This window comes from Hermetia illucens, chromosome 4 (genome assembly GCF_905115235.1).
Source record: "Hermetia illucens chromosome 4, iHerIll2.2.curated.20191125, whole genome shotgun sequence".
NCBI classification, from domain to species: domain Eukaryota; kingdom Metazoa; phylum Arthropoda; class Insecta; order Diptera; family Stratiomyidae; genus Hermetia; species Hermetia illucens.
The window spans coordinates 137,219,761-137,291,849 of record NC_051852.1 but is presented as its reverse complement, the minus strand read 5'-3'; the positions used below and the strand labels follow the sequence as shown (position 1 = coordinate 137,291,849).

The 72,089-nt window shown below is 43.0% G+C and overlaps 1 protein-coding gene across 1 annotated transcript; it reads left to right on the top strand.

The window, feature by feature from the left end:
- Nucleotides 1-38,192: 38,192 nt before the first annotated feature.
- Nucleotides 38,193-68,936, top strand: LOC119655469 (glutamate--cysteine ligase regulatory subunit). Its single transcript, XM_038061371.1, has 4 exons — nucleotides 38,193-38,590; nucleotides 61,553-61,942; nucleotides 62,014-62,194; nucleotides 68,138-68,936. Exons 1-4 carry the CDS (start codon nucleotides 38,489-38,491, stop codon nucleotides 68,278-68,280), a joined length of 816 nt encoding a protein of 271 aa, XP_037917299.1. The 5' UTR covers nucleotides 38,193-38,488; the 3' UTR covers nucleotides 68,281-68,936.
- The last annotated feature ends 3,153 nt before the right edge of the window (nucleotides 68,937-72,089 follow it).

Sequence of the window (72,089 nt, the reverse complement as noted above, 5' to 3'; positions counted from 1 at the left end):
CCTCATCAAAATCCACTACTCGTCGTCGTCGAGGCATTATAGCCTGTATCTGGTCTTGACCTTCAGAATGTCTTTCCTCCATTGATCGCGTCCTCGCAATATTGAAATCCCAGTAGTGATGCGCTGTCTTCGTCAAGAGAATCTGCCAGCGTTTTCAAGGTTTTCCAACCAATCTTCGTCCTTTTGCCCTCCCTTGGAGTAACATTTTAGGTATCCAAATGTCGTTGCATGTGCGAAGGTAGGCAACCCGTTGCAACTTCCAAACTTTTATTAATTTGGAGACGTCAGGCCCGTCATACACTTGGTACAACTCATGGTTGTATCCGATTCGCCATTAGTCGTTCTCCCGTTTAGCTCCTATTATTCTCCTAAAGACCCCCTCTCGCAGGTATTGAGCAGTTTTTCGGAAGTTTGTGTTAGGGTTCATGTTTCACATCCGTAGCATTGCACAGGTCTTGTTATCCACTTGTGCGTATGCAACTAGCCTTTAAAATCGGCGGGACCCAATAGAACGTTCTATTTGAGCAGGATTCGTCCATTTATTTCATCAAGTTCATTTCAATTTTCGTCAGTTGTACACCTACGTATTGTTACTTTCTTCGTACGTAGACTCGTATCACTGCATTGCGTAGCTCTAGACAAGAATTCGTTCTATGACTTTAATATAAGCATTTATTTTACACTTAATTATACAACCATACTGCACAATTAATTATAGAACAATTCCTTCAACTGGTACAATTCGAGGAGTATTCATAACCGACGCAACGCGTTCTCATTCTAGAACTAGACTAAAAGAAAGGCATGCGAACACTTCATTAGAAACCTACTTTGCGCCTTTGACAAGATCACCTTACTGACATTAAAGTCACCTGTTAACAATTATCCTGACTAAATATTTTACCAACTGTCATATAATTTTGGTGTCCTAGCTAATTGTCATTACTAAGATTTACATTGACGTCATACATAATTCGCCCAAAGTAATTTTCGTCACGCTGCCCACTCGTCCCGAACAAGAATCATCGCTATCTGCCTGGTGTTTCGAATCGTGCCCATTTCTCCAGGTACTGCTATATCAATACCAGTTGATTCTCGAAAGAGCCAACGGAACTGATTCTCTGATAAAATTTTGCTTGCCTCCTATTATCCCCCTTTCTGATGACGGCTTTACTTCAACCATAAAACTCCTTCCGAATGTAGTTCCAATCCCACATAAAAGCATGTACTTTCGTCTTCGTCAATTCGGCCCTTTTGCAAAGTCATACCTTTCACATACTTTTACGCAATATGATCCTTAGCATCTAGTCCAGTAAAACCGCGGTTTGTTCTTCATTTTAGTTTCGGTGACATTCAAATTCCCAATGCTTACTTCTTCATGATGTTTCAAAATGATATCCCGTATCGTTACTCGTAACACAACTATCAAAATCTGTACGACTCCACGACCTTCATTTTACGAAACGTTGAAAACATATCTACCTTGCACAAGGTCCTGTCGTCGTGTCCCATAAATATTATCTATGCCTCTTTTGACGATCAAATCATCCCAGCCTCCTCTTTGGTTCTGCTCTTTCAAAATAAATTATTTCCTTCACTTTTAACTTTTTTCCAGAGCCTTGCCATACTTGGTCGAAAGTCAGCTATTTCTCTGCCATAGTACTCAAACGAGGAACACTACTGGACGATACTCACTCGTGAAACCTTCTTTCTCTCAATTTTCTTCTATTTATTACTTCGCTTTCTTCACAGTAATTATCCCAAAACTTTTGCCTTTTCCGTGTCCATTTACTCAACCCTTCTCATCCTTCCACTTAATGCGACGCTTCTTATAATTTCGTGTTACGTACCTCCTTCTACTCCAGTTATGGCACTCCTTACTAAAAATGCGCAATAAATATTAACCTCAGCAATTCTGCGGCTTGGTAAACTATTACCTTCAAGTCAACTTCTTGGATCATCACTTCCGTCAGCTTTGGAATCTCATTGGCGTTCTCATGCTGTATGACTTCCTTGTGTATCACTTCTCGACATATCGTTTTTCCATCTTGACGCTCTACAGTTACCTCCAATGTACTCTTAAATTCTTTGCTATTCTGGTTAGACTTACCAGTTTTGCTGGAGTTCCCAAGTCAAGCATTACTTTGTACATTACAATACTATCATATGCCACCTTGAAGTCAACGAATATTTGATGGATATCGATGTTAAATTCGCAGCATTTTTCTAGCATCTGGTTGACTGTAAATAGCTGTTCAATCGATCTTCCGGAAACCTTCTTGGTATTGTCCAATCATCTTATTGGCGTCCAGTCTAATTCTTCTCTGCAGAATTTTTGTAAAGATTTTATAAAACGGACAAAGTAGTGCCCTCTGTAGTTGTCACATGCCAACTTATCACCTTTTTCGTGGATAGGGCATATCACACTTTTTGACCGCTCTTGCACGACCTGTTCGTATTTCCAGATGAAGAGAATCAGAATATATCATAGATAGTTTCTGCCTGATTTGATGAGTTCATAGGGAATGTCATCTATGGCCGGCGTCTTATTATTTTTTGACGTTTGATCGCTACCTCTGCGTTTTCCAATGTTGGCGGTGGCTTCCATTTTGCTCTTCTGGTGAGTTCTGATTTTCAGTTATGTGCGAGTGTTTGAAGGGTTCTTTGAAATAATACGCCCACCTCTCACGTGATACACTTTCATCCCCAATGATTGCTACGTTTTTAAGGAGTTGTTGAAAACAAAACCTTATTAAAATCGATTTACTGTTTATGTCCGTCTGTCTATCTGTTTGTCTCTCTGTCACACGTATTTTTCTCAGAAACGACTGTATCGATTAACACGAAATTTGGTAGGAAGGTAGGAACTGTGAGCCTCCGCGCATACGGTGAATTACATTACTGCACGTGCAACCTAAGGAGGGTGGGCATGTGCTTAAAAAAGGAGTGTAAGATGATCATGTGGGATATCAAATCGGTATTGATTAATACTTTTCGAATCATATATTAGATTTGACATTGGTTGCCAAAGCAGGAGTGTGGGGGTTCAAAAAGGTGCAATTACTTGAAGGACCCATTCTCAGAAGCTACCCGACCGAAAAATTTGTAAAAAAATATGGTAATCCGACGTAATCCTAGGCCTCAAAATACTCTCCATTACGATATCCGCTCAAATAAAGTTGACAATAGTATATTTTTATATTTTGAAAATTTACTACAAACCCGCCTTAAGTTCATCCTAGATCCGCAGTAGGATAGGTTTTGATAGGAAGCATCATACTGAAAAGTTCGGTGGAAATCGTACTATTATTAACAAAGTTATAGTCGGCGAAAGTTGTTGCATTCGCGTCAAATAACTACTTACTAAGAGATAAAATGTCAATACAATATCGAATTGATTGTCGGGTGTATTCAACATGTTTACACTGCAACAAGCAACCAATATAAGTGGAACCATCGTGCAGCCAAATATTTTTATATAAAGAATCAACAAAACCTTTCGTACCTGAAGCGCCGAGCTTTCAGGCTCCCACTCATTGTTTTTACAAAGGGTGAGTTTAGATGCTCGCATCAGGCCCTTCACTACTTTGTAGGCTTATCTTGTATTATTGCTTACCATGTTTCCGTCAATTTTCTTCAATTCGTTGTCAAAATTTTTTTCTTTGCCTCAACATCTGATTAGCTGCTCGTCGGAGATTTTCGTAATTTTCTCAATTAGTCCTTGCGTTGCGTTCTGTAAGCTGCTTTTGTCATATGCTTCCTGGCATTCACTAGCTATCTTTGGAGGCAACCCCATTATGTGTTGTATCAGAGGTGCTGATAAAACAAAAGGATAACTGTGATTCTTAGTCAGAGATAAAGACCTCCCGATTCGGTCCTAGTTGGTTGAATTTTATATTTTTCTCTTAGCACTGAAGTCGCTTGGATATCTGAATCTTGCAGGCCATCAATTACCCAGAATAAATATTATCTTCTCGAGCAATTTTCCCATACTGCTTAAAAGATGGACACGACAGTAAAAGAATAGGTAGTTTTCTCCATTCCCCTAACATGAATGAAATCTCCTCTATAATGCATCGGTATTACTTGACAAGTATCTGGCTTTATTAGTTTTGCCTTCCGTGTCCAAAGCTTTTTTCTCCCAAGACCTGCTATAAAATTTCGAGTTATCCCGATTTCTGACTACAGTAATTACCACTTTTATCTCCCAAGCCTCAAAAGACATGGAGATGAAATCTCTAACTTGCCGAAGGAATAACTCCCAACTGTATCTAGTAAGTCCACCGGCGTTAGGGTCCTAATTGCAATAAAAAATAAACTCAGCGCCGAACCCATCTCCTCCTCGTCTGGCTCTTCTTATAACTGAGTTGCCCTTCGCGTTTCCCCGGCCAGCACCCTCCCGTTCATTGTATCTTGCATATATGCCCTCTATGCTTGCCCTTCTCACCTGTACGAAAAGTTGTTTAGCGGTTTGTTGGACACCTTTCTGGCAAATTCCCTTATATTCCTTTCTTCCTCTCCGGAGATTTTAACCTCTCTATACTCAACTGGCCTAATCATATTAGCCTTTCAATTCTTTCCTGCAACTTCTTTCACTTTTCGCTTCTACTCTCTTCTTTGATGAGCGCTCGGAAAATTCCTTGGACCACACACTTGATCTCTTTCTTTCCAACCTATTCGAGCTCCACCTGTCAATCAACTGGGATCATATGTTATTCAACTCAACAGGTGATCAAGCTCTTAGGATGCTTTACAATAACCGGTCCGCTATCGTCTCTTGTTATACCCCTTCTTCTCCTATTTGTCCGCATTCTTCCCCACCTTGGTTCACCACTGAGATCCTTAATAACACCCGCCTGAAGCATGCATTGCGGAAAAACTTTCCGGCTTCTAAGAATGGCGCGACCTGGCTCTTTCCAGGGCTATTTCGCTTTACTGTGAAATCCATAATTCAAAAAGCAGTAAAAGATATTTATATGGAGCCGCCCTTACTTGCGGTAGCTTGAAACCATTTTGTTCCCCACACGCTGTTCCCTTAACCCCACCCAGTCTTCCATCAATTCTGCTGACTCCACTGCCAGTTAACCACAACACTCCTGCGACTTTCTCTAATCACTGCCGCCTTTATACCTCTTCTTGTCTGCTCCCAATCTCTGGCCATTCCCCTCCTTACGGCTTCCTTAGTTGAGTCTCTCATTAGTAATCTTGACACCAATGTGAAACCTAGTCACAATGGGCTTCCTAACCTCTGCTTTTTTAACTGCAAACAACACATTTCACTCCCTCTATCTATACTTTTCAACAAAACTCTCGAAGAATGTTACTTATCTTTGAAAAGAGGCCCTTATCTTCTCTCAAGAGCGTGACCCTTCTTTAAATGCATTTCTCTTCTCTCCTCATTCTCCAAAATCCTGGCACTTCGGTCACCACATTGTCAAAGAGTAGCATGATTTCGAGAAAGGTCGTTCCTCAAACTTTCTATTCGTCACCAACTTCATTACTAAGTACTTTCATTCATGACCATAATATTCCTTTCTCCAAACTCTCTCTACTCAACTCCCCCCCGCCCCCTTCCTTCTCAATCATGGTTTTCTTCCTACCGTTTACTGTTTCTGCATGAAAAGAGAGTCTTCATGGTAACTCATCCTTCTCTCCTTCCTCTGATGTTCTCCAAGAGTCTATACTATACCCCTTACTATTTCTGCTTTTAACAATCACTTCCCCTCCTCTCCACCCCGTATTTGCTGTACGCAAGGGGCGTTAAATTATTTGCCTCTGTTTCGTCTCCACTGGACTGTGCTCTCTTGCACTTGATACACACTTCGGTCACTTCGTGCTCAGTTAATAAATTGACACTAAATATCAGTAAATGCACTATTTGCTTTAACCCCTCTCCAATATCCTTTTCCTACTCTCTTTTCACCACTAGCTTCCTTACAAGGCCTGGGTGTAATATTTGATGATAAGCTTCGTAATTCCCACTTCGTCGACATTATCAAACGAGCTTCCAAAATGGGTGGTTTTATCCTTTGTTCCTACACCCTCAATCCAACCTTCTGCGTACCTCAATCCAACCTCCCTGGGTGATGCTTTTCAACTCCGTTGTCAGAAATTTAAATATTGCTGTGTTGTCTGATCACCCTTCACAACCGTGACTATTGCGCTCTTGATGCTGTAAAAAGTAAATTTATCCGGACCCTTTTTTCGAAAAATAACCTTCACAGTGTGGACTATTCGTCACGGCCCAGCGCTCTCAACCTCCCTTCCCTGCAACGCCGCCACATCTGCCGTGCTATGTGTACCCTTTTCAAACTCTGGAATTACCTAATATATTACTCTGTCAACTCGGATTGTATTTTCGGCATCGCCTCTTGTAATGCGTATAGTGTCGACATTTTAAAATCGGTTTACTATCTGTCTGTCCGTCTGTCTGTCTGTCCGTCTGTCTTTTTTTTTTTTATGGATGGAGGTGGAAATCTTAGAAAGACACTGCCACGCCAGGTTGCAGCAGCGTGTGGGATTCTCACCCACTAAAACCACCCCCACTTTCTCCTTTTTCCTTCCCCGCGATGTTCTGCGGGCTTAGAGTGGTTTTCAGGGAGTCTTCCAGACTCCTCCTTTCTGAGAGATATCGTGGACAGTGGAACATAACATGCTCCGGGTCCTCAGGTGTGCAACCACATTCAGGACACAAGGGAGAATCATCCAGCCTGAATTGGTGCAGGTACTTCCTGTAACCGCCATGTCCTGACAGGAATTGCGTCAGATGGTAGTTAATCTCACCGTGTCGTCGCTGGATCCACTCTTCAATACGGGGAATCAAAGTGTGGGTTCAGCGACCCCTCTGCGAGTCATCCCACCGTTTCTGCCACATCTCCAGCGACTCTCGCCTTGCCGCCTTTCGGTATTCTGCATCCTTTTCAAGAGGATTCATTTTCCTTGTCTCGTACAGGCAGCGTGTCTCACTTGCCAGAATGTCTATCGGGATCATTCCCGCAATAACACACGCTGCCTCGCCTGATATTGTTCTGAAGGCGCTGCACACCCTTAGTGCCACTAAGCGGTAAGTCATATTCACTCTCCTACGATTACTCTCACACGCTAATGCTTCCTCCCAAACTTGTGCCGCGTATAATAGTGTGGAGCGAACCACTCCGGCTACAAGTAATCTGCGACTGTACCTTGGACCTCCAATGTTAGGCATCATCTGCGCTAATGATACGCTGGTATTTGCCGCTTTCTCACAGGCATAGTCCAGATGTCCCTTGAAATTGATTTTAGCGTCAATCATCAACCCTAGGTATTTGAGAACCGGCTTCGAAGTGATGACGTGACCACCAATGCGAATATTAATCGTATTTCTCTTCCTACGATTGGTAATCAAGACCGCCTCTGTCTTTTGTTCCGCTAGGTCAAGCTGAACCATCTCCAGCCACGCTTTTATGGCGCTAATGGTTTCGTTAGTATACATTTCAACGTCTTCATTTTCTTTCGCGACGACAACCACAGCTAGATCATCTGCGAAACCGATTATCGTGGCCTCCTTTGGCACGGGAAGGACAAGGACCCCATTGTACATGACGTTCCACAGGAGAGGACCCAACACTGAGGTACTCCTGCGGTGACGGTGTACTGCTTGGATCCTTCATCCGTGTCGTACCACAGTGTCCTCTCCGAAAGGTAACTGTTGAGGAGCTTAGTCAAGTAACTAGGGACACCCGATTTAGCCACTCCCAGCTTGCGGAATTGAACGCATTTTTGATGTCCAACGTCACTACAGCACAGCATTTTTTAGACGACATCGCGTCTCGAGCCAGCTTCAAAACAACGTCTACGGCGTCGATCGTTGAGTGGGCTTGACGAAATCCAAATTGTCGCTCCGATAGTCCATCCTTGTATTCGATGATAGGGAGCAGTCTGTTGTAGATGACCCTTTCGAGCATCTTTCCTGCCGTGTCGATAAGGCAAATCGGTCGGTATGATGATGGGTGTCCTGGGTGTTTATTCGGTTTCGGGAGCAAAACTAGTTTTTGCCTCTTCCACCGGTCGGGGAAAACTCCTTCTATCATGCATGTTTCAAACACGCTGATAAACCAGTCGGGTCTGGTCTTAACAGCGAGTTTAAGGGCTCTATTGGGAACCGCATCCAGACCGGGTGCTTTGTTATCACCAATTCTCCGGCAAATTTGCGTAAGTTCCTCCTCAGTTACCGCAGGTATGGTGTAGACGTCGAGTGCTCGCTTGTGTTTTGCGCTCCCCTTTATCCGGGGGGAAGAGCGCCGTCACGATATCGAGCAGAAGATGCGGGCAGGTCAATTGTGGTGTTCGCTTTCTCATCTTCTTCATAACTATCCTGTACGCTGTTCCCCAGGGGCTTTGGTCTGCCTCTGTGCAAAGCTCCTTGAAGCATTCTCGCTTGCTGGTCCGTATAGCCTGCTTAAGCTTACCTCGAAGGTTCACATATGCTAGCCGTTTCTCGTCGAAGTCTGGTCTTGCTCTAGATCGTTGGCAGATCCTTCTAGCACGAAAACATGCATCCCGTAACACCGCGATCTCTTCATTCCACCAATAGTTTGAGCGCCTTTTTGCGAGAACTCGTCGCCTCGGCATAGCAGCGTCGCATGCTCTTGTTATGCGTTCCATCATTTGCTCTACCTTTTCCGTAGCCGCACCACCGGGACTTTGGCCTCCCAATAGCATCTCTATGAATGCATCCTCCTCAAGCCCTTTCACGGACCAACCCCGGTTTCCAGCCTCACGGGAACACGCATCGACGCATGGCCCATATTCGATCTGGAGGAAAATCGCCTGGTGGTCGCTGTGAGTATAATGCTCACTGACAAACCATGTCATTCTCCTCGCCAATGTGGTACTCACATATGTCAGATCGACTATTGAGCCCGGCCCTGTCCCACGAAAAGTGGAAACGTTTCCCGTGTTGGCAAGCACCAAATCTAGCTCCGCGAAAGCCTCGAGCATGATACGGCCCCTGGTGTTCGTAGTGCGACTGCCCTAATCCACGGCCCACGCGTTGAAATCACCAGCTATGATCTTGGGGTTTCGACTTCTTGCATCCGAGACTAGCATACCTAGCATTTCTTCGAATTCTGTTATCGTCGCGCTTGGTGGAGCATAGCAACTATATATATAGATACCAGCTATTTTTGCCCTGACGAATCCAACTTCTGGAAACTCCATCACTTCTTGAATGGCCTGATTTCCACACGCCCATATTGCCGCCTTGCCAGTTTCATCTGCAGTCCAGGCACCGCTCTTATTGTTGCGATAAGGCTCGCTGATTATGGCAGCTTCGATTCCCTTCTCATAGATGGTCTGCGAGAGAAGGTCTTGCGCTGCCTCGCAGTGGTTGAGGTTGATTTGTATCAACCTCATTTTTTTACTGCATTCAAGGCTCGCCTAAACACTGGGCATCTGCTGCTGCCAGCAACGTGCCGACAGTCGACGCCCTTTTTTTCCTTGCAGAGCATGCATTCAGGCTCAGCCTTGCACTCCCTGAACATATGGCCTTCTCCCCCACATTTTCTGCAACATTTTGACCTGTCACAGTCACCGGTGCATTCCAGGCATCTAAAGCAGCGCTTAAGGGATACCTGCTCTCTGAGTCGGCAAACGACCCAACCTATTTTTACTTTCCCAGCCGCCAGCAGTTTGAACGCTGCTTCAGTTGGTAAGCTTATGGTTGCCGTTTGCGTGCCTCCGTATGCCTTACTCAGTCCCCTGATTGCGGAATCTTGCAAGCCAAGTGGTCCGAATTGCTTTTCTAAGGCGTCACGGATATCCTCCTTGGTCGTGATTTCGTCAATGTCCTTACATTCTATGACAAGCTCCTGCTTTCTGGCCCGTACTTGAGCTTCTTCTCCTAAGGACTTCTCCACCTTGCCGAGGAAATTTTCCACCGTTTTGCCTGGAGACTTCTTCAGCTCCAGCATCAAGTCTCCTTTCTGGGAGCGTCTGATTCGGCTGACGTTTTCTCCAAGGTCCATCAGCTCAGGATCGGATTTGACCTTCCTAAGGATATCGGCGTAAGTCATATCCTCTTTTTTGGAGATGATGATTAATTCGGGCCGTAATCTTCTTTTCTGCGTCGTATTTTTCCTTCCGCCAACCTTGGTCCATGCTTCCTTGGTCCCTTTTTGAGGCTTTGCCTCCCTTGGGTCAATTGGAGCCGGCGCCGCAGTTTCCACGATGTTGGTAACTTTGTTTTCCTTGCCTTTTGCCGGTGAGAGGCCTTTTTGCCTTTTCGCCTCCTGTGAGGATCCGAAAGAATCGTTCGCGCACTCTCTACTCCTCTTTTCAAGTTTACCGCCCTTTGGATTTAGAGGGGGTGTCACTTGTGTTGCCTGGGTGACGCTTGATTTCTTCGAGGCGTTTTTTTCTTCCTTGGCACCATTGTATAGTACCCGAATGGTACGGACCATGTTTTTGATGGCTTGGTGCACGTTGTGTTTGTCCTTAATAAATTCAGACAACTCTACTATTTTACCTCCGAGTAGGGCAAACGATGATTCTTCCGGACTCTGACATAGCTGCTCCACTTGGTTTTCACCTTGGGCGCTAATGTACTTATTAGCCTTCCGGGAGCTTCCCTGATTTCCTTCCTTCATCAAGGTTGATTTCGGAGGAGATCACACGATCATCGAGCTTCTCTTAAATGGATCAACCACTAAGTCCTGCGACATGTTTCGACCAGGTGTAGTTACCCCGCTATGGGCTAATAACTGACCAGTTTGTCTCCCATCTTTTCTTGCGTTTTGAACAGGCGTTCTCGGGAGTGATGTACTCCTTTTAAATGCCTCTTTCTCCAGGCTACTTGTAGTATTTGATGCAACGGTGGCCAAGTAATCCACCACCGAGGCACTGCAGTCGAGGGATATCGACGGCCGGGAGCCTGCTTACCCACTCCCAAAAGCCGCCGGTACTGGGTTTCCGAAGCCCTGCACCGTAACTTTATTCTCCTTCTGTTCCTCCATGTTTGGTTTTATTTCTGGGTATCCTTCCCATAGCCAATTTTTATCCACGGGCGAGCGTTTACTTCCCACCTACCCGGCCTGCGCATAAGCATGCCCATACACGCACACCTCCAAATGCGTATATGTGCATATTCCTACGCATTCGCCGAGCATTCCCTTATCCGCACGAAGGGACGCGCCTGATGGGAGATTTGGCAACTCCGCACAGGTCTATCTGTCTGGTTGTCTGTCTGTCTGTCCGTCACACACATTTTGCTCGGAGGCAGTTATAGTAATTGACGCCAAATTTGGTGGAAACTGTGAACGTCTTCATACATGGAAGAGAAGGGTGTACATTTTTTTTTTCGTCAAATGTGGGGTAACAAATGAAAGGTCTCGATTAGTACTTTCTTTAGTTTTGATGTTTGCTCGAAAGGCGGGGGGTGCAGGGGGTTGAAATCATTTCTTTAACCAAACCGAAAAATCTGAAGAAACCAAGAGGCTGCTACTAAATGGTGCCTAGGCTCCCAAATACCGATATCTGTTTAAATAAAGTTAATAATAGTACATTACTATAATTTTTAGTAATTGGTAGGAGAACCCCCTCAAGTTCATCCAGAGTCACGAAATTTTGCAGCAATGTAGGCTAAAAGCATAGAGCATGATCCTAATAAGTTTGGTGTAAATCGCACTATTACTGGCAAAGTTATAATAGGTCAAAGTTCCCCCGCCTCTTCGGTACATGTTCATATTATTTTCGTTTTCTAGAGTAGCATATCCGACTGTGCAAAGTCATCAGCAAGCACGAGTGTTGCAGAGCAGACTACGAAGAATAAGACTTGGAGGTTCATATTGTGGTACCAGCAGACTAATTCGTGGCCCATACATGCACCCATATATTGCAATTATTCCTGTGGGAATTATTTCGGAAGTGGTCTAGACATACCACTTCAGAGCGTCTCTTCAAAGTTTGAGGTTAAATCAATATAATTTTTCTGGTCTCGCTAACACCGTTGTTCTGGATATTTGGCGCTGAACCACACTCAGTTCGCACAACATGGATAAGATGTCGTGTCAGAATCCTTGGCAATATGCAGTCTAATCCCTATCTATACGTTGGCCGGACATTAGAAAGAAAGTCCGGGGCCAGAGTGATCAAAAGCCTCCCTCTTAAATATGCGTTTAAATTTGTTAAAGTTTTTATTCTTGGGTCCGGAAAATTCGGATACTAAACCAGCTAGAAAAGCTTAAAGCATTGTCAAACACATACTAATGACGTCCCATCCCGTCTATTATTTATGCCAATTTTTGTGAAACTTTATAGCTTCGTACTAAATTTCTGTTTTCAATTAAAACTTAAAACTATTCTTCGAAAACAAATATCGGAGAGAAAAACTACGGGCATGGGGTAAAAATTATGCGGAAAAATGGGGCCTGAGGTGAAAATTATACGAATCTGGGGTGGACATTATGCGAGCCCCCATTACCCCTTTTCATCATTAAAATTTCTATTTTGGGCCACCGTGAAAACTCTTGGCCCGAGGAGAATCTCACCCTTTCCACCCCCCTCTCTTCAGGCCAAGCAATACTTCATTCACCTCAAGTCCCTTTAAGGCGAAAGTCGTTCTGCACATAGAAAAGATATGTGTCCTCATCGCTATGAGACTTCAAAAAGGGAACAATTTTCAGCACCACATAGGAATTAATTTTCTCAAAACATTCTGAATTTCCACCGAGTGCATTCCTAAGCAATTCAATGTAGGTCAAAGAGCACTCAAATTAACAATGCACCTTGTTTGACTCCAAAAGTGTAACTAGCCCACGGAAAAAACAATAGCCGAAAACGTATCGAATATTTTGCTGAGAACGTAATACCACCAACAGCCTACTAAAAAACGGCCTATTAAGTATCCAACAAAAACGCAACGCATACCACACTGACTGTTGCGATGACCTAACATTCCATCTATAATCCGCCTACATTCCATTGCGGTTAACGCAATCAACATCTCCGAATTTTCAATGATAACCCGTTTTTTCCCATACAACTATTTTTGGACGCACTCTATTGTCAGTCAATACCACTCCAATACCATTCCGATGCCATTCCATCTATAATCTTTGCCGAATATTCACTTGCATCCGGATCCATAAAATTAACTCGTGAGAGGGAGCCATTCATAATGTCGTAATATCGAAAACGATCTGCGGTACCAGCAGTACTCTGGCATACCACAAGGTACTCATCAGTGCCTATGCTGTAACTGTTACGCCCATATGCAGAGCTCGACTCCAAGCTAGAGACGTAATGTTGGCCTAACTCATTGGCAGCGCCATTATTTGTAGTACGTAGATAACTTCGAATTTTGAGTGGTTATGAGGATTACATAATGGAGTTTTTGTGGAATGGCTTTGGAGCGACGGCCTTAGTACTTTTCGATGTAAATGGCTGTGCATATTGGAACCGGTTGCCAGCTGATCATACTTCCGTAAAGTTCGATAGTCCCAAATGGACTCAAAGAAGCTCCGGTTCACGTTCGAGCTTCGATCGCATGGAACGCATCATTGGTCTTAACCCGCTTACGACCGAAATATGGTGTTGCTTATAGTAGGTATGCCCACGAAAGTTCAAACGTAGTACTACTTGTTTTTCAATCGAACCGCCATTCCAGACTAAGAAACTCGAGTGTCAAATCCAAAATTGCTAAGTAGTGCGACAATTTACGGCTTTTCGCCATTTAGATAGTTGACAAAACGTAATGAAAGGAAGGCCTGAATGTATACAAATTCGATATCTGCGATTGAGGCTACTATTAGCCCTATGAAAGAAAACTATACACTATGAGAAATAAGTCGACTCTTATCCTATCTCATCTATTCCTGCAGCAGATAAGGCATTACTTCAAAAGGAGTAGATATGGCGCAGAGGAGAGTCTAAATCTTTATAATTTGACGTTTGCCAAAGCAGATATAGGAAAGACACCCATAATAACGAGCTATTCTGAATAAAATAATCGACAAAGGCAATACAACTCAAACAATAACAAGGTGGGTTGTGAAAGGAGGAGAAATGGATAGCTTCAGTCTGAATGGCTGTACGCCATCGCAGCGTCTCAGGGGGTAGGTGAAGAAAGTGCAGGAACTTTGCAGTCTTGCAGATTACTCACTCAGTAAGCTATCACCACACCTCGCAGCTAGGGATAAAAAGCACCACCGAAAATGAGAAGAAGGAGAAATTTGAGGTTCGGTACGGATAACCGGCGGGAATCGTCTGACTTGGTGACTGGACCGGGCTCATCTTACTGCCCATCTTACCCCGGCAACATCTTACCGCTCCTCGTTGCACCAGAGATTCGTCGAGCGTATCCCGCAATTCGGACACGTGACTGTGAATCCCGATCATCATTTCAGTGTCTTTTCATCTGACGAGCTTAAGACGAGATTGTATTAACAGAGTCTTCGAAGTATCTCCGGGAGACTCTTGCGGATGATCTGCCTTTTATTGTCGAGATCCGCCTATAGTCCCCATTCCACTCTGTTTAAACTAGTTTAGAAGCCATATGGGGCTTTTGGAAGACGGATAGGCCTCCTCGTGTCTGATCCAACCTCGTAGCCTCATTAGCGTTTCCATTGTGATGGTTTTCGTTATGCAGGGTACCACAAAACGCTTCCAGGACACCGCAGAACAATCACATGTTTCAGACGTTCTCTTCCTATTTCATCATGAGGACAAACATCCAGACCATTAACGGGGGTGTTGCTGATAAGGGCTCTAATAGCCTGAAGATAAAATCTGATAATGATGATCCGACTAATATATGGTACTTTTCCTCAGCTAGTAGTACGATGTGACAAATGGCAAACAATCCTGCCGATAGCACTGATCTTTGGGTATAAAATATCAACATGTGCTGAATGTGCTACATTCGATTTTTTTTTTATTTTAGCTGGAAAAGGGGTTATTTGTCAGGAGAAGCGAATCTGATATAATAATAATATCGATCGAGAAATTTTCCCCCGAATAAAAACTAATTCGAACCTGAATTATGTAGGCGAAATTGCGAATCATATCCATCCAGGACTTCTGGTCCGCCAGTTCTAGGGACGCAGATTGAATCTCACGCGCCGTGTACCTCTCTTTCTCGAGACCTCAGCCCCGGGGACACGGACACTGCCGTCGACGTCAAGCCCAAAGAAATGCTCCCCTCTCTTTAAAACTCCATATTGGCAAATCAGCAACAGATCAGATTTTCTCTGTGCGGCAAGCAATGGAAAAACTGTTGAAATATGAAGATCAGTTGCACTATCTTTTCATTGACTTTCAAGTCGCCTATGACAGCATAGCAAAACTGTACACAGTCATGGGAGAATTCGGTATCCCGGTAAAATGAATAACATTGACTAGGCTGACCCTGACCAATGTACGAGGCCAGATAAAAGCAGCAGGATTACTCTCGAGATCATTCAACATCAACAAATGTCTAAGACAAAGGGATGACCTATCACGCGTCCTCTTCAACCTGGACCTGGAGAAAGTGATTCGCGATGAGCGCGTAGCCTACATAACGACGAAATCTATGAGCGATACCATGACCGTCTGGTTGTGGATAAAATCCGGCTCAACAGGTTGCGGTGGGCGGGTTACTTAATCCGTACGGATGAGGATGATCCAACGCGGAATATCTATAAGGGCAATATCTATGGTAGAAAAAGAAGATGCTTCGTATATCTGAACAGAGAACTTGATCAAAGCACAGGCAAGCTACCCGTGGATAATATGATCAGAAGGCATAAGTGGCAGAAGGGGCGACAATTCCAGTGTGCACCTCTCGGAAAAAGCTGGAAGGATCTAAAATCAGTGGATCCTTTATGATGGCGCGTGTCAAACGTCATCACTGCCTTTAACTCCCTGCGAAAAGCTTGGAATCTTACTCCACTTTTCTGTGCAATGTGGTTCTAGGGTCGTATACAACCACCACCACGATTTTTTCCGGATTTTTCAGCTGCCATGAATGAGACCTTGAGATAAGTGACACCGTTCTAACCCTCGTATGCCCCTTCCTTTTACAATATCTGTCAAAACTAACATCTGCTTTGCGCAATGCTAATGTTCACCCTTTTTTCTGGGATATCCTTCAACTATAGTGATCCAGCGGTGAGCACTTTCTAATCCAAGGAGCAGTTTAGAAAAAGAGACGTTTAAAGCCAGCACACCACTTGCTAGAACACTAATAGCAAAAGTGGAGAAGCAAGCCCCAGAGTTGTCGAACAGAGATTTAATATATATAGAAGGATCATCTTTCTTTTTCGCTTGTAGCTAAAATCGTTAAGCTGCCCAAATTTATTAAAAACAACCACAACATGCACCAAATAATTAAAAATATGGTGAGGAGCATCAAGAAACTGGACAGTAAGCTGCAGAGGGGTGAGAGAGACTCGAAACGCTGTCGCAGGTGACACACAACCAAATGTGCGAAAAGACAAAGGCGTCCGAGATAAGAAAAGAACACGCAGGCAGCGAAAAGGGGCCCAGAAAACACCTCAAAGAATCATCCGCATGTAGAATAATAATGTCGAAAACACTAACTCCAGCAAAGAAGTCTCTGTCCAATCGATAAGAACGTGTCGGTTTGATTAAGATTGAACTTAACAAGGCTATAATTAAGGAAAATGTGAGGATCCATCCAGAGGTCACTTTTGATTCTAGCGCAGCAGTAGGTCCTCCGCAAATAGGCTAAGAAAGGTGAGAGCCGACCTCGACTTAGAGGTTGGGGGAAAATGCCAACAAGATCCAAATGAATTAAAAAGGAAATATTATGCTGGAACTAAAAAGGCCCGTCGAAATCACAGTCGACGGGCTTCGCATCCAGGTGAGTGATAAGAATGCTACAGTGAGTGCTCAGAACTATGAAATGTGTATCTAGCGCAAGGACTTCTTGTACCGAAATCACTGAGCAGGCCATTTCTAGTGCGGAAATCTACACTGCCTTAGCAGAGTAATTTAAACTGCACGATTTACAAGAGGCACTTATTCTCAGTCTCAGAGAGGCATATGGTGGCAGACAGAGGGACCATCCAGACCAGACTATCCAACTCTCAACAGAGACACCATATAAGCTCCTAGACGTTGGAAAGGTCCTATTCAAGCAGATATCTTTGAATGCCCCTTGTATAGGTAGATATCTGGCAAGGGCTTATTCGAGTGCAATTGATTGATCTGACCAATGCGGACGTTGCGGGGCAAGGATCGTATTGCCAGAGAATGTAATCGGGAGCGCAAGTGCATACTGGATCGCAGGCATTCTGCTGGAAACGGCAAGTATCGAGAGTCCAAAAGACATTAACTGCGATGGGAGAAAGATGCTGATTCAAACCAGTCACCGACAAAATCTGACAGGCAGCTTTGTGGACCGACGCTGACCAGGCCATATAGGTATGTATGAGGCCATCTGTAACTTTCTTCATATAAACATACCATGTTCCACAAAGTCTCAGCTGCGTTCATCCTGGAAAGGCTGGAACTTTCCCAGTGCCCCCTTCCTCGCCACGATCGATCGACATGGGTCGCGAAATAGAAAAATTCACTGATCAAGGTGCAGATCTGTTATGAGCCAGAATAACCAGAAAGTGAAAAAACTTGTCTCTAAGGAAGCTCTAGCTAACATAGCTATACAGTATAACAAGAAGAGGAAATAACTTTGCGTTGTGGTAAATACGGATCCATGTAAAGTGCCTAGAGGGAATAGACAGATTCAAAGTTCAGACAGCTGGTAAACAATTTTTGTTGATTTTTTTCATGTATGAAGCAGAGAGTGTTTCCCTTAATAGCTTGACCTTGCTGAGGGAAGCTTAGCATCTACCTATTTTTGGGACTCTCATGGCGGAGAACTCAGGAGAGCAAGGATAAATAGGAGCCCCATCTACCAAGTTTCAAAAACAAACGAAGCATGAGGAGGATGAAGATACAGTCATAAATTAACTACCCTCTATCATAGTTCCCAGGTTTCAAGTTTCCAAGCTCTATTTGTGTGGCTGAGTCATTAGGTTTTCGTGGTTGATCGTAGTCAACTCGATGGTCATTCAGGCCAACCCAACACCGGGGTTCATTACACCGGATAAATATGGCTTAAAAACGTTGATAGGATTTTAACCAGATAAGATAATAGATAACTAAGTCAAATTTTATCACCCATTTTTCTATTTTCCAAAATGCTGACCGATTTTCTATCTTTCCACCATTTTATAATGGGTACTTGAGCTTTTTTTGTGGACATCTCAAAACTACCCATAGTACTTTGAACCATTCTCAGTCTCATTCAAAAAAGATGTGCATCTTATCTTGAAAATTAAACTATAAAAACAATTCATTCGCTATTTCAAACCTTTTGTATATTTTCGATTTAAAGCTGTTGAAAAATAGATTTAGGCGTTGCCAGACCAGAGCGCTTTTCGATTGGTGACCTTTCGATACGATTGGATAGGTATGGAGTTCATTGGATGTTTGTACAGCGACTGCCAGCATTTTTTCATTTTCTACTTCTGAATATAAATTTTTCATTTTCTACTTCTGAATATAAATTTTCGCCCTTTTCTGCCCCCCGTATAGAGCACCCAACATAGAGGTGGCGACTGCTATCATGCTGCCCCTAAGTACAAGTGAGGCTACATCTGACACATCCTTTCAAATCTTCCCTCTTTCCCCAAGTAGGAGCCCCAAAAGGGTTAACTCAACAATGCGCAAACCATGAATGAAATTATTAGCTAAACTGCACCGCCCCTGGCAATATGTTCAATAACTGCCAAACTTTGCGTGTGAATCGCTTGGATAATGGGCAAAAATTTTCGAAAGTCTCAACCAACATTCCAAACATTTAACGGTTCATCATTAACAATTTATCTGGTTTTTTGGCAATTTAGCGAAAATGTGCATGGCGAATGTTGGTGGAGGTCAGGCAGAAGGAAAGAATCTGCGAACGGAGCCATCCATTCGCTTGCCAGTTTAGTACCTTTCGGTCATTGCATCCATCCAAATAAAATTGAAGGTATGCCAGCGAATTAGGCACGCTTGACGCACATTTTAGGCACTTGCGTAATCTAATCAGCCGTCGAATTCCATTCAAATTGCAACGACTTAAACCGGGCCCCAACTAAGCTCGCACGCTACGGACGCTTTTTGAACTTATGCAAAGAAGTGAAGTGCTCACGGTGGCCTTACCAAAATTTGCCTACATCCGTGTCGAGTGGAATTCCAAGCTATCGCTTACACAATAGACCTAAAAGCTTTATAATGATTTCGAAGCGACAGAGTATCACTTACTAGACTTGCTACCTTTTGTTGAGTTTATGGTATGCCAAAAACGACTGAAGGTTACACGAATTGAAAGAATTCGCAATGTTGACAGTTTTGAACAATCGTTGGGAAAACCAGTCACTTGCTTGTCAGGAAGGTAACTCGACAAAAAATTAGAATTGCAATTGAATGAATCATGTTTGCGGATTTTGGCAGGTGTTATAATTGGTGCGTTAATGTCTAAACTGGGTTAATTAAAATAACACCAGCGCTTGCTATGGCTGCAGAGAGAAAAAAGTTTATCCTCTACCAATTGGATTTGGTACCAATACAAAAATTTAAACCTAATGACCTTTGCGAATAGTCGTAATTGAGTGCGCATTCCATTCATCTGCGTAATTGCTCTTTAGACAAGCCAGAATGAAGTACGTCACTAATCATGAAAAATTTTACAGATTCCACTTATTTCAATGCCGCACGTGACACTCCGAGTGATAATACATGTTTCTCTGATGGTGACTGAGCGTTCACTTGAAAAACACCCTCGGTACGAGAAAATGCATCTTCTTTTAACATAGTCAAAGATTTTTTTGGAATTACATATGTGAAAAGCTCTTAAAGTAGGGTTTTAATTTTCACACATGATTCAACTATAATGCAAGCAGCGCAGAAGGATCCAGAACGAAATCAACCTATTCCTTTCGATAAAATTTGATCCATTGAAGTTATCCTAACTAGACACTCCAGTGCGTGGGATTTTTACAAACTAAAACCACCTCGATTGCCCCCACCCTCTACTCACTGGAACTACCTTTACCTTTTTTCTCTTAGCCACGGCGATTCTAACCGCGCCATCCCCACCTCTTCCGCTTTTCGCAGTTTACTTTGAATTGTTGCGATCATGGATGGTTCTCCCAAAATTTTCTAGTGTTAGCATTTTACCGAGAGTTTCCTCTATTCTTCCTTCTTTCCAAGAACCTCGAGCATTGGCAGTGCACGTATACGCTGGGTCCTCCGGGATTCCATCGCAGTTTGAACAATCAGGTGAGGTGTCAATTTTAACCTATACAGGTATTGACGGTATCCTACATGGTCGTTGAGAAACTGGGTGAGATTATAATTGACCTACTCAAGTTTTGTCCCGAGCCACTCCCTGGTGTTAGGGATCAACCTGTGTTTCCAACGACCCTATTTATAGGGGTCCCACCGTTGTTGCCATCTAAATATAGATATCTCCCTTTACGATTTTTCTCGCTTTCACTTGAGATAGATTTATTGTTAAATATGTTTGTCACCTCATCTGCCAAGATGTCAATCGGAACCATTCCTCAGATGACATTATCTGAGACAGGTCAAAAAGGCAGAACTCACCCTATAGACTGCACTCAGTTTGTGTGCTAAATGAGATATACCGCGCTGAAATGCATACAGCAAGATTGACCTCACCACCCTGGTTACAAGTAGAACTTCTATATTCGGCATCATTCTTGCCTGAGTTATATAGGCAGTGGATACCTTTTCGCAATTACACTTCACGTGCTGCTTAAAACAGAGCTTTGCATTTATCATCACTCCCAAGTATATTATTGGGTTGGGGACAAGGAAATGTCGCATTTTGTCAATAGATGGCGACACTTAAACATATCTTGTGTTGTACTTATCGCATCAGGTCATACTATATGGCGATTTGAAGACGACAATCTGTGCTACCAGTGTCTCTTTGACAGTGTTATGATCATACGTTTCACTCTTAAGTTATAGTGCGTCAAAATTTTACGTTTTTACTACCTGGTTGATTTCGTTCTGGTGTAGTGGATGTCGAAGATACACCCCGTACTGGTAGGCCAATCGTCGTAGAAATCGCTAATTGTCGAAATCATACAAGTAGACCGGCATGTGAGCATTCGCTCGATTGACCAGGAACTGGGCATAGACCATAAAGCCGTTTGGAACCATTTGCAGAAGATTGGATTGCAAAAAAAGCTGGATGTTTGGGTGCCACACGAGTTGACGCAAAAAAATCTCTTGGACCGAATCAACGCCTGCGATTTTATAAGGGGGGATAATGAAGTTGCTTTTGCGGACAAAACAACGCATATTTGACTTAAATCGGATAATTATAGGTACGTTAAATAAAGCGTCAAATTTCGATCACAAATACGACATTTCTTTTTCCCCAACCCAATATTTATGGCTTGCTTGGAAGTGATGATATGACTTGCAATTCTAATGCGAGCGAAATTTTTCTTCCGGCGCTTGGTGACAAGGGCCGCTCCGTTTTTTTCCTCTGCCAGCGCCAGATCAAGGCTAGTCAACGAAGCCCTAGCAGCACTGATTGCCTCGCATGAGTACAATTCGTTGGGGTAGCTCACTACCCGGACCGGAAGATTAATAACATCGTTGATGTTTCACAGCAGTGGGCCAAGCACGGAGCCCTGTGGGACACCGGGGGAGACAACGTATTCCTGAGATCCATTGTCAGTGTCACACCAGAGGGTCCGTTCTTGCAAGTAGCTGCTAACCAATGGTTTATACGGCTCCAATCGTCCAAATTGAATGCATTTTTCACATCCAGGTGCTGCTACTAACCAATGCATTTTCTGCCAAACCAGTAACCAGTAATTTAACACCATCAATAGTTGATCTGTCTTTACGGGACCCATGCTGTTGATCTGACAGCTCTCCTTGGCTCCCAACAACCGGGATTAATCTATTATAGATCACTCACTCCAGCAGTCTCCCCATAGTATTTAAAAGATACATGGGTCTATAGAACGATGACTAACCCAGAGGTGTTCCAGCCTTAGGCAACAGTACCAATTTTTGCCTCTTCCTCTGTACACTTCGAACTCGGCGGACATGCGCGGTCTGGATATCAAGGAAAGCTTAAGGGCCATATTCAGTATTCCGTCCTGGCCCGGAGCTTTCCTGTCGCCTATTCTGCTGGAGATCTCTAATAGCTCTTCTGTGCTTATTGCCGGAGTCCTTTTCACATCCAGAAATCTCTGGACGGTGTCAGCGCCCCTTTCGTGCCGAGGGAATAACCCCTGCATGATTTTCACCAAGAAGGTAGGGCACATGATCTACAGGGATGACCGGCCTCTGTATCGTCCCATCACAACTCTATAGGCGCTCCTCCACGGGTTTACATCCGCCACAGAGCAGAGTCCTTAAAGCATTCTCTTTTGCAGGCTTCCTTGTATGCATGTTTTTTTGGGCCCTTTGGACCATTCGTCTGCCTCGATGACAAGCTAATCGAAAATCGGCCAGTTCACTATTCCACCAGTAGTAGGCATGGACGCGTTGCATGTCTTTGTGTGACAGGAAAGGCTATTTCCGTGAGGTCACCTGCCTTAGTAGGTTAGTCTAGCCCCACTTCCATGAAGATCTGCTCTTCCAATGCTTTTGCGCAACAGCCTGATGTTCCTCTAGGCTTTGGGTATGTTATTCGCCTACCGTGTGGGTGTTTCCTTCATTCGAAAATAATTGCCTGGTAATCGTTGAAAATAGTCCTCACTAACGTGCCAACACATACAAGGCATCAGTGCAGTGCTAACAAAAGTCAGTTCTACGATTAAAGCTGACTCTCTTTTCACAAAAGTTATCCAGAACTATATCCAAATCCACAAAAGCCTCTACTAGACTTCGGTCCTTTGCGTTATTCTCACTGCTTCCCCATCCCAAGGCCCAAGCATTAAAATCACCTTCGGACTTCGTCCCCTTGCGTCGTGAACAAGGTTGTCCTACATGCCTTAAAACTCAGGCAATGTAAGACTAGGTGGGGCGTAGCTCCATACACGCCGCATATTTTTGCACATACCATTGGCCGACTAAATCATGGTGCATTGTATAGCTTGCCTACCGCAAGCCCATATCGCCGCTCTACCAGGCGAATCTGTGACCCATGTGTCCCCGTGACGGTTCCCGTATGGTTCACTTAAGATGACAACGCCCATCTCAGACTCGTAAGTGGTCTACTTAAGTAAATCCTGAGCAACGATTGACTTTTACTTGAATAGACCTAATTTTTTCATTGCTGCCAACGCCTTCCTGAATTCCGGGCATTTATAATTCCCAGCAATATACTGTTCTTTTTTTTTCGTCCAATAGGCATTCGGGATCCCAATTGCGCCTTGGCGATAGCCGAGAAGTCGAGTGAGGCGGGGGTGTTAACCTTGGAGACACGTGACAAAACGTCAGCAACTATATTGTCCTTGCCGGACACGTGCTGTATGCCGGACGTGAACCGGCTTATAAAGCTCAAGTGTCGAAGCTGACGAGGGGACGCTTTGCCGGGCTTTTGTTTCAAAACAGATGTAATAGGCTTATGATCCGTGAACACTGCGAACGGCCTACCTTTTAGGGAGAAGCGGAAGTACTTATTGCTCAAGTACGCGGCCAGCAGTTCCCGATCGTAGGTGCCGTAGTTCCGTTGAGCGCGTTTTAACTGTCTGGAGAAGAAACTCAACGACTGCCAAACTTGATTCACCTTTTGGTGAAGAGCAGCACCTACTACGATGTCAGAGGCCCTAAAAAAATGGCTAAGGGTGCATCTTGTCGAGGAAATGCCAAGAGTGCAGCATCAGCGAGTTGCTGTCGGGATTTATTAAACGCGTGGGCAGCCTCTTCATACCACACAATCTCTCGTGTGTCCTTTGTTTTGGGACCAGACAAGTACGCGTTCAGAACGGGCGGCCTTGGGCAGGAAACGACGATAGAAGTTTGGCATGCCTTAGAACCTCTGTGAATCCTTCACAGTTTTCGGACACGGGAAGCTTGTGATCGTTTGCGCCTTGTCTGAGTCGGGCTGTATTCCGTCAGGGGAAATGAAATGGTCGAGGAATCTCACCTGTGTCTGGAGAAACTTGCATTTATCAACGCTTAGGACTAAACCGGCCACAAGGAGACGTTGAAAAATGTACTCGAGATGGCAAGTGCTCAGGCTCTGAGGAAGAAGCGACCAAAACATCATCCAAATAGACGAAACAGAAGTCGAGATTTCGCAGAACCGATCGAATGAGCTTTGGAAAGGTTTGCGCCACTTGCACAACCCGAAAGTCATCCGCGTGCATTCGAAGAGTCCAAAGGGTGTGCGTATTGCCGTCTTTGGAATGCCTTCTGGAGCTACAGGGGGTTGGTGATACGCTTTGGTTAAATCCAAGGTCGAAAAGATGCGGCAGTTTGCAAGATGATGCGCAAAGTCGTGGATGAGTGGAATGGCATGTCGGTCAGAAACAGTCTGTGGGTTTAGCTTTCTACAATTCCCACAGGGGCGCCTTTCGCCATTTGGCTTAGGGACCATATGGAGGGGGGTCGCACCTTCAGGAAGATAGGGGAACCAGTGGTCTTAATGTGGTGCTGCACATTGTGCTTCACTGGTTTAGAGAGACTACATTCGATAGTAATTTGGCTGAACTTTTAGAGGAGTGCCCGAACACGAGAGTCAGTGATGTCCTCCAAAAGTACAGAAGGATTTTTGTTGGGGTGAGATGAGATTCAGCCTGACAAATTAAGTTCAGTCTTGGGGTCCATAAGGGACCTATTCTGCAAGTCCACTAGCAACCCATAATGACACAAAAAGCCTGCGCCTAAAATGACTCACATCTACTTGCCTGTACCCGTAGGTGTTAATACGCGCGGAAGTTGCCGCCGCAAGTTTCAAAGATTGAGGGAATAGCTGATGGTTCCGGGGTACGGGAATAACCGAAACCTCCGCACCAGTATCTACAAGATAACTGCGCCTGCTGAGAGGGTCATAAATTGTTAGGGGACGTGACACTGCGTTCTGCGTGACCATCGCCAGGACCCCCAGCGGACCTAGTTTTTTGAGGTAGGCGCGAATTTACACGGGATCGTACATCTGGTAGCTTTTTTTCGCCGAATCTGCGGTCGTACCAACCTGCTGCCCGATCACCCTTTTCGAGCAGTAGACCGCGAGCGAGCTCGCGACGTGTCGCACGAACGCCGACCGTCCAGCGTCGCCCTCATCTCTTCCATGCTGGCCACAAGACCGGCCATCTCACGCTTCAGCTTGCCTAATTCATCTGAAAGCTGCTGAACGGCCACTATATTTTGACGTGAGTGCACCTCATGCACCTTGTCAGTCGCAGCTGCCAGCGCCTCCAAAGAACCGGAGACACACGCGAGCACCGCCTGGGTGCTTTCCGGAAGTCGGCGCAGCCTGAGGGACTTCATCAGGATTTCGTCGATCTTGCTTCCACCCAATTGCTTCATTTCAGGAAGCAATTGGCTGGGAGTTCGATCGTACACCGTCAAACCTGCCTGCAAATGATCCAGCTTAGCTGACTCACTTACCGACAGGCGCTTGATAAGCTCCGTTTTCAATAAGCTGTCGACTTTACGATATCCGCTACAAGGAGGATGGACTTCGCATCCAAGCTTACAATGGTGTAGTTGAATTTCGTTGCGACCGCTGTCATTCCGGACATTTGGAATTGCGCCTCCAGATGGACGAACCACAGCTCCGGGTTCCTTCGCCGAAAGGGAGGGGCGCCCACAGCGAGGGTCGGATGGGCCTGCCGCGTCTTTCTTACCTACCAACATGACAAAACCTAAGTTTAACGACGCGAGTTGAGTCGAGGACGCGGCTGTAACAAATCTCAGCAGACCCTAATTTGACGACGGCAAACCGCACCCCCAAATGCCCGTACGAAAGAGAAAAGAGAAACCAACGATGCACTCCGGAGCAGATGCTTGAAGCGCAGATCAAAATAAATAGATATGTACTGCAAGCGCCTAGCGCAAGTTCATAGACGAGGGGTCTTTGAGGAAACTCACGGTCGACCAACTGTATTTATAACAAGGATGCGGTAGATGATGCCTGCTACACCTTTGTCTTCTGCAGAAGAGCGCCATCGCCATCACCTCTCGATAGAAGGATAGCAGAAGGTTCCTGAACCACGGTTTCCTCATATGCTGAATAGGCCTGGCCTGAGATGTTCATAACCAAGGTAACGCAACAGAAGTATGCGTCGATGCATAATACTTCCCTCTACAATGTCTGAAATCTGCTGATAAAACCGAACGCATGGAAGAACTCATTCGGCCCAAGAGTACGCAACCTGCACCACTGGACTTCCCGTCTCATTTTGAAACAAAAACCAAATTTAGGAAGCTTTACATTTGCCAATGACTATGCTTGCCAATCTTCAGTAGAAAAAGTTCGTAACCGAAAAATCGATGTATGTAAGGCGTAGTCGTCCTTTCAATTGTCAGTTGTAAACTACCCCCTTTTACACGATAACCTAGCGAAGTCTCAGTTGTCGATACAATGGTTTGGTTTCACTATTCACTTCCAGCAACCCATGAGCTTCTAAATCCCTGGCTTCCTGAAATCTACTTTTTGCTATTCTGAATTTCGCTTAACATGTCGCGTTGAATGAGAACTCGCATACGTACCGAAGGAAGTCGTGCACCATAACTTTCGAATATGTAGAGCACATATTTTATCCAATGGAAAAAATATATCCTTTTTACTCTGGATTCAATAAACCATTTCCCGAAAATTCATCCATTTGTAACACAACAAACCAATCTGAAAATCCTCTCCTTCGACTATCCTTTAGGCAAATCGCTTTAAAATTGAAAAACATTAAGAAAATATGACTCCTTCAAAATAGTTGTGAGCCGAGTGTGTATGCACGGATCGGGAGTGGAAAAACCGGTCTGTAATATGAAAAGGAAACCAGCCAGCCAACCAACAGCTTCTCTGGGTTCGTGCCCGTATTCTAGTCGTCCTCGATGTTGGCCGCTGAGAAAATATCCACGAAAAAATATCCACCTCAGTCTCGGAGTCCGGAATTTTGGCGTAAATCCAAAAATCCTAAATTCATGTTGATTTGTGATCCTGTTCGTCTAACACTGACTGTAAAGATGTCGTCCATTTCAACAGCGTGCCAGCAACTATGCTCGTGTTATGTACATATGTATGCATTATGCTCGCCGCTATGTTACGAGCTGGATAGGTGGCGAGACCAAAGGAAGCCAGATCTTTGTGAGGATAAAAGTGGAAGGATGATGGATAATAATCATACAAAAGAGAAGCAGGAAGCACCTTCGAAAAAAATCTGCGGCTGTCATTGCACTATTCATTAATATAAATGAAAACCCGCTTTCAGATGGAAAGGATATGCTCGAATGATGTACTTTCCGCTGTAAACACTGAATGGAAACCCGCTAATAGCCTCGATGGAGATACATGGATAAAGCGACTGAACTGGATGATCAGCAAGCAGAACACCGTTTTCATGCCCAATATTTGAACTCTTCAAGACTCTCAGGGATTTAAAGAAAATTAAAAGAATTCATCACGATGAGTGCAGTGGCTGCAGGGGTGTTAATGAAAAGCTCAAGAAATCCTTCCCGGCAAAGTGGATAAGTAAATCTGCAAACGGCTCCCTTTTCAAATTATTAAACCCAATCGAGGGAGCTGCAATAACGCTGTTACATAATATGCCCGTACCATCAGGATAACTTGTTCGGCACTCGAATGTGGAAGCCAATCCATCCAACAATCTATCAAACTATCAAATGCTAATATTGATTCAGCCATCGAGGACTCGCCCAATATCTAGCCAAATCACTCGAACTTTTCCCGTGATGATTTGAAAATGGGACTATCCTGTAGAACCTATTGACCCACTGGCATGTTGGCGATGTATCTAGATCCTATTGTTAGCAGACTATCTTATTTCGGATAGAACTCAATTCCTAGATTGAATTCAACTTCTAATTCTGAATATCGTTTTATCTATAAATGAATCAAATGGGAAAGTGAAACCGCTCTTAAAAGACCGAAGCGGAGGATTTAGGTATCAACCAAGGAATTGTACTTTTGACTTTCGGAATCGAAGATGCATTGCTATTACCTTGACGCTGTCAGAAATCGTCTCAGTTCTGGCTAAAGGGGAGAGGAAACAGCTTGAATAATACAGAAACATATCCATATATCTCAGGATTGAGTAAGGGAAGCCTAGGAGAGGTTAATAGTAGACGTTATTAACTTTTATGTAGGAAGGAATCTTGAAGGTTGGGTTCATAGATTGATTGAGTTCATTCGCAATATTCCTTGTGATGAAGGGAGGGTGCACATGTATAAGCCAACAACTGGTAAATATCGGTTCACACAAAAGTTAATGAAACGTTGTCCATACCTCAAATAAGGGCTGATTCTCCAACTGTGCCCGTAACTGTTATAAAGGATCGACCATTACAAAGGATAATGGAAAAAATTTTCAATATGCACTAGGAAACGAAGCGGAAGTTGCAGCAATGCTCGCTTCGCGTATCGCAGGATTTCCGTTAGTGGATGTGGTGCTACCCGCCGCAACTGGAGAACATCGGTACCAAAGATCTGATGCCTGATGCGTCCATAGGCGGGGCATTCACATAGCAAATGCTCCATGGATTCCACTTCCTCATTACTGGAGGAACACGTATCATCATCTTGGGTAATTCCTATTCTGAACATATGCCCAGCTAGTGAATTATGGCCTGTCAGAATGCCCACAATACTCCTGCAAGTCCTCCTGCTTTTCGACAGGGTAAACTTTACGGTACGCATGTTCGGTTCTGGCAGGAAAAGTTTTGTATGTTGAGCAGTATTTAGGCTCTGTGGGAAGCTCGTTCCCAGTTTTTGAAGACAGCAATGGCTAAGCCGATTCTCCAATTGCTGATTCCGATCCCGGCAATGGCGAGATCCCTATTTCGCTAAAGCATCCGAGATTGAATTTCCATCTACGCCACAGTGACCAGGTACGCAGAGTAGTTCCATCGTATTGAACCTAGAGATAGAGTTCAAATGGTTTCTGAACTCCTGAACGATTTTCGAGGTAATCAAAGGACTCTTCAACGCCCTCAATGCAGATTGGCTATCACTGCAGATTGCGATGCACCTGCCCTCAATCATCCAGTTTGCCGCCCTTAGGATCGCATAAACTTCGGCTTGAAAAACCATTGCATATTGTCCCAAAGGAAAAGCCCACTTCTCATTTTTATTGGAGAAGTAGACTCCGGCTCCAGAACCCTGTTCTGTTTTTGAGCGATCGGTGTAGAAGACTTCCGTATAACCCGCCACGCATTCCTCTGGGAGTTCCCAATTTTCTCTACGCTTCAGAGTAACTTCATATCTTCTACCAAACAGATATATGGGGCACGAGAATCGGAAGGCATTGTAAGAATTCAGTTCTCCCAGTAACTCTTACAATGCTCTGTGCCCCCCACGCCGTTGTTTCCCCATAAATCTAATCGAATTAGTCTATGAGCTGCTCTTATTGCAGTGCTTTGAATGAATACATCCAGGGGTTGAAAATTGAGTAATGCATTTAGAGCTGCGCCGGATGTTGTACTCATGGCACCAGTGATACCTAGATGCACAGTTCTTTGCAGTGCGGCTAGTTTACCGTGAAAATCTTTTTGTCTCATCTTAACTCATCACACTACGGATGCATAAACAAACATCGGCCTAATGATAGCAAGGTATATCCACATTTCCATATGAGGCCTGAGTCCCCATGTCCCCAGGGTAATACTAATCTCAGGGAGGCAAAGTATGTCCAGTTTTCTCCTTTTTGTAAATAATGCCTTTGTGGTTTTATTTGGATTAACTGAAAGGCCATGTCTTAGGCACCAACTATCTATCAAATCACCGGCACGTTGTATATTTCTACACACCGTTTTCAGATCCCGATCAACAGCGAGCACAGTTACGTTATCAGCATAAGCTCGAGCGTATATCTGTAAATTTTGTAGTTCGTATAGTAGTGAACTGATTAGCATACTCCACAAAACTGGCGACAGCACACCTCCTTGGGGGCACCCTTTCGTTGCTTCTGCTGTTAAATAGCGATCGACTCCCACCTCAAAGCACAGCAATCTCGGCGTTAGCATAGCATGGATCCACTTAATTAAAGCGTCATCAATACCATGCGCTCTGATGGCATCACAAAGTTTTTGAAAAGGCGTACAGTCAAACGCCCCTTCAATATCTATGCCGTTCGCATAGTTGTGAGTTGATCAGCATACTCCATAGAAGTGACAATGGCACACCTTCTTGGGGACAACCTTTCGTAGCTTCTGCTGTTCGGTAGCGATCGGCACCCATTTTAGCACACAGCGATCACCGTTGGCATAGAATAGATCCACTTAATTGATCAATACCATGCGCTCTGGCGGTATCACAAAGTTTTTAGAAAGGCACTTAGTCAAACGCCCCTTCAATATCCACGAACACCCCCATCGTGTACTTACCATTCAAAGTTGCATCCTCTACCTTTGTAACCAAAGAATGAAGAGCAGACTCACAGGACTTTCCACACTGGTAAGCATATTGGTTTTCATTAAGTAGGAGCGACCTAAGTGCGTTTCCACGAATGTGACACTCAACCAATCGCCACAGACCTTTCAGTAAGAATGAAGTCAAGCTGATCCGTCTGAATTTCTTTGGATTAGAATAGTCATCTTTCCCAGGTTTCGGTATGAAGACTACCTTAACCTTTTGCCAAGAGGAAGGCACGTAGCCCAGAGCAAGACATCATCGAAAAATATTTCTTCGAGGTTGCTCTAAGTGCTCCATATCATCCTTTAGCATTGCCGGATAGATGCCATCAATGCCAGGTGCTTTGAAATGTTCAATGGACAGTATGGTAGCTGTCACGTTTTCATGGGTAACAACCGCTTTCGCGGTGTTCTAGTTCCCCTTGCAGCACTTGCGTGTTGAAGGGGTTGCTAGAACCGTCAACTCTCTCTCTCTGCCACTTCCCTTACCTGCTATCCCGGGTAGTGTACTTCCAGGATGGTCTGTACTGAATCCAGTCTGGAGCTCGTGAAAGCACTCTGCACAGCCTTGAAATCTCTCTTTCGCCTTCCAGTTCCTCACAGTACGCTCTAAAGGAGTCGCGTTTCGAACACCTACCGAGCCTCTTATATTCACATTGTGAGCTCCTGAAATTGAACCAGTGTTCCTAGTTGATTTCCGAAGTTTTCGCAGTTCCCGATTCCACCAAGGAACCGTTTTACCGCTTTGACCTCGGGAAATAGGACAAGTCTCTTCATAGCACTCTAAAAGTGTGCAGTTCAGAGTTTCCAATTCATCTTTCAGCGCCAAAGGAGTCCTTAGTCGCTTAGGGAACTGTACTGAACTGTATTCCCAAAATTTCATTAAACTTTGTCTAATCCGTTTTCCTAGAGTTCCGTCTTTGTACTGCAAACTGCTCGCCCGCAATAGTCAGATTGAATTCTAGATATCGTTGATCTGACAGTGAGACTTTGTCTAGCACTCGCCAGTGTGTAAACAACTCTAACACTTTTGAGGTACAGATTGTTAGGTCAATTACTTCGCTTCTTCTCGGTCCCACGAACGTAGAGGCGCACCCTACGTTCGCAGTCATGAGACAAGCTGAAGTGATGAAATCAAATAGCTTCTCTCCTCTTGGATTCCATTTGCTACTGCCCCAACAAATATGTTGAGCATTAGCATCGCAACCTATTAAAAGTTCGAAATCACTTGATTCTGCTACCAGATCCCTAAGCTCTTGCGTCGGTGGAGGATACAAAGAATCATAGGATAAATAAGCGGGGACAACTTTAATGTTTTTCCTATCACCATTTATCTGATATTGTACGATGACCGTAACAAAATCCTGGGAACAGAACTGTCTCAGCATGGTTGCCTCCAACTGTCTTGACATCAGGACACAAGCTCTCGGTCTTATAGATCTCTCATCGTGGAAAATCCTAGCCCACTTTACTGACCCAATGCCACAGATTTTGTTAAATCGAACCCACGGTTCTTACACCAGAAAAATGTAGGGGAAGTCCTGCAGTTTTGCAGCCTCGCTGCCAATAGATAGGAAGAGCCTTTGGCATGCTGCAGGTTGATTTGACCAAGTTTTCGACATAAAATTTTTCTCATGTACCATGGAAAACAGTTAGAAGCGTGTGACGTACTTGGAAGTACCGCAGTTCCCATGTCCTCATCCATTGAAATTCTCATCTCATCCCGCAGAACATTCGTCTGTTTTCCACTTAGCACCTTGACTGATTTGCGGTGTCCGGTTTGCATAGATTCGATCACTCGAACTGGCATCAAGTCAGTTCCATTCATGTCTTCGACTTCCCTTTCTTCCGCTCTAAGTGGAAATACTGGCGATACTGGAAGTCTGTCGATGGCAGGAGCATGATCCGAGCCCCAAACCCAACATAGCCCTTCTAACCGGCAGCCAAGCAGCAATTAAGGTCCTGTTCTCAACGACGTCATAATCCAGGCTGGTGGGTCAATGCTGAAACGCACTGGACAGTCTGGGCGGCACGCTCAAGGTCACCCTCCTCTGCGTTCACGGTCATAACAACATAGAGGGGAATGAGCGGCTCTTGCCAATCCTCCGACGGACAGAGACAGTTTCTCGCTGGCCACTGTTAAGTGCGGATTCTACTCCCTCTACTTAACAGCCGCGGGCCTTAGATGGCGAAGGCTTACCACCTGTGCTAAGTCAAGGAGGATTTGACCCATTTATAACGAAACCCGATGACGAGAGTCAGGCGCAAGCAAATGCATACAAGATTCCGGCGATCTGCACGACCACTGGCCCATAAGGGACCATGCCATGCCGCCAAGCTCGGCATACCCTACAATTTGCATTGCCGAAGCTGCGATTTCGCAGCTCTAGCTAGAGTCAGGGTCCGTAGTCTGATTGGATAAATCATTCTTTGGGGACATCAGAGAGATTTCTAGTCGCAGGGTGGGAAAGCTGGTTTCTTTCGTGAATACTACGGGCTGACTCTGAAGATCTGAGTTGGCTGGACTCTGATCCCTGCCATCAAAATAGCGCACTACAGCGCTAATTGGGCTCCTCGGAGCGGCCACTGATACCTACCTACCATTCCGGCATTACACTTCCCCGAATGTTTAAGCGTCTAAGTTTTTTTCCTTTTCGTATCCTCTACTACACTCTTTCTAGATGATCTCGACGAGGGTCATTCCCCTGTTCACTATTACGCCATCCACAAAGCTCTCTATCTCTTCACTGCACAAGCCGGTTACGATATACCTCCTTGTTAAAAGGTCAGCCTATACGCCGTACAGCAGAACAGACGGCATGGCGCCTACTTGAACGCCGAATGTGGAGTTGTAGACTTGTCTACTACTTTTTCTTTTGTTCGAAAATCATCTCGCCGGTCGTCACTGGACCCAGGGTCAGGATTCTCCTCTTTAATTTAGTTTAGTTTAGCCCCGAGCACTCAGGCCATTGTTAGGCCCATTGTACTATCCCCGTAAATCGCCTATTCAATGGCTTCCCGCCTACGGTGTTCGCAGGCTTAAGCGAATCTGAGAACATCCTCTAGAGGCAGAGAGTGGGCAGATTCTTCATTGAATAAAACCTTATCAAGGTGTCTTCATCTGAGATCTGAGGATGCCGGGCAGCTGCATAAAAAGTTCAGGACCATCTCCTCCTCCTCACATTGGCTGCATATAGCCGAAACCACTACCCCAATCTTTTCCATATGGTAGTTTAAGGAGCACTGTCCCTTTAAAAGCCCTACTAGTGTTTTCATGTCCCACTTCTTAAGGCACAACAAATAGTGGCCCTAGTCTCTTTCACAAGGATTTTTTCCTGCCGGCAAGAGTCCAAATTTCCCCACTTGGCTGCGTGAATCCTTACAATTTCACCCTTTCAAAAACTGGTTCTGGCCCAAACATTGTGGGTCCAGACCATCGGCAAGCCAGTCTGTCAGCCTCCTCATTACCAGTGATATTAGAGTGCCAAGTTTCAGTAGCACCTGATGACAACTCCACACCAACTGGCTTGATATGTCGTTGCTATTTAGTGCTGATAATGCCGCCCGACTGTCGGAACAGATTCAAATGGTGCGGCCCCTCCATTTTTATCGGAGACATCCTTCTGCTGCCAATGGAATGGCATATATCTCCGCCTGGAATATGGTCGTCATTTTTCCGAGGGGTCGAGCCAGTTCCATAATCGGATTCTCCGAGAACACCCCTGCGCCCGATCGACCCTCCATGACTGATCCGTCGATGAAGATTATTAAGTCTGTAATCTGAAACACTCATGGCCATTTGTCGACCATTCTTCAGGCATAATTAAAGGCACCTTCGGTGTCCATGGCGTATTCTTTTTCGAACATCGCCTTTTCAATTTTTACCGCAAGTTCATGGAGTGCTGTCTTCGTGGGTTTGCCTTTCTGGTAGGGGTGTTGCCTATGGTGAAATGGCCACTTAGGAATATGTGTATCCCTTATGAACCGAGATACTAGTATTTCTAGCCCTTTTAGTAGAAAGGACGTCAGACTGATTGGTCGGAAGCTTTTTGCGTTTGTGTAGGTGGGTTTCCCTGGTTGGGGAATGAATAACACCTTCACATCACCCCATTTAATTGGAATATAAGCGTGTGCTAGGCATGCGCGATATTTATTCCGAATATGTAGACCCAGGACATCCATTCCGTCTATTACTAGAGGAATGATGCTTTCCGGACCTGCAGACTTGTATCTATGAAATGACTTAAATGCCCATTTTACTCGCTCCAATGATACTGCTTTGCATGCCAGATTCCAGTCTCTCGGTTGAGGGTTGTATGTACCTGTTGGCCCCGAGATTAGATTTTGGATGATGTCTGGGAAGTGCACTTGAAGCAAATGGTTTGCCGTTTCTTTATCGCTTTCTGTGTACATCCCGTTCTGTGAACGCAAATAGTCCAGTTTCTAGCTACGTTCTTTAACCAGAATACGCTTCAGCTTTAAGGTTACCTCAAGAGAGTCTTCGCAAAAGCGTCTCCATGATGATCGTTTAGTCGATCTTATGCTCTTCTTTAGAGCCTGTTTATAACGATTCCAACTAGCGCCTGAATCACACTTCAGATCACGATTGAGGGAGATCCTTGTTGTTTTTCTCTGTTTTACCAAATCCGAGTTCCACCGTAGTGTTTTACCCTTCTTTGGCATCTTGAGTGGACAGCTTTCTTCGAAAGCTTCTCTAATGCTAGTTGTGATCATCTGGGTTGTCTTCTCAATTCCAGCAATGGATTTAATGCGCTTCCCAGGGATCTTGCCTCGGGCGCTCAATTCTATTTTATACATAACCCAATCTATCTTCCGCGGATTCCGAAATGGAGTGGGTGGAGGTGGATCCATGCCCATTGCGAAATCAATGCGTCTGTGATCCGAGAGTGTGATATCGTTTGATACTCTCCACTCTCCGATCAGAGCCGCGATGTCAGGAGATGCCACCGTGATGTCGATGACCTCTCGCCTGACCACGTTGAAGAAAATGGGTTCATTACCCAAATGAAGGATCTGCAAATCGGTTCCTGCTAGATACTCCAGTAGTCTCGATCCTTTTGCATTGATGTTCGAACTTCCCCAGAATATGTGATGAGCGTTGACATCACATCCTGCTATTATCCCCATGCCTCTTCTTTTGGTATATTGGATAGCTCTGATGAATGTTCGACTGGGAACGTCTTCTGCGTCATAGGGGAAATATGGGGAGCACCATAGTATCTCTTTATCTCCCTGTTGACTTTTTATGGTTTTATGGTGTCGCCATCACATAGGTCGTTAACCAAATTAACCTGGAAATCTTTTGAGACTACCATGCAAAAGCAGGGTCGATCACTTCCATTCGCATACAACAGCTCAGCATGTTGGAAGTTTAGGCCCTTGACTACCCTACCAACAACCCACGGTTCTTTTATGAGGTATGTAAATGTCTTGTAGCTATTGATCTGACGACTGATAAGTGCAGTCGCCGTTTTACAATGCTACAAATTTATTTGGGAAATGTGGCAGCTCATCTACCCGTAGTAAAGCCGGCAGCCTGATTTTTCCCGACCCTTCTTAACATCGGGTTTGGGAACGCCAATAGTGAGAAAAGTTCCCGACCTATCGACTCTCTCTCCTGTTTAGCTGCCTAGCAGCAACCAGGTGGAAGTGTTGAGGTTATTCTGCACACCAAATTGTTCCAGAACCCCAACACCATTCCGCTCTTCTTCTGGAAGCCAGAGGAAGCACCTTTTGAACGATAGAAGTTCAGAGACCCTTTTCAAGGTTAGTTGCGCACCCTCCCACACATCGTTAAGGGAGGCGCAGTACTACCTGTGCCACTCGTTTGTGTCTTCGTCGGCAAAGTTTCGCCGTAACATTTTACGGTATACACCTAGCGACTCAAAGCAAAGCTTTATCCCTTGCGAAGATGCAGTCCTTACAGCTAGGGGGAGTTTCCTCCTAAGCTGTTCGCACTGCTCAATATCGTAACTGGATGGGTTAGAGTCGTCACATAGGACCCATCGACCAGCTTTGATAGCCTTGGCTGCAAATAAAGGCCTATCCGTTGCCGGCTGAGCCCTCTTTGCTGCATTTTGTGTCGAAGAGTTAGGATCGTCCGAGGACCGCTGCCGCTTCGATTTCCCCTTAACCACAGGTGCCCCGAACGATCCTTTCCCCTCAACTTTGGCACAGCTCTTGGGTTGTGCGTTGCCGGGAGGCGGTTTTCCCGAAGGTTGTTTGCTGTCCGTGGACAGTTGCTTACCAATGGGCAAGACTTTAGCCTCAGCAGGTGCCGCCGTTTGGAGCCTGGGGTCAGGAGTGCTGACAGAAGGGGCCTGCTTCGGCTCGTCCGTTAAGGACTGGATCCCAATTGGATTGGTTCCCACCTGAGTAAGTGGAGAATCTGAGTCTAGACACAGGTTCCCCATCCATGAGCTTAGGGTTGCCCCTTCATTCGGGGTTGCATCGTCACGATCGAGGTTTAATTGTGTTTGCTTAACAGGTTTATGTTTTTTTGTGTTTTTTCATAATTGGCTGCCATGGCCTCAGTTTTATCGGAAAAAGTAGGTCGATCTCGGCAGAGCCCCTTTTTGCCGAGACAAGGCTAGTTGAAACTGGGGGTCACCTGGTACCCAGAGTTCACCGTTTACGGCCACATCTTAACCCCTAGAACCATTTAGCCTTCGGTACGGTACCCCAGGCTTGGCGTTTTGATTACCGCGTTGCTTCAGGTGTCGCCTCCCGTTTCCTGGAGGATCTTCCTTACTGAGCTTCCTCACCACGGCAATGTAGGTAATCGTCGAGGGAGGATTCTCTTATTAGTCAAAATGACTACTTTGATCTTTGAATGTATTTCCTACAACACGTGCCGCAACATCATCAACATAATTGCGCGGCACGACTCTTTTGGCACAATCTTAGCAGACTGTTATAAAAACTTACCGCATACTCGACTGTAGACTGCAGATAAAGGTCTTTCAGATAATATGTACGTCAATATTCGCATGAGATAATCCGACACATGGAAATTGAAGGCGTTTCGTTAGAAAATGATCCACAATTTTAATCAAAACTTACGAAGAGCACTATCCATCGAAAACTAGCCCTGCACGCCTTAGCGCGGTGAACCGACAGTTCGGAGAGTCATTATGGTACCTCTTCTGGAAACCCACCTCATGTACATGCCGGAAATATAAAGTATAGAAATACTTTTATTATTAACAAAGTTACAGTAGATCAAAATTATCTACTTGTCGTATATTTGTTAGACCTGACAACATCATACAATGTCAATACGTACGAAATGCATATAAAACGAAACTGTCACATTTCAAAACATTGTTATATTTGAAATGCATGATCCTTTCATACCTGAAACATTAAACTTTCTGTTTCTTGCTTGATTTTACTGGGATTCAAATTAAAAACGGATGTTTTACAGCTCCAGAAACTTCGTGGCTCAATAATTTCCATCAGATTCGTGAAGTTTTCAACCGACATTAACGTTCATTGACTGCTTACAGCGCCATCTCTCGAACAACACCCCCAAAGTAGGAAATCTAACTTGGCTGGAAGTCGTTCCAATTGGAGTATTCTAGTGGATGACAATCTAATTACTTCCAACTGTCAGTGTCAATTCATATTTGCCGAGTTTAGTGAGTAGCGATCAGTTTGTGCGTGAAATTTGTGTCGAATGCGTGTTGTCACGTTTGTCTAGATCAACTGTTGAATTAGCCACCATCCATCACTCCGAGTTAAAATCGATAGTCGCCAGCATTCCGCTATATCCACAACTTACAACTGACTAGATTCCCTCGGTTGTCACCCGAAGGTTATGTAATTTAATTAAAACTCGCCGCGCACCGGAGTCTGAGCTGTGATTTTGTGAAATTTCCTCCCCAACAAGCCAGCACACAACGCAGGAACCATGCTCAACACAATCCTCGACAGCAAGCTGGACAGCTTCGTCATCAGCACGGGGAACGTGTTGAACGTCAACAAAAAGGCCGGCCAGAAGCCCACCGAAGAGGTGAATATTTTTTAAGTTTTTGTCAATATTTCCTGCGAAGGAATGCATTCTTAATTGAGCTCGAACTCGCATTCCGCACCGCATACGGCTTCGGAGCACGTTGTTTACTTTCGCATGCCACCGGCCGTGCGGCTTTTGGCCCAGTTCATTGAGTGGCATTCGGGAGTCGAGCGTTTGTCTGTTCTCGCAAGCAGCCTGGCGTTCGTCGCTGTGCCAAAATCAATTAAACGATGACATCATCCCCGAGTTTTATGTCGCTCGATTGTGTAATTATCCTCATGGGAATCGCGCGAAGTGACTAGGCAGTTTCTTGGGTACAAGCTAGAAGCTGACGTCACTGCCTGTCCACATATGGGGCTGGTGCCCTTGAAATCGCTCTAAAAATACCGAGGGGCGCAGTATCGAGCGATTGTTTCTCGTTTATCACAAACATAGTGTGGCGTGTCGGGCTGGAGACTACATGAACACGGGCATAATTGTTTTGGTAACAATTAGCCGGAAAAAGAGCTAGTGGCGCAGTTGGGTTGGGGCCGTATTTGCCTGAGGGGAATTCCGGAATATTCTTAGGTGCGGATGTTTCCATTAAGTAGATCGAATGTGTATCAAATTCCAAAGCATACTTGCACGGGCCACAATACTTACCACGAGAAGCGAGCACAATTTACATTTTTACATTGAAATTGGATCCTTGATTTGAAACATTGCATTTAATCTTGGCTTCTGAAATGAAGTTAGAACCGATTCTTTTCTCATCCCAAGGCCGGATTCTCCTAGTCCGGTTTTTGGCAACATTCGGTATTGAGAAAGATCAGAACTAAAACCTGCTGGGAACTGAGCAATTCAAATACTACGAATCCATGCTATTAGCAACAGTAAGCTACGTTATGAAATTGCCTCAAGTATCAGCGCAACTTAGATGAGGTGGCATTCCACAGCTGCGGCTCTTTTGTCATCCATCTACGGCAGTACCATTCGCCCTCTATTGTTCTGAGGGCTGACCGTTGATAATACGTTGCACGCTATGATCCCATTCCAATTAAGATCATCCGCGATCGATATGCGATTGCATCCGCCTTAGGAAAATTTCAAAAGGGCGTCTTCCATGATATGCACATGTTGTTTCCGCTAGCGAGAACTCATCAACTTGGATTGGCGTGAACATCGAAGAGACTGGTTGAAACAATGATGGTTTAATACGTTAGATGGTGATTTGAGAACCTTTCAACTTCATTCGGACTAAGCCTATGACCGAGAGAATCGGCACATTCGATCTAGACGAACTGAAGTTGAGGAAGAAGGAAAAGCGCGAATTCGTAACGACGTTGACTGAGAATAATCAAATATGTCAGGATTTCAGAGGGATGATACCAACCTTGTCCGTCAGAACACTTCACTTGATTTGGTCGATTTTAAGGAGAACAAGTTATCTGGAATGATTAGTATCTATGCAAGGGGCAAGGAATTTACAGTGCGAGGCATTGGGATATTTTTTCACACAACAAACAGTATTGGAGGAAGGGGAACTATCGGCGGGTTAGAAAGCCGCAACAGGATTTCTCGAGCCAGATGTCTATACGGATCATGGCAGCGAGTGATCAACAAGTCATACTGGAGTGACACTAATCGATGACTGGCACTCCGGTACACGCAATAGATCGAGAATCTTCTCCAGCGATTTTGCCGTGTCACCGGCTTATGATGCCGCAAAGTAAATTAAAAAAATATGCGAAAAGTGTCAGAGCTTTTGGAGATATAAATAGTATTCCCATAATTACTGTTCCAAGCATACAACGATGTAGAAACAAAAGGCAATAAGGGCATTTATTATCAATATATTAAGGGATAAGAAAATATACATTATTCGATGTGTCCGCCTTTAGCTTTGGTACAAGCTTTAAGACGATTGGCCAGTCATCTATGGCGGTACCCACAACGTTCAGCAAATGTTTCGAACGTTTTTTGTAAGCTGTTACTCCTAAGTCTTCGTTGATTATGAAATACGTTAATTTTTTCGATATTTCTACATCAGGAGACCGCTTTTATGGCCTGCTGTGTACTTACAGTACGTGGTCTTTCCGATTTTTGACAGTTTTTCACACCACCAGCGTCCTCGAATAGTTTAATAGCACGATAAACAAGCATACGGCTTCACTTTCGTTTGAATATCCATCCCGCACTTACAGTCGCGGCCAATGAAATGTGGACAAGCTGAAAACGTTAAATTACATCGTCTTATGATCGAAATTTTCAGCCACATTTAAGAAGCAAGGCAAGGATCGGAAACGCGAATTGTTGCGCTTAAGGGGGTCATCCCGTGTAGAGGCCGTTTTTTTGCCTTTTTTTGAAAAATTATTTTGAAGAACTGGATAAAGATAGAAACGTGATTTTTTCATCATATGTTTATTGATATCTCTAGTATATGTAATTCAGCTTGATTTCGTAGCTAATTTTCGGAATAATTGTTAATTTATGCATCCATCTCCAAAAAACGGTGTTTTTCTGCTGCCACGCTGGAGGGCGCTGTGTTCATCTGAGGGAAAAACCCTAAACGGCATTTTAATGTGGACAATATTCCACAGTCCGCAAACTAGGATAATTAGAAAATATTAAAAGGTAAATTTTTGGTGGGCTTTTAAACTTAATTTTTTGGATTTTGGTGTTTTTTTATGGCTTTTTTTATGAATAAAAAAAAAAACTACCCGTCCGATTGCAATTATCCTAGTTTGCGGACCCTAGAAATATGTATTAAAGAAGTCGTGAAAATTTCAAAGAATTTGGTTGGATAGATTTTAAGCTATGGTGGCAGCCGATTTTCAAGATGCAGTTTCGAGAAAAACGCATTTGAACATTTAAATGTGATTATCAACAGTAAAATTTTAGCTCACCATTAATCTGCCATATCTGGTCCAAAGAGAGCAACATCCGTTTCTTCAAAAAAGTCTTGTAAGGCCGATTGTTGCTCTCTGGTGTCAATTGTGGCTCTTTTAGCGAGGTCAGTCGATCGTCGTTCGGACCGCCAAATTCGCGCTTCATTACGGCGGTCGGCATAAACCTGGCATATGTGACCAACTTGACATCCCATTGTCACTAGGATTTTGAGAATGCCATTGAATCCTTCATTGAAAATAATTACAGCCAGAAAAGTGACTATTTCTACGGCTTCGGCCCTAGAATGAAGATTTTTAGGAGCGAAAGTTCAGATCAATGCTTTTAACGACTCATTGTTATTCTGGGTCTCTGTTAAGTTCACCGTAGAATCACAAAATTTTGCAGCAATGTAGGCTACAGTATAGATCATGATCCTGCCAAATTTGGTGAAAATCGCACTATTACTATAAAGTTATACTAGGTCAAATCTGCGCTCCTCTGCAAATTCAAGACTGTGAATGTCAATATCACTTGAAAGTGGCTAATATATGCATATTTTACGTGCTACATGTTACAAATGCACACCCAAATCTCTTTATAAAAGAAATACACAAAACCTTTCATACCTGAAGCGTCTAGCGTACGATCCATTTAAAAAAATCACTGAACACACAAACAGCACAATACTTACAACAAAATATAACTGAGTATAACTTGAACGCCTTTCAGTGCTCACTCTAGACTGGATTATCCTTTTTGTTCCAAACAGCAAATAAGTTTAGACAATTGATTGGTTTTCCATCTTTTTATATTTATGCCTGTGTTCAAATTTATAAGGCTCAGGTAAAAAACTAACAGGTAAAGAAAGATTCGATGCTCTTTCTCATCGAGTACTCTAGCCGCGGCTGCAAACTCCTTACCTGTTTAACGCTGTAATTTTTGAACGACTCGGAATATCGGAAAATCCCTTTGCCCACATATTCTCCACTATATATAGATACAATTCATGCAAAAAAAAATCGATTTCTCCAACTCGACACACGGGATGACCCCCTTAAAATGTTTTACCTGAAAATTTGCAGACTATCTACATACAACAAAATTAAGTAAAATTAAAAGAAAAATATTAAAGATTTCCACATGTTTATTAAAAGATACTTTGCAATACATTGTCAAATTTTACTTGGATTAAATTCCTTTAAACGTTTTGACGGTTGACCCTAAAGTGGTAATGTTGGTACATATTAAACGCACTTTCCAATATTTTGTTGAACCGCCTCTCGCTTTTATAACCTCTATAGCTCGACGTGGCATTGAACTGATGAAATTTTTCAAGACCTCTGTCGGAATACGTTCGTATCAAACCTTTTGGATTATTCTGTCTAACTCTTCTAAATTAGTCGACCCACCTTACGCGATCTGCACTTTCATTATGCGCTAAAGGTTCTCTATTGGGTTAACATCCGGACTGTTGCCAGGCCATAATATCCAGAAAACACCGAGCTCGTGTAATTAATTCTTTACCTGTTAAAAATTAGGAAAAGTAAGACAGTTGAAATTACGGACTATTGTTGAGAATGGAATAAGAATTAAGGAAAAAATGACGCTTACGAATTGAGCTCGATGACAAGGAGCAGAATCATCTTGGAAAATCATTTGATCCACATGCGAGAAATGGTCTTCGAGGACAGGTATCCAATTTTCTTCCAGAATATTTTTATAATCAACAGCCTTGATCGTCCCTTCAGGCATAGCCAATCGTCCAATTTGGTGATACCAAAAGCATCCCCAAATCATTCCACTCACTGGATGCCTAACGCTCTTCTTTCATTCTGCACACATACTTATTTTCTTCACATTCGACATCCTTTTAACTGTTGTCTTTCACGTCACACCACAAACACATTACTGATCTAAAACCTTCAAAGTCGCATCTATTTAAAAATTAACTACCTGCAAAATAAAATATCTATGTTTCCATAACACCCTTTCATTGAACTTTTATAGCTTGTTCATAGCTTCGTTATTGAAGCTATGAGCCAATTACGAACCTGTTTTCTAAAGAGAGAGTAACTTTTATATGGTAATGTATAGAAAGTGCAGATATCTTTGTCTCTATAAATATTCTCAGAGCCTAGCTTCGAATCACAGTATCATTGTAACGCTGCCGATGTGTAAATCCAATTCATTTTTACGGTTTTGTGTAAACACAAAACCTTATTAAAATCGGTTTACTGTCTGTCTGTCTGTCCGTCACACGCATTTTTCTCGGAGACGGTTGTAGCGATTGTCACCAAATTTGGTGGAAAGGTGGGAACTGTGAACGCTCACGCATACAGTGAATTACATCCTTTTACGTCGAATTTAAGGGGGGGTCCCCATACATGCAAAAGGGCGGTGTAAAATTTTTTTTCATCAAATATAGTCATGTGGGATATCAAATTAAAGGTCTCGATTAGTACTTTTCAAAGCCGATCTTAGTTTTGACATTCGTTGGAAGGGTGGGGAGCGCGGGGGGTTGAAAGTGATCACTTCTTTAAGGGGGCCATTCTCAGAAACTACCAAACCGAAAAATCTGAAAATCAGGAGGCTGCCACTATATAGTGCCTGGGCTCCGAAATACCTTCCATGCCGATATCTGTTTAAATAAAGTTAATAATAGTATATTACTACAATTTTTGTAATTGGTTAGAAACCCCCCTTAAGTTTATCCTAGTACCATGAAATTCAGTGCAGTGATATAGACCATAATATAGAGCATGATCTTACCAAGTTTGGTGGAAATCGCACTATTACTAACAAAGTTATAATACCTCAAATTTGTTGCTTCCTTGCAAATTCAAGTTTATGAATGTCAATATCACCCGAAAGTGGATACTCTCACATAATATATGGATATATTACGTGCTACGTACTAAGAAATACACAAAACCTTTCATACCTGAAGCGTCCAGCTTCCGGTTTCCCGACTTGTTGTATTGAATAAACTTCTTTTTAACGTTTTGTTTGTAAGACAAAACCTTATTTAAATCGGTTCAATGTCTATCTGTCTGTCTGTCTGTGTTTGTCACAGGCACTTTTCTCACAAACGGCTATACCGATTGACACGAAATTTGGTGAGAAGGTGGGCTCTATGGACCGCCAGACATGCAGTGAGTGATATCTTCCTACGTTAAAATTTGGGAAATGGGATAGTTCTACACTCAAATATACTCACACAAAAAGCAAACCAAACCTTTCATACCTGAAGCGCCCAGCTTTCGGTTTTCCGACTTGTTTATCACATACCCACTGTTGCACTTAAAACCCTCTTTCGCTAGATATATGATATTTCCTGAAATGGCAATGCTGCAATTGCCAAGCGCTGAGAGGAAAGGAGATTCTGGCTTTCTCTAAGCAGCAAGACTCAAGTGCAATCGGCAAGACGCTCGGCACAATGCATTTAGTTCAGAAGCTAAGAAAAGCTGAGTTCATTTATGAGGAAAGTGTTCACTTCATCTCCGTCATTTTAACTTAGAACATGGATACATCAATATGAAAAGAATTCCAGTCGTTCTTGAAAAATCCCAAACTACTCGTTACCAAAAAATTAGATCATTTTTTTTTGGAAAATTGATTATTAATGTCTTTCTATCCCTTGGGGGTTTCGGAAGACTACGTTTCGAGGAAGGCGGAGAACTTTGTTACCAGAAAGATACCGCATCGGAAAATGATCTTCATCTGAAAATCCCCTAGGGAACACAAAAAAAATAATATTTTTCCAGAGAGTTTCAAGGTGCTCAAAATTATTGGACACTCATAATAAGGATAGATTACTGTGTCATTACGGCTACAGATAGAATGGCATAACCTCATATCCCTCAAATATGAGCTTTGCCATAGTCAGCACATAACGATACTACATCCTTGCAAGGATTAGGACAAGAATACTATCGGGCCAGAAAACATAGCATATCATTAAAAAAAGTGCATGTCAATTGTTGCCTCCAGTACTGCTGCCCAGGTCGATGATTAATGTGCAAACAAAAAATAGAAATGCGCGTTCTGTTTGTGTGTTCTGTGCTTAGTAGACCAGGAGACCCGGGTTATTATAAAATTTGGAACTTGACCAAGATACTGATTACAATAGACAAAGAAAACGATGTGGAAGTATTAGTGGTAGTAGGGATATCGCCACCGACGGTTTCCTCCCTTATTGGACTGAGCATTCAATTGGGTGATGATTCAAAGGTTCGATGGCACTCCTAGAAGAAAAAGGTGTTGGTGTGTATTATCCATCACGTCCTTTGTTTATATATAAGACGCTCCAAAGGTCCGGACCAAGGATAAATCTCTGAGCCGCCTCCAATATTACCTTCATTCTGCGCTGTCTTTCCCGTGTATCGAAGAGTAGGGTACGGTCCTTTAAGGAAATTATAACGTATCATAATCTTCGCCGCTAGTAGTGATTATTTTATAAAGTAAATATCGATATTTCGGGAACAACTTGTTCTCCCTATTTATGTATACATACACTGAAGAAGAGAAGAAGTTGTGGCGCGGCAGGATTTGCAGCATTCGAAATTTTTATTTATATATATTTATTTCGAATGTTGCGAATGCGAACAAATAGATGGCGCGGAACTCTCCACCTTTTAGAGCTCGCCACGGGAGTGGAGGACTAGCGATGAAAGTGTGCCATGAGTTGGGGGCAGAAAGAACCACATGGAGATGGATCGTTCTCTTCTTCCTCCAGCCTTAAACGATGACGGATCGCTCGCGTTGTTCAAAAAGTGTTTCCGTTATTCTTTCCTCTCTTGAATTATTTTCGATTGTTTGAATAAAAGTTTTAATTCGTAACGACGTCATTTGCAATTTGTGATTACTCCGTACTCTGGTGTCATCGTGTTTTTCCTTCCAAATAAAATGGAATTACACTCGGAAATCGTTAAGCGGACTAATCTATCACCCACACGATAGAATCAGCATCAACACGGAATACACCAAATAAAAACAGAAATCTCTGCACCCCTGATTTCTGTTGCGCAGAGAAGCTTGGACTTGGACGTAGTCGTGATAGGGAGCAGACTAGTGCAAATTGCACAAAGTTATCTATATTTGCTTAATAAAATAATCATTACTGGCGACGGAGACAGTATTACGTTTTAATTTCCTTAAATCTGTTCGCTAGAAACACCGCGAATCACACATTAATTAGGTTCTATAACATCCGCAATAGGTAGCCTGGAGTATGGAAACCGTTTTCCAGTGCCTCAAGCAGTCGCACCACCTCATAGAATTAAACCCGTGGAAAAGTATCATTGTTTGAGTACACTTAATCCGTTTGTTGAAGTAGACAGCGGCTTCCTTCAAGTGGGAAGAAGATTGAGAGACGTTTGAATTGCGTGTTCTCAGTCAGCCCATCATTCTTGGAAAGCCCCCCTCAATATATATATAAAGTTGCCATTCACACCTTGGTGGGGTATTACCACACCTGCGCGCGGTTAACTGAAATGTGTTTCAATTCCCTCACTATTTTCCGAGATCCCTGCACTTCTTCCCTACTTTTCTGCGCCACCTACCACCTGCCATCTTTTGAGAGTGGATTCCACTACATGACGTAGCCCACAATGAATTGTCCCTACTTAATGTGTGACCTAACCACTGTCACTTCCGTCTTCCGTTCACAGTGCGTATGAGTGCAAGGCCTGTGCGCCGACCAAGTTATTCGTTTGTGATAGTATCAGGCCAATGTACTCCAGTGATACGACGCAGACAGGTGTTGACGAAGTCTTGGAACTTTTGAGTAACAATGGAGTTCATTTTCCATGTATTACTCGTATATAGCAACACAGAAAGAACAATTAGCAAAGAGCATTGCTAACTTGATCTTGGTGTTGCGATAACTGCATTTCCAGATTGTTTAGGATAAGTGAGGGATCCTAAGTCCACAACCGCTTGCTGTTGGACCGGACCAAATGGAAGGCAACTTACTCTCACGTCTTTTTGGTCCATGGATCCCTCGTTTGGGGCATGACACCCAAGCATTCAAAAAATATAGGACAAACGGTTTCGTCCAGGGCAGAGGCAACTCGTCAGATGTTGCCTTAGGATCCCTCACTTATCCTAAACAATAATTTAGCTTTAGCCTAGCTTAGGCTCAAACTTTTGGCGGTTCCAACTCTAAAGTTTTGAAATCATTTCGCACTGCAGCAACTTCTGTTCCCCTGATCAGTGCAATGCCAAATTTCCTTTTACATCGGAGCTCTAGCGCGTCACGGTCCCCATTACTCGCAGTGGTGAAAAGAATTGCAACCCATCCCGATTATGCTGTCAGCCAGATCTTAAGACGTCCATTCAGGACGTGGTTGAAGACCCAATGTCTTCAGTGTTGACAGATAAAATTAGGTTTGTGTTCCACATACAATAAATAAATAATTATGATTTTTTTTTAAATATTCATTTATTTATGAGGCTCACATTTTGCTTGCTGGTCCCAAAGAGAGTGTTATAGGCACTCCACTAGTTTTTTGGAGTAATCGTATTAATGGGATATATGTAGTTGTCTATAAAGAAATAAATTGTTCAATCCCATCTTATTGCATATAAAATAATATTGAAATAATGCCAAACCCCAACCCCCAAAAGTAATCCAAAAAAGTAGATCCAATTACTTTTGAAAATAATCTTTTCACTTATCAGCGATTTTTTAATTAAACATCAAATTATTTCATATTTCCTTAGCTCCACTTAATTCGGAAAGGAAATCGTTTTGCGTGGTGGGGGGAAGTATATCAATGGTTTCTACTATATCGAAGTGCGAGCATTTTATTGCGATATTTGAAATTTCACTGTCGCACTTCTAGCTAAATTGTAAGGAATTATGAAGTTAAGAATTGTTTCTGATGTCCAACGTTTGGCTCGTAAGTCATTGAAATGAACAAATATCTGATTCACCAATAGTAGCAGATAAAAGACTTTTCCATTCAATTTTACCATCGACACAAAAAATAGCAACAATTTGCTCGTTGTTGATAAGCAATCAAAAAAAAATGGAGGCAGAATTGCGTTGCATAACTGGCGAAGTGGAGGCCGTACTATAGATAACAGTATCAGCTCCGCATTTATGATTACGTTTTCAATATTCGATGTTAGCGGTTATTGGGAACTTTTCTCTTCCTACTTATGAAACATTGTCTTAAGTTCAATTAACGTTGAATTTCTTTTTTCTAATTTATTGAAAGTGGAGGCTTTTTTCTTTGCTTTGTTTGTTTTCAAGTTTTACTTTGATAGGTGCCTCTTCTAATAGAATTAGCTGTTGGCAGTTTTGAAACGCTTCAAAAGATTTACTTCTCACTAGAAGACCCTTATGTGAATTTATTAAAGCTGCTGCTATTTGATACTAGGAACATCAATAGTTTCCAGTTGCTTCGAATCAAACCCCTTTGTTTTCTGCCCCGTCTTTTCAAGTCCTCTCATTCCTGATACTCTGCTGTCTTAATTCAGTATAAAATTAGACCTAATCGAAAGCGGCAAACATGTAGCTAGTACTACTAAAACTCTATTCAAAAGCTGTCGTCTCCATTTACACTCTCCAGTAGGTAGTGTTTCTAGCACTAAACGTGTCTGACACAAAAAATGCTTCCATACATTTACTATAAGTGTATTCATATAATCCAGCCACAAACGTTCCGTATCTAGCACGGGGCGTGTCAGACACGATATCAGTAAAAGTCAAGGAGATTCGTCTCCCGACTTTAATTTTTGTGGTGGAAGAAAGTTGTTCCACGCATCCCAGTGGCATTCATCAATGCAAACTAATGAAAAATGAATGCATGTTAAATGAGTATGCTTTTTATCGACAAATGCAACTAACGTTCTTTCCGCATGACATTGTAATCATTCGTTTATTTATCGAAGTTGATAAAGGAACAAATTTGCCACAATACATATTTTGCGAAATTGCAAATCCAAATTCGCATTGCATTCTATAAATGGAACTACATTATATTTGTAAAAATTATGTTCAAATCCTTGAATGGTACATTTTGATATAGATTGTCCTTCAACCGAACAATCGGGGCGCATTCTGAGCTGGAGGAAAATATTCCTTGCAAGAATTCTGACCTGTGTTGTGTACTGTCTGTGCGAATACGGGACGCCTGCTGCGGGATAGTATGAATCCTCTCATAGTAAATATATGGAAGAATTCGTTTGTGTCTGACACGCTCTGTGTGGGACAGTTATGAATACTTTCGTCTCTGTTGTATTGTATATGCTTCCTCAAATTTCCTTCTTAACATCAGTTATTATCTTGATGGTCAGCCTTTGGACAATGATTGCCTCTTATGAGATCTCAGTGCTACGTCCAACAGCAAACTTCGACTTCATCATGTGAACGTCCTCAGCCGATCTCTCAGAATGAGCTCCGTTCTCGCAATCAATTGATTTTTTGTTTGGAATGTGCTTAGCTTAGTCTGGTTTAGGCTTAAAGCACTGGCAGTTTCATGCGCACCCATCTCGTGTTTTGCGATTATATAAAAAGAAGCGATTTCAATCTGTTGTCACTTTCAGTCACGCTACTCCCAGAGCGGAGGTGAGGCAGCGTCTGACGAGTTATCTCTGCCCTGGACGGAACTGTCAGTCATCTTTCTTTCTACTTTTTGAATCAGTTCATATTTACTAATCTTCGAGCATCCTTTATAAATCTGTTGTCCATACTCAAGGACATTTCTCCCTAAATATGCTCTGGTAATGAGGGCGTTAATTATTTCTTTCTTTTTGGGGCGATATACGAGGTGTGTTCAGAAAGTTACGTGAATTTTCAAATGACGCAAGCAACGTACATTCAAAAATCGAAATTTTTTGTTATTGTGTGTTGGCATTCATGTCCCCAGCATATGTGCATATTTTCAAGTGTATAGCATACTTAGTTTGTTTTTGGCAGATAGAAAAGTTAGATATGTTTTAGTGTGTCCGGCGATTTTCCATTATTACAAAAAATGGAGCAAAGAATTTGCATCAAATTTTGTGTAAAAAATGGAATCCAGGGCTCTGAAACGCTTAAGATGTTGAAAGTGGCATACGGTGAATCTGTTCTAAGTACAAAAAAGTTTGCAAATGGTACAAGCTCTTCCAAGATCACCGAGAAGATGTCTACGACGAACCTCACTCTGGACAGCACATCAATAACAGATGATAACGTCGAAAGAGTTTTTGCCTCAAGGTCGTACGGTCAATAAGGAGTATTACCTTGCAGTTATGCGCCGTTTGCGAGAAGCCACACGAAAAAAACGTCCGGAATTGAGGAAAAGCAATTCATGGCTTTTGCATCACGATAATGCACCTGCTCATTCATCGGTGTTTGTGGGAATTTTTTTGGTAAAAAAAACACGGCAATAATGGCTCAGCCACCCTATTCACCAGATTTGGCACTCTACAAAGGAAGAAACCTATGAAAGGACGGATATTTGCAATGATTGATGAGATGAAGACTGAATCACTGGAAGAGCTCAAGGCTATCCCAAAAAGTGCTTATCAGGAATGCTTCAGCGTTTGAGGAAACGGAAAAAGAGAAAGTATAGTTTCAGTTATTCCACTATGCTAAATCCTACCGGATCTTTCTTGGTGACAGGTTCCGCGACAGCACGACCAAGAAAATGTATCTAATGTCGTTAAAAAAAGAATGATCGTGTTGAGTGAGTCTCGGAGAAAAATGTTACGGCGTTCACCTCAGTCGATGCGACAAATAGGGCCTCACTCCTGTTGAAAAATGGCATGAACTGCTACACAACACAACGTAAGTAAAATAGTCCAAAGAAAACAAGTACGTGTCTTCACGCTAAATATTGGCACCCACTTTGGAAAGACAGAGAAACTCGCAAGAGCACTACGGAAAAGGCGCATTAATATTTGCGCTCTGCAAGAAACTCGATCGTATGGTGGCAAAGCTGCGACATAAAACGCAAATGCGGTAAAAATGGCTATAAACTCCTCTATTTTGGTAGCCCATAAACCCAATACAGTGTTGGCATTACCATCTCTTTTTCGTAATGCGATTAAAGATATCGAGCGATTTGATGACTAGCTGATGAAGCTCACCATTATATCAGCTGATCGCACTATTCACTTCTTCATTGCATACGCACCACAGACAGGTCAACCTGATGTCGAGAAAGATACCTTCTGGCAACTTCTCGATGCAAAGATCGGTAGCATGCCTGCTGATGACTATATCGCCATTGCGGGAGACCTTAAAGATCTTGTGGGTAAAAACACCAACAGCGTTTGGAGCGCACGATGAGGGTGACGTGCGTATAGACGAATTTGCGGAACCTGATAACCTTATACTTGTGAATACATGGTTCATCAAACGATTGTCTCGCCTTCCTACATTTTATAGTCGGAACAAGAAAACGATTATCGATTATGTTCTCATAAAACACCGACATTTCACCACCGTCACTGACTACACAACCGTTCCCTAGAAGACCATCGCAACTCAATATCGGCCGCTGATTGCTTGTTAATCAAGTCTTCAATCGTGCATTAAATGGTAGCAATTTCATGAGAAAAAGGAAAAAAATTATCTCACTTGCGCGATTACCAACCATTACAAATGTAGAAGAATGGTTGAACCAAGTTAAAACACGAATCACGAAGGGACCTATGCAACCCTCGGGTTCACCAAGCCTGGTAAGCGCTTCATCAACAGAGTTATTTGGCTTTGGAATGACAAGATCCAAATGAAACTCCGTGAAAAGAAACACCCTCTTTCATAAGTTTCTCGACGATAAACCGCTGGCCAATTGGCAAATTTACAAGCATGCGAACCAGGAAGCAAAAAAAAAGCTATTGCGGTCCATTACAAAGATCCTTACGATAAACTGGACATCCGGGATGGTGAGAGAGATCTGTGTCGACTTGTCAAAAATCAATACCAATGAACACAGGACATCCCACACTTCGTTGCGTTTATGACACAAAAGGTAATTTGCTTACCGATCGACGAGCCGTGACGGATAGATGGCCGGAATAGTTCGAGCAGATTTCAACGGGAAAGTTTATTCATCCTCCGATTCCACACGCACTGCGGACATTTGGAGTAGTCCCATCAGTCAGCGCGACTGAAGTCGGCGAAGAAATAAAACGAATCAAATCGAGGAAAGAAACAGGACCTGACCGCATATCGCATCTGAGTTCTGAAAAGCGACAAGCTGGAACTTAATACTATGTTTCAGTGACTTCTTCAATAGGGTTATTTCAGAAGGTAGAACAGCATCTGGCCGGCAAGAATGCACCTCAGTTCCAATATGGAAAAAAAGGTAATCCAGCAAAATGTTCAAATCACCGTCCAACGCGACTGCTGCCCTATACCATGAAGATTTTTGAACGCATTCTGCATAACCGTATTCGCGATATCGCTTAAACAACCGTGAAACAAGCTGAATTTGTGAACAGCTGCTGGCGCAACAAACGCTGCGTTGTTATTCATGGTGAAACACCGTGGGAAGTATCGCAATCTTTACATTGCTACTGCCACACAGGACATCCAACATTCAGGGCCCAATACACAGTTTTATGCAGATGATGTTTTCCAAGCGTCTTATATAAAAGTTGATCTCGAGTAGTTTGACCAAAAATAGAATGATCGCCTCCTGCAGACGGTCTCAGATTGAATCTGAATAAAACAGAGTTTCTGTTACCCGATCCCCGTAAAACAGGCATAATCACCGTCAATGGCAGTGACCTACCCAGATCTGATCGATTTAAATATCTCCAGTCAATGCTATCAGCCAGCGTCATGAAGTTGCTTCACGCATTAGCGCAATTTGAATGAAGTCACGTTTCACGACTGGTGACCTTTGTGATTAACGTATCAACGAACTTTTTAAATCTAAAATTTACGCCAGTGTCGTCCGTCTTGTTGCCCTCTATAGCAGGCTGAGTGTCGGCCGATTATAAAAGACAATGAACGGCTGCTCGCGGTAATGAAGACGAAGATGTTATGGGCTAGTGGCGTGACACGCTTTGATGACATCCGAAATGAGGATATTCACTTGCCAAGATTGGTCTGAAAACGAAAGTCGATGGGAAATGACCAAAATGAACCAACGGTGGCTCTCACGGCTGCATCCAGATCTGGTAAATGACAAAACAAAATGACGCAACCGATCACGCAACCCGATCCCGCTCGTTAACGGGACAAAGGCTAAAGAAAAACAAGAATATCTCGTCCCTCGTAAATGCCAACGGCTAGCATCTAACAGTTTTACTTTCCATGTTTGTGCCGTCCTGTCCACATTTAACGATTTCGTTTAAGCGTTGACGAGAAATCCAAGTATTAGATCATAGCAGCTGCCTGTCACCTCTTTTCTTTACCAAATCAATCAGCATGGAAAGCGCAGGCTTTTCTTCAAATTCCTACTGCAAACTATGTCAAGCTCTCTTTGAGGGTTCATCGCAAAAGTAGCCTTAAAGAACGTGATTGTTGCTTCCAAGGCAATGGTGATGATTATGCTGTTGTTTTGTGTCCCAGGCTATACAGAGGGCGGGGTGGTGCTTTTGTGGTTTAATCAAACTCTTAATTTCTTCAGCCATCTCAGGGGCTTTACATAGGAGTCCCAATCTGTTCTCCTACGATTCCTTACTATTCTCTCTATTACAGAGTTGCGCTCAATGTCGAACCTTAGAGGAAACCTCCCGGTTTGATTGGTGCTGCTGCTTCCCCAGATCTCGTTGTTCGCGTTGGCATTGCAGTCAGATAGAAGTGGTAGCGATTTCTTCTCGTCCAGTCTAATGAATTATTCGGATGGGACCCAGGTGTCGTTTCTTGGGAAATAGTCCAATGCCACGATTATCTCTAGAGTCCTTCCGCTAGCTTCCAATGGAATTTGGAGAGCTATAAGATACAAGTTTTTGGTTTTTCATAAGATTACTTCCAAATTACCTGAAATCTTCTTAGCTGTAGCCCACGAATCTACCTCTTGTATCCTGGACTCTAGAGCCATCACTATTCTAATGTCATGCTGGGAAATTGCCCTGGCAGTTACTAGAGGCGCAGCTTTTGCATGGTGGAGGTTTAGTTTGGTCAGCCCGTTGGCTGCATTTGTAGTTAAAGTTCTTTTCAAATGTCATTTGCCTATGACTTATTATTCGCCTTGATCCAGGTTTAAATCGTCCAGTGCCTTCTCCTCAATAGATAGCAGGCCCACCTTCCTACTCGTCTCTGCACTTTCGGCCTCTATTGTATAATCTTCACGATTCCTTTAGGGATCTTGGTAGAGTTTCGACCCGATGTTCCCTCCGAATTATCCTTCTGGTTTATCTTATGTACATGCGTCGGGATATTACCGAACACATGATTGAGACATTGTCTGCAGAGATTGGGTGTCCATTCCGATTGTGAGGAGTTTGAATTTGCCCTTCCTTTTGTACGATTACAATGTTCAGAAACTTCTCTGTCCCAATCATTGTGGCTTTCGGAAGGTGGACCGCCTATCAATGGCAGACATGGTCGTAAGCATATGCTGCAGAACACAAGTTTGGAACTCCCACCTACCCAACAATAAAGCTCTTGATGATTTTTTGTTTCTCATGATTATCTGTTTTGGAAATGATGTTTCCACCTTCGCCTCTGACCTAATAGAGGCTTCCTCCTTAGATTTCGTTTTGGGTTTCTTGGGAGCGTTCCCCTCTTGGGGGATGATCCCTGTAGCTCTTCTATTTTCGTTTCTGCGATTCCCTACTCTAGATCCATTGCGTTTTATTAATAGTAGGATCACTCTGTACTGAGTGTGGGAGTGTTAGTAGAAGAGACCTGCATAGCCACATGTCAATCCCGCTGGAAGCAATAATTTCGTTCCAAAAATGCTATATTCCGCATCAGTCTATCTTGCAATCCATTGCTTGATTTGAAAGGGTTCGATTTGGGGATCAAGAGCTAACTAACTACATAGAAAGTTAACACCTTAAATTGTTGACAGTTTTCATCTATCTATTGTTTCCTGTTGATCAAAAGTCATGGGTTTATGATTTATGTTATTCTAATCTTGATACCAAACCATTTACAAATGTAGGCGCTACCGTGTGCAACTGCACACAACTAATACCCGATTTGTACTTTGAATCACGTCATCATAAAAGCCTTCCTCTATTTGGACTATTAATAAACATTGACATATCATCGTGTCCGACATTCCCATATTAGCGCACTAAATATAAATTCGTAAGTGCATTATCTCCCTTTGCGCACGAGCCTGGATAGTCCCATGAAAATACTAAGATCAACATTTGGAACATTCCATTCAGAAAATATGAGAACCAGCACTTACAGAAAGCCATAAACTTGAGCCACTAGAAAATCTAGATAAGACTCTGAGTTCACCTTGAAAACATTCTGGCAACTGTCTATCGGGCTCAACCGTGTATCCGAGCATGCTATGCTGGCCAAGATGAATTATGGCTTTAATATGTTTTTCTGGCTGTCGAAAAACAATTTGCCTCTATTAATATTTTTAAGAAAAACAAAACTGTCAAGGGATCGTTCTGAAATTTGGCAATGTATCTTTTGCACTCCACTTGCATATTTGTTGGAAATGCACGCTCGACTTATGAAGGCGTAGTGGCTTTGATAAGAGAATATTTCGTTAATTAGAGATAGAAAACTCGCTTGGTCATGATACCTTGGAATAATTTCGTCACATTGCGAATTAATTAAAATGAATGACGATCTAGAGCATTCGGGGTGGAACGTCGGTGAATCATTTTATAATTTGTTGATAACAGACTAGAACTTTTATTTCAATGAAGTGTTGAGAGTTTGATAGCTCCTATTTACTATATGAATGAAAAGTCAACACGTTTCTATGCTATCTCGGAGACCATTTGATATTTTCTTAAAGCGTGAAGCCCATTGTGACGTCCGGCTATAATGAGTACCATCGTCCCGTTGAGTGAAAACATTTTTAATGAGAAAGAATCTGTGACAACTGGCTATTTTGGAGTTTCCGCCTGAATATTATTTTTTCTGCGGTTTCCATACCGATTTTAAATAGAGATGTGAGAACAACATTTTTTGGATTCCTGCAGTGACGTCCACTTACCACCACGTCCGATAACAATAAATATCGTTTCTTTTGTTAAAATTAGCCACGACAGCTTTCGGTGTTTTAGAAGGAAGCTGTTGAACATGTTTCTATTGGGATTTGTTCGAATTTGTACACCATATTCAGCATGACCAAAAATAAAGAAGCATCGAATTGAAAAACGAAAGGAGGGGCTTCGGAGTCCCATTGAATCCAAATGTCTTATATTCGTCAATTCTTTTTGGATATCAAATTTTAATAATTCGTTGTCTATAATGGGTTTCGGCGATGTTGAAAATCAGCCCAGTTTTAAGTTTATATCTGAGACAATATACATACCACATGCTATTAAACAGGTGGCAATGGATACGTATAACACTTTCTGTAGGATTCAATTTCTGTTTCAATTTCATCAAATATGATTGACTCATAAACACTTTTGCCATCCCCAATTCATTGAATTTTTATAGATGGTGCCAAACATGGAGGGGCGATCAAAGGGTCGTATAAATCACAGGGCGAAAACCTGGATTGGTACTCATCTGGAAAATGTCTTTCTGAATCAACACCAGCAGTTGTAGCACCAAACCCTATGCCCAACTCCACGTGTTGATCGCTGGCAGTTCTTCCTTGATAAAATGCAGAAAAGGATGAAGGCGAGTATCCCGCGCCTAAAAACAGGATAAGCTGTACCAAATGGTCCTCCAGGTTGGAGGGGGCTGACAGCCTTACATGGAAAACAATTGTTAGGAAGCAAGAAACAACAAAAACGAACCAGCAATTTGCAATTGCATTTTCCCAGGGAATCTGCGCTTCCTATACAAATCAGGGGCTGTTAAGCAGCTAGCGGATATCCTGTCCCAATATAAGGGTGATGGCACAGCACTACAAGAAATGCACTGGACAGGAACCAATTTCCTAAAGAGGAGCCATTGCACCATATAGTAGCCATCTAGTAAACCGTATACTCGTAGGAGGGCACCTGCTATGAAACAGTGAAACAAACCCTCGTAGAATGTTCCATGCATGATATCAAAATCTTACTTGGAGATTTCAACAGCCACACGGAATCCTATTCAAACGATACGTTTTGGCTTCCATAGCTTACAAAAAAACACGAATGACTGACTTATTCTACTGCAGTGTTACACGAAGTAATTGTTGGAATTCCCTGAAAGGCGAGAGGTCCACAAACAACCGTGGGCCTCTATAAACCGAACCACTTTCAACCAAAAAGATCGCGCGTTAATTCAACGCCTCACCTCTCAGCCTTTGTGAATGTCAGAACATATAAGAGGGTCAATATAGACTCGGATCACTATCTCATAGGCTTGGTGCTTCAAGCTCGAACAACAGCACCGAGGAATTGTATCTAACAATCAGGTGAGGGTGAACAATGAAGCCGTATATAACAAAGCCAAAGCAACACTTTTAAAAGGGAAATGGATTGCAGCGAACAGAGGTTCTGGCGAGGAAGTACCGAGAAATGATATTAACAACCACGACCGCTTCAACGCAATGGAACGATAGAATGCTGCATCCGGACAATGCAACAATCTTAAAGAACATGGGCACGCGTAGAGGCCTATTACGAATTCCGTGGCACGGGGAAGTGCCTTCACAAGCAGAAAACAAAAGCCTTGGAAAACCAACAGGTCACTGAACTCGAAAAGTACAGTACATACAAAAAGAGTGATAACCACTGCCTCATAAAGGTGTCATACTGCTGAGTATCATCTATAAGATATTCTCCACTATTTGGCTAGGCGGATTACCCTATAGGCCCAGACCTCCTGCCGAGGTAAAGAGAGAAATCTGATTTCCGACCATATTGGAGTGATGGGTTGAATTCATTGATGAACTGCTCACTAACGACGATGGACAAGCTGCCACCACCAAGTATGAAAGAAATAGTCCAAGCAATTCATCGGCATTAAAACCATAAGTCGAATGGAATTACAGCAGAATTTGTTAAATTTGGCGTTCATTTAGATCAAGAAGACGGCACGAGATCTTGGGCTGTATATTAATGAAGTATATCGACTATGGCGGCATGATCCCTTATAGGCCAATATCTCGTGCACGCATCTGGCAGGGCATATCCTTGTTGAATTAGCGCAGATAATGAGCCTTCGCCATTTGACGTCCGCGGCTGCTAACTAGTGCAAGTAGATGATACTAAGAGCACAACTCTGTCTGGCTATTCCATCATCCCATCATTCTCCTGTATATTCCTATGACCGGGAATCCAGAGAAGAGTGACCTTGAGCGTGCTGCTCAGATTGTTCATCGCGTTCCTGCATTGCTGCATCAGCCTGAACAGTGTCGCCACTGTGTCGAAATAGCTATGTTACGTTAGGGTTACGCATGCCCCAGCTATCGAGAGGCTTTAAATTTCGCCAGTGCCTCCGCTTGAAATACACTGGCGAATCCTGGGATACCATTCGACTCGGCTATGTCCACCACTGTTAACCAGACTACCGGAGAGATGGTGCCACCTTGGGGTGTAACTCTAATCACAGCTCTGGTCAATTGGCCTCCTGCCAAATCGTCTGGATTATCCAAGTTCTTAGCATGGGTATTATCCAACATCTAAGATACGCCCCCAATCCTATTCTGGTTAAGACTTCCTTGATGGCGTTTGTACTAACGTTGCTAGAGTATAATGTTTGTACTGTAGCGACCGCTCACCGGTACCAATTACCTTATGGAGAGCGGTTTCTGTGAGGCAGAGACTTGGGGAAGGAAGTTCTCTCCATTATCGTCCATAAGTGAATACCCAGGGCACGCTCAAGGGTCTCCAATATGAAAGAGGGGAGGTTAATTTGTCGAAAGTTATTCGCGGAAGCCTCTTGACTTTTTAAGAAAGAATGGGCTCCTATGTTGCTTGGGCAGAATCTTGCTGAGTCTCGCAAATTATCTCTTGTATTCAATGTTCTTAGTCCAACCAAGACCGCCTCTTGGCAGTCTTTGTCAGTAAATATTGGCTGGCAATATTTGCACTTGTAGCAGATGTTGAAGACATCCCTTGTCAGCTTCCTAAGGCTGAATAGACCTTTATTCCACCACCGTGGCAATGTCTTCTTGTTGTATTTAGCATGACACGAGATTTTGAAAGCAGTTTCAAATGCCTTTTCCAGAGCCCTGACCTTTGAATTCAGTTCGTCTGTCGTGCCAATGTTACCAATTTGCTCACCAGAACGTCTGTTCTTGATAACTTGGCCAAACTTTCTCTAATCAATTCTCCTGGGGTATCTGAAACGTTTGGAGACGTAGAAATGTAGACTCAAAAGTATCCAACTGGGATCTGAGAGGGATCTCTGATCAGATACTCTCCAGTTTTCCGCCCTAAGAATTTCATTGTCAGTTATTTGGATGATATCGAGGAGTTCCTCCCGACCCTCACAATTCTTCGAACTAGGGGAATGGAAGATTGATGTACTGCCTCTGTTACACACCGATAGATTTGTGTTAATAACAAAATCAAAGAATGACTCACCTCTTACGTTGATTTTCCAGCTGTACAAAAGTGTATGCCTCGCATTGGCGTCGCAGCCTATCAACAGATCATTTGATGCAAAGGTGGACGTGAAATATTCTAGTCCTTCTGGCGAAGCTGATCGGTCATGACTCATGTAAGCTATTAAATATACACGCTGTTCGCTTTCGCCTGGGCCAGTTTGACCACGGTTAGGTTGCTGGAACTCAGGTTATCACACAAAAAAGTCTGTAGACTCTTTTTGGCGAGGCTACATGCTCTACGTCTGTCCCGATCAGTATCTCCGCCTCCTACGATCCATGGCTGCTGCATTCTTGCGATGCCGATGTCTCCCCCTAGGAGAAAGACTAGCAAATTAGCTGAAGGGCACTTCTAGTGTTGCAGATTTATTTGCGCTACACTCAGCATAACTCGCTTATGTCTGTCCCCGTCGAACCGGTGGTCTTCATCTCCTCCAACAGTGGAGTGGCAGTGTCGACTGAATTCACTGACTCCGAACGGCACTTTGTAATCCGCCTGTTCCTGGGCCTCCAGGCACTTTCCATTTATATGGAGCAGAAAAGGTTGGCGACTCAGTTGGAATTCTTCCTCCTCGATAACTATCCACTCACCCATAAAAATCCTAGGGTTTCTGACCTGGGTCAATAACAAATGAAAAACTTCGTTCCAGGAATGGTGGGCGAGTGGGTTGTCGTGGAACTACATATAGAAGGAGTGAATTCACGTTTCTCAGAAAAACTTGGAGGTAGTTGATACATATTGCCAGGCACCGACGACGATTGCTCGTAGGAGTGGGCAACCATGATATTTTGTTTTTCAGGAGAACCACATTCGGACTTTCAATGATTTCTTTTCTCTTTTGGTGTACGTACTAATTGCTTGAATTCGAGGAATACATCTTTGACCCAGCCCTTTTCTATCAGACGTGCAAAACTCTTCCTGGTGAAGTCATCAGCAAACACCACGAAACGTTTTCAACCACCAATTTCACACTAAAAGGGTCGATGCTCTGGTGATTTTATTATCCAAGTCTTCGGTGTCAAAATTCTACGCTGGAAGTTCACGCTGCGAATCTATTTTGTAAATATCATTTTCGAAACCGAACTTTTACCTGGTTTGGTTTCTTTCATCTCTTGCTGAGTCCTCAGTCCGGGCTGCACCGGAGTTCATGGTTCAAAATAATTCGGAAGGCCTAGCAAAAATCTATTGAAATGTTTTAATCCAGTTTTAGCGAGAATATACTCTTATCATGTTGGCCGTGCAAACTTAATGGTGGAAAAAAACTAGGGCAACATTCGGTATCAGCAATTTACTAGCCTTTTGCCAAATTATTAACGTTTGATTTGTCTGAGGAGATAACACGTAGCATTTTTTTAGAAATTAGTAGTTCATGAAAGGGATCATTTAAAATTTTCCATGTGCCCGAAAATTATGCGACGTACTATCTCTAAAGCTAATTTTATTTCACTCTAAAAATAAGCAGAAATCACCGCAATAAAACATAATTTTAAAACTTATTTATAATTTCAGCTAATCGATTGTCTCGCAGTAACAATGACTGAATCCATTTTCAATGAAAAAGAAAAACAACTACAACGAGCACATAACGAACTCGCCGAAAAAATAGATGAACACGGTCGTGATGATATTAAAGTTGGAGTAAAAATTTTCCTAAATAATGATTCCGTTGAGTACCTGAACGAAGCTGTGATTGCAACTTTAAAAGTTTTGAATCTTGAATGTTTGGACAATGTCATATTGGCCTATCATCCTTGCTCCAAATCGGGACATACTGCAAACGGAGTGGTCGATGAAGCGATTAAAAATGATAATTTTGAATGGGGCGCAAATAATGGTGATGCGATTAATAATTTGAAGGAATTGTGGACGCATTTAGAGAAGTTTGCTAAGAGCAAGAAGGTATGGAGGAGATATATTCTTTATTGAAGGGCATTAGCATTGATCTTTTTCTGGTTTTATTATATTCACAGATTTGCCAGTTAGGAATTGCGGACTTGGACGTTGATTCGTTGAAGGAGCTGCATCAGAGTGCCGTTGTCCCACCGTCGGTTGCACAAATCAATCTCTCGGCTTGTTGTGTTGTGCCACCGCCTCTCCAACAGTTTTGCACCGCAAATGATATTCCATTGCTTACGCATAGTGATCCGAATGGTGAATATTTTTCTTTTTATATTGATGTGTGTCAGGCCGAAAATCATGAAAAGCTAATGACCAGTTCGAAAACAATTCATAATAATAACTCACAAAAAATAGAAACGCTACTTAGTTTCACATTAGCCATTGATGTTACTCAAGTTGTTAACATGTGTGACGTATAGATACATCAATCTCTTTTTTTCCTTTAATTGTTATTCAAAGGAAGATACTATGAAACTCGATATTGCTGTCAGAAATAGGTTACAACCTTTTTTGTTTAGAGACCGGAATGCACTAATTTTGAGGAGAGATTGACTCCTTCCTTCTAGTGCACGTACCATTCTTTTATGGACGGATGTCGAAATTTTCAAAATATGCTTGCTGCTGCGGTTAAAACGTATGCTATTGTTGAACCTTGGTCGGTATCCGGTATTTGGGGTTTTGCGTTCAGTAGCTAGAGAAGGTTTTATCATAAATGGAAAGTTACATTCCTTTGAGAATAACAGAAAAATTAAGATTTTTAATATTTTATTGAACGAAAACAAGACAATTTTTAAATAAAAAGTTATCAAAATCTATCCAGTGCTAAATGCTTCAACATCTCCAACCACAAATTTCTGCTTCATCGTCAGGGATTATGGGAATTTTTTGGTCTTATATAATACATATCTGTCAATTCCTGTGATGAATATGAGAAGAAGCTCTTTTCATGTATGCTTGGAAGTCTTTATAGAGTTTAAAATTCATCTTACTTTTCAAAATATTTTGCTTAAAAATGTTGAAACGAACCTACATGGGTAGGAGGATCAGACGATTCACCTAAGTGGCAGAGCTACCTCAGAAACAGAAAAAAAATGGCGGAATTGACCGTGAAGGTCCGCCCGCAAAGATTCATCAATGTGCTCAATCGACACGTTCTTGCACGCCTCTGTGGTAGCCAGGCGGGGAATGTGGGGAGGTCCTTTGAGCGCTTTGATCCGTCACGCTTCATTACTACAAAGTTAACGTGCTATTCCGCTCGTGGGTCAGCACCGGATTTAAAAATAGACAACACAAGGAATTCGCGACGGCCTAACCAATAACAACAAGAACGCGAGCTAAAATTGGAAAATAAAAAAAAAACGGCTCGACCGCGCGCGTGGAGCCGTAAGTCTCCGGACGCGGGTGTCGCGATCAAGGGGGAGGGGGGAAATCCACGAGGGATCATTGCCTCTTCTGCCTCAGATCGTGATTGAGGCGCGGCCCCTGAGGTTCCCACCCTTCCTTGACATCCTCAGGCCAATTTTTTTAGGTTTCTGGGATAGCTCTGTCCTCTAGGTGGTTGTAGGCCACTTAGGTGGATCGTCCTACCCACTCAGGGTCATTACAATTTCCAAGTAAATAAATGATTCCTCAGAAGATATTCAGACAAAAAATCTAAAAGCAATTACGGCACTTCAGAAATAATCTTTATTTCAAAATGATTCTTTTTCCTAAATTCATTACCATAATCTAACCTACCTGAAAATGTAGTGGATGAACTTCATTTATAATGAGCTCCATTTTGCTTAGAATCTCGAAGAGTTGATGCAGATGCTGACGGTGCTACTAGTGGTTGTTTGAGGTGATGAAGACATCACAGCATCTCACGAATGGAGGACAAATTCTAAGAGGCCAAATGGCCATCGTTGGGATATCCTTCCCGGTAATTGGAATCTGACAGCCTGCCTTACAAAGATCTACAACAGAGAATGCTTTGCCTCTATTAATTTGTATCCCCCGTAACTCACCACGAATCGCCTACCTTCGGAACGAGGTAGAGCGGGCTGGCCCACTGCTTGGATTAGGGAATTCGTGCAGGAACCTAAATTGCTTAGCTACTTTTACACAGACATCGGTGAGCATTCTTAGACACTCGAAAGTCAGGGAGGGGGGCGTGAGTTGCGTAGATTTCATGCTAGACGGGAAGATCGGACAACTAGAGGTTAACGCTGTGCAGTGAGCATATGCCGTTAAATTCGTTGAGTATCGGGAGAGTCGTTGTCAGCCGCGGCCTGTGAAACTGTCGAAATTCAGTGGACCACTATTGGTATTATTAAATTGTTGCACTAAAATTTCCCTTTTTGCCTGAGTCAGAGGTAGCTCTATTGGTTTTCCTGATTGCATGCATCAAACGTGCTGTGATATCAGCACCAATCCGGATTGACGGCTGGTGTGTTGGAACGCATACGCTGACGGCTAAATACTGTGCTTAACGAGCAGCTGTAGCGGGACTGTGATTCGTTCCAAGCTACAGTTTATACTTGCACGTTCTGCTTTTGAAGGAACTGAGTTGCGCAAGCAGAAACGAAGTGCGGCCAGCTCTAACTTGGTTAGCCTCAGTGGAGCACGAGGACCTCATCAAAGATGGCTGTCGACGACGTACTAATGACCCAACCGGACGAATAGGTTATGATGACCTCGTCCGCGAGCGTGGCCTCTTCATCAAAGTTTATCGCTTTTAAAAGCCTGCTAACGCTCGACAATTGACTCGAAGCGCGTCTCTTTTGGTTACCTTCCCGTGATACTTCCACATCTGTCGTAGGAGTTGTGAGGGGCTTTTAGGGTCAAGCTTTAGCTCTGCGCTGGCGCTTCGCCGGATCGGTGAGGTGATCAAGTGTTCACACTTTCCAATTGCCGGAGGAGCAAGGAGTAAGTCTGCGATTTCCTGTATGACCTCCAGATTTAAAATTGATACGAGTAAGGCATATCCAGCACCAGAGTGTATCCTATTTATGTAAAAAATCGAATTGGTTTGCTTGAATTACAGCTGTGGAACGGAATTCTAAAATTTTGGTATAGGGCAGTTAGTGAGCGCCTCGTACTTGCGTGATTTGTTCATCTGATGGTTGCAATGGCAGCTGCTTCTGATTCACTTCCAAAAAAAGAAAGCGTAGCAATTTGAGGAAACGGATAAATGCCCCAAGGAGATTTTCTCCTCGTAAGAGCACAGAATCTCTTGGTGTATCGTACAACGACGTTTGGAGCTTCAGTTCCTTATCGTACACTCGCGGGTGTTCGGAATCCGTGGTGGCCACTTTGGAATATGTAAAAATTGTTGTTTCAGATATTTTGTTGTTTTGCTGAGTATTCATGACAATGCAAGTACGGATTTGTACTATTAGTAATTCAAATAGCGCCTCTCTCTCCTCAACTTATTCAGTTGTAAATGTCCCCTCTTAAACACATTTCAAAACAAATTTGCCTCTAAATACTCTATAAAATCGAAACCGCTAGAAAAACTGAACAATGTGGTGCTCAAGTTTTTGTGCTTTAATACCAAGACTGTTATTCGAATTTCTACCAGTCTTTTGACATACTATTCCAATAGGTAAAAAGTTTTTCATCCAGTATAAACAATGCGAATCTTCAGAATCTTAAATTTGTTTTCCTTCGTTCAAATATGGCCAATATGATCAAAAAAATGAAGGATGTTCCAAAAGCGTGTCGTGTGTTTGAGATGAGGGAAGAGGTATAACTATTAAGCACTCAAGTCGTAAGGGTACTCGTCTAACGAAATATCGCACACACGTTTATGTATCGCAATATTTCCGTTAGTGGAAGTGATGCTACCCATTGCAGCTGGAGCTATCAGCACCAAAGATCTGATGTCTGATACGTCCATAGGCGAAGACTTCACATAGAAAATGCTCCGTCGATTCCGTTTCCTCATTCAAGGATGGACACTTATCAAAAGGGCTACTTAACGTGATCAGTGTAGTTTGATTATCGCTGCAGAAGAAGGAACCGCCTCGCATTCTTCTGGTTCATCCCAGTTTTCTCTACGTATTTGGATAACTGTCTTAAAGTTGTAATCTCCTATATTTATTATTCCCATTTGATCAGTGCGATTTGATGTGGGTTGGTTTTTGGTGCTGACGTTGCCTTCATTAATTTGCAATCCAAGATCTCACCGAGGCTTCTTTTGTGGCTTTGTAACGAGTTGGTTTCCGTGTCACCTTTCCCAACCATCAACCTGGAGGATCAGTTGGCACAATTTGTCCCGTTTTTAGGTGCGGGAGACTCGCCTTCATTCTTCTCCATTTGCAACTTTTCGTTAAGAAAGAGCTTCCAGCGATCAACACGTGGAGCTGGAAATGGGATTTGGTATCAGAGCTGTTGGTTTGGCTCAGCAGGCGTTTCCCAGATGTTATACTCCATTGTGGGTACCAATCCACGTTTCGCCCTGGTACCTACCCTACCTTTTGATCACCAGTAACCATCATTAGAAGTGATCGCAATATCGGTCGCAGCCGAGCGCAGTTTTCATACTTGACTTAGCCTTCAATCAGAATGACCACACTCTCTCTCCAGTCGGACACTTATCATGTTGCTTCGAAAAAAAAATTATCCTAAAACTATTTTCCAGTTGTTTTTATTCAAAAATGTCATTGTTTATGAAGCCAATAAAAAAAACTTGAAAGGTGGACATCTGTGCATAAAATTCAGGAACATCTCCGGGTATTCCTTTTAATAATTTCATTTTCTTAAAAGACAATAAAAATACTCTCTAAAGGCTTCAGGTTCGTTCACAACTTCCCGGCGGAAGCTCGTAGTACTCGATTTGTTTACGCGAGTTCTTACGACCTCTACTTTGTATTGTTCCAATAGTTGGTGCTTCTAAGATCGTTTGAAGTCAAAATACGATCTCAAATATTTGACTGTTTGGGATAAAGGTGTTTCGATGGCATAATGAGTTTAAGGAGGGGCGACCAGTCGAGGTGCGGACTAACGCGAATGCGCAGCGTATGCGCGCCCTAATCCGTGAAGATCGCCGTTTAGTAGTTCGAATATTGGCCACGGAACTGGGTATGAATCGTGAAACAGTCAGAGAAATTTTAATAAGCGGTTTCAGGATGAAAAAGTTGTGCGCGAAGATGGTTCCAAAGAACCTTTCTGATGAGCAAAAGCAGCATCGAATGACCGTCGCAGAAGACTGTTTGGAACAAGTGGAAAACGATCCCACGCTGCTTGATCGAGTTATTATAGGCGATGAGAGCTGGTTTTTCCAATACGACTCTGAAACCAAACGCCAAAGCTCACAATGGTTGTCTCCGCAGGCCTCCCGCCCGAAAAAAGTTCGAATGAGCAATTCGAAGGTGAAAACGATGATTATTACTTTTTTTTTTGATAGCCGTGGAACTATCCACAAATAATTTATTTCACCGGGGCAAACGGTAAATCAAGTCTACTATCGCCAAGTACTCGAAAGATTGCGAAAACGAGTCAACAGGGTGCACCCAGCCATCGATAAAATTTTGGAACCTTCATCACGGCAACGCCCCGTGCCACACCGCTCTCAGCGTGTCCCAATATTTAGCCTCTTTAAAGGATCGCCATGTTGCAACAGCCTTCACTTTTTTTTGTTCCCTAGAACAAAATCGGTGGTCAAACGAACCCATTTTGAGTCAATTATGGACATCCAAGCGGCCATTACGAAAGTCCTCGCGGACATCCCAGTCGAAGCGTTCCAGAAATGTTACGAAGAGTGGAAAACGCGCTGAAATCGCTGTATAGCTACCCAAGGAGACTGCTTTGAAGGGGATGGCAGAGTTGTAGAATAATTTTTAAATATACGGTTTTTATGGAGTCAGTCTCATTACTTAATTGTCTAATCTCGTAAGTAATGCACATTCAAGTTACTGAAAATGTTAAAGTCGATTTGGCGCCATTGTCGTCCAATTTCACTTGGGCTATTCGCAATAATATCGCTTCAAATTATAAATTCTGACGTAGAAAAATTAAAAAACCCTCCTTCGCCGATATTCTAATTTTAACAATTCTGACCACCCAAAATTGAGTATCTAGCTTATTTATCGGCATCGAAACTAGTTATTATTTCATTGACTTAAATTGTTACTTCTTCATATGATGTGAATAAATTAAAACTCCCCCACTATTGCCACCCAATTAAGTATCTATTTTAATTCTATTTTCCAGTTATCCTACCGAAGGACGCTCTAGAGAAAACACTTGGCCTAAAGGACTACGACGTTGCCTGGACTGCACGCTACCAAGTTCATGTCAAATGTCGAGGTTTACTTATCGTAAAAGGCTTCATAGTAGGCGCTAAACGGAAATAAATTGGTCATCAACGGAACACTGGAACATGAAAGGACTAAACGAACAAGGGAATCGAAAGTGTGGATTTCTATATAGACGAGCACTTGATAACAAAACGGTGATAGAGGCGTGTGTTAGAATTTACGTTGTAGCGGTGAAATGTTTTGTATTAAACACGCTTGAGGCGTGGTATTGCTTTATACGTAGATACTATTTACTATTTTATATATACTTAGACACCACAAGAGAGGTCACGCAGAGAGGAGTGGAAAATAGGAAGCTCGTACGCTTTTTAATTACAAATTCCAGAAGTATTTTAATTTTGTGAGGAGGAGGGGTAAGAGGAGTTGACAATCGCAATTGGATCAAATTCCTATTTTATTATATTACTGTTAATTTTTGATATTGTCACTTCCGAGTTGTTTGTTATGATTGCTACAGAATAATGACGATAAGAGTAGTGGGATATGTATCGCGTATTTAATTTAGTACGATGGCGATGATGGGCAATATAATGTGGTTAGATTCTTGTTGTTTCATTTGCTTTTACTTATAGTATTGTACTTCATTTTATACATATATACATAATATATACATCGTAGTTGTATTTACGTTTATTTTATTTATACGCAATGTGAATCTATAGAGAAATATATATTTTATATTACCCTATGAAGAGAGTGTATCGTTCTTACCTTGGAAGGATGCAGTTTAGCTCCAGCAATTTAAGAAACGTTATTGTAACAATTGCGTACTCTGTATTTTTGTCAAATTGTGTTATTGTCCTTTCCAAAATTTGCGCTGGCCCCGAAAATTACCAGGATCACGATAAGCATGGATAATAACAATTCTTCAAATGAACTTTTTGGGCTCATCATCATCGATAAATGGTGCAACAACCGGTGTTCCATCTGGGCCAACTGCAATAAAAAGTTCCAGAGGCCCCTTTCCTCATTACAGGATGGACACGTATCATTTTGGGGAATTTCTAGTCTAAACGTATGCCCAGCTAGTGAATTATGGCCAGTAAGAATACCCACAATACTTCTGCAAGTCTTCCTGTTTTTCGACAGGATACACTTTGCACCTCGGCCACCTGTCATTATGAGAAGCTTGTTCCCAGTTTTTGATAGCAGCATTAGCCAATACCACTGGCACCCCAATTGCTGGTTCCGGTCCGGGAACTGGGGAAATTGAACCCTTTTTTGCAAAAGCATCCGAGATTGCATTTCCCTCTACACCACAATAACCGGGTATCCAGAGTAGTTTCACCGTAGTGAATCTAGAAACAAAGTTCAATCGATTTCTACATTCCTGAACGAGGGCTACTCAATGCTTTCAATGCAGCTTGACTATCGCTACGTGATGCGATGCGCCTGCCCTTCAACCGCTCGTCAATAATACAGGTTGTCGCCCTTAGGATCGAATACACTTCAGCCTAAAAGACCGTTGTGTATTGTCCCAAGGGAAAGATCACTTCTCGTTTTTATTCGAGGGGTAGACAGACTCCTGCTCCAGAACCGTGCTCTATTTTTAAGACATCGGTGTAGAAGACGTCAGTATATCCTGATACGAACTCTTCTGATTCGTCTCAGTTTTCTCTTCCTTTCAAGATAACTTCATATCTTCTACCAAGCTATTGAATCCGAGAATCAGAAGACATTGCGAAAACTGTATTCAGTCCCCCCAATAACTCTTCCAATGTTTTATGTCCCCCATATTCATTGTTTCCCCATCGATCTAATCGAATTAGTGTATGAGCTGCTCTCATTGCAACGCTCTGAACAAATCCAAAGGCTGCAAGTTGAGTAATATCAACAGAGCTGCGCCGGATGTAGCGCTCATGGTACCGGTGAAACCCAGACACACAGTTTACAGCGAAAACACTTTTGGTTCACCTTAACCCACCACACTACGGATGCATATGCGAACATCGGCCTAATGATAACAACATATATTCATGATAGCAACATATATCCACAGAGTCGAGTCCTCTATCTTTGAAACCAGAGAAGGAAGAACAGACTCAAAGTACTTTCCACATTGGTAAACGTATTGGTTTTCATTAAGTGAGTGCGACCTAGCCGTCTTCCCATAAATGTGATGCTTAACCAATCTCTCCAAACCTTTCAGCAAGAATGAAGCCAAGCTCATTTGTCTGAATTTCTTTAGAATACTCATCTTTCCCAGGCTTTGGTATGAAGACTCCTTAACCTTCTGCCATGAAGTAGGCACATAGCCCAGAGCAAAACATGCTAGAAAAACATTTCTTGGCAATCGCTCTAATTGCTCCATACCTTTCTTTAGCATTGCGGGATGGATGCCATCCATGTTGGGTGCTTTGAAATGTTCAAAAAACAGTATAGCAGCTCTCACCTTTTCCTAGGTAACAACCGCGTTCGTTGCGTGTTGAAGGGGTTCGCTTCGAGGTCGCTTTGCCCTCGCGAAATATGAAAAGCGTTTTCATAGTCCTCTAAAAGTGTGCCATTCAGAGTTTCCAATTTATTTTTAAGGGGCAAAGGAATGCCATGAACTTTGTCCAATCGGTTTTTCTAGGGTCCCGTCTTTGTATTACTGACTGTTCGCCCGCAATAGTCAGACTGAATTCTAGGTATCGGTGATTTGACAGTGAGACTTCGTCTAGCATCCGGGTGTAATCAAATCTAACACTTTTGAAGTACAGATTGATAGGGGCTCACCCTACGTTCGCAGTCATGAGACGAGCTGAAGTGATGAACTCAAATAGTTTCTCTCCTCTTGGATTGCATTTGCTACTGCCCCCACAAATATGTTGAACGTTCGCATCGCAACCTATTAAGAGTTCGAGACTAGTTGATTCTGCATACCCTACAAGATACCCCAAAATGCGTCGGTGGAGGACACAAAGAATCACAGGGTAAATAAGCGGAGGCAACTATGATGTTTTTCCTCTCGACATTAATCTGATATTGCAGGATGACCGTAACTAAGTCCTGGAAACAGAACTGTCTGAGCATAATTGCCTCCAAATGTTTTGACATCAGGACATTTTTCATCATAGAAGATCCTAGACCTCTTTACTGATCCAATGGCACAGATTCCATTAAATCGAACCCATACACCAGAAAAATGTAGGGGCAGTCTTGTAGCTCTGTCAGCCTCACTGCCAGGAGATAAGAGCAGGCTTAAACATGCTGCAGGTAAATTTGACGAATTTTTATGTTTTTGTCTAATGTGTAATGGAAAACTGTTAGAAACGTATGCCGCGTCCTGCGTATGACGGGGTTTTCCCCACACCGTATCGCCAAAGACTCGATCTCTTCGTGTTTGATTTCTCTGAGAATATCTGCACTTGGAGGTACAGTAGCTCCCACGTCCTCATCCATGAAAGGTCTCACCTCATCCAGCAGAGCATTCGTCTGTTTTCCATTTAACACCTTCACTGGTCTGCGGTGTCCGATTTGCATAAATTCGATCACTCAAATTGGCATCAAGTCAGTTCCATTCCGGATTCGTTTTCTGGCTTTCCTTTCTTCTCTCTGTTCCGTAAATGGTGTAGGAGAATTTGCTAACAGGTTGGATTCACTCTGTAGTCTCTTGGTCAATGCGAACCCCCATGTAGGGGTTCCACCACTGTGAACATGCTGCAATTTGCTCTATATTGTGTGAGCCGAAGACCATCATTGTTCTTCGTTCTCAAAATGGAGATGATGCTCTACAGTTTCCTGATATTCATTGAATTTGAATCTATGTAGGAAAAAGTGGAGCATGGTGACTTTCCCTGCGCACATCCAGACTCTTTTGCTTCAGTTCGAATACCACACTGAACCTCTCCAAGTTTGTAGATATG

Bases quoted from the DNA above. Each gene is read 5' to 3' on its own strand.
- LOC119655469 (XM_038061371.1), top strand. From the start codon at position 38,489: ATGCTCAACACAATCCTCGACAGCAAGCTGGACAGCTTCGTCATCAGC. The intron at 61,943-62,013 runs GTATGGAGGAGA...TTATATTCACAG, and splicing joins AGTTTGCTAAGAGCAAGAAG to ATTTGCCAGTTAGGAATTGC. The intron at 62,195-68,137 runs GTGAATATTTTT...TCTATTTTCCAG, and splicing joins TACGCATAGTGATCCGAATG to TTATCCTACCGAAGGACGCT.